General features: G+C 43.8%; 2 protein-coding genes and 1 pseudogene across 2 annotated transcripts; 2 read left to right on the top strand and 1 right to left on the bottom strand.

Moving 5' to 3' along the window:
• Positions 1-1,729: 1,729 nt before the first annotated feature.
• Rpl12-ps8 (ribosomal protein L12, pseudogene 8) lies at positions 1,730-2,330 on the bottom strand (annotated as a pseudogene).
• A 10,177-nt stretch (positions 2,331-12,507) lies between these two features.
• LOC120095270 (60S ribosomal protein L12-like) lies at positions 12,508-13,082 on the top strand. Its single transcript, XM_039087642.2, has one exon. The coding sequence runs from the start codon at positions 12,585-12,587 to the stop codon at positions 13,080-13,082; it is 498 nt and encodes a 165-aa protein (XP_038943570.1). The 5' UTR covers positions 12,508-12,584.
• Positions 13,083-28,986: 15,904 nt separating this feature from the next.
• On the top strand, positions 28,987-59,662 carry Utp6 (UTP6 small subunit processome component). The gene is made up of 19 exons (NM_001398803.1): positions 28,987-29,167; positions 30,418-30,502; positions 35,685-35,726; positions 35,895-35,987; positions 37,581-37,628; positions 38,265-38,328; positions 39,355-39,473; positions 41,731-41,808; positions 43,744-43,825; positions 45,317-45,398; positions 47,013-47,197; positions 49,318-49,397; positions 49,730-49,807; positions 52,555-52,734; positions 53,859-53,939; positions 54,076-54,185; positions 55,026-55,092; positions 56,212-56,284; positions 57,527-59,662. The coding sequence occupies exons 1-19, from the start codon at positions 29,076-29,078 to the stop codon at positions 57,679-57,681; spliced, it is 1,794 nt and encodes a 597-aa protein (NP_001385732.1). The 5' UTR covers positions 28,987-29,075; the 3' UTR covers positions 57,682-59,662.
• Positions 59,663-71,280: the final 11,618 nt, after the last annotated feature.

Here is a 71,280-nt window from a genome sequence, read left to right as displayed (position 1 = left end):
TAGCCACTGAAGCATTTTTGAAACCCCAAGGTTGTTTGGTTGGTTTTTTGTTGTTGTTGTTGTTGTTGTTGTTTTTCTTTTCTTTTTTTTTTCGGATCTGGGGACAGAACCCAGGGCCTTGCGCTTGCTAGGCAAGCGCTCTACCACTGAGCTAAATCCCCAACCCCGGTTGTTTGTTTTTGATGCAGGTTCTCACATAGCTAGACTGGTCTTGAACTTGCTGTGTAGCTAAAGACGACCAGATACTTCTGATCTTCCTGCCTCCACCTCCCGAGGGCATGCACCAACACACCTGAGTGTTCTGAGATATTACATATTTCTGTATTTGTGTGCACTGTGTAGTATATTATTACTATTTATGGGCATCTGTAACTTTAATTTTTTAAAAAACTTTTTTAAAGATTTATTATTTTATTTACATAATAACACTGTAGCTGTTTTTAGACATACCAGATGAGGGCATCGGATCCCATTACAGATGGCTGTGAGCCACCATGTGGTTGCTGGGAATTGAACTCTGGACCTCTGGAAGAGCAGTCAGTGCTCTTAACTGCTGAGCTATCTCTCCTGCCCTAAAACCTTTTTTTTTTTTTTTCATTCATTGAGCTAGATAGTCAGGCTCGGTTTAAGAACCTTCAAGTTTAGTTCTAGAAACTTTTTTGTGTTACTTTGTCTCCTTTAAGTTGTTTATTATGTTTCTGTTCTAGCTTCATTTCTCCTGCTGTGATAAAAACACTCTGACAAAAGCAACTTAGTGAAGACAGGATCTGCTTTAGATAACAATTCCAGGTTGCCTACAGTCCATTATTGTGGGGAAGTCAAGGCGCTGGCAACTTGAAAAGGGCTAGACCCACAGATTACATACATAGTCAGAAGTCAGGGTTCTGGGACAGAGAGGGAGAGGGAGAGGAATGTATGTAAGCTAACTTGCATTCCATGCCCTCTCTAAACCCCCTGCCTCAGGAATGGTACTGCCCCAGGGTGACCTGGACTCCCCCCCCCCCCCCCCCCCCCGGAGCTGGGGACCAAACCCAGGGCCTTGCGCGCAAGCGCTCTACCACTGAGCTAAATCCCCAACAAAAATCACAGTGGGACATTTTTTTTTTTTTTTTGACCTGGATCTTCACATACAATCAATATAATCTCCCTCAGGCCAACCTGATCTAACAGTCCCTTACTGCAACTCTCTTCCCACGTGATTCTAGATTGAGTCAAAATGACAATTAAAAGTAATCACCACAGGGGTTGGGGATTTAGCCCAGTGGAAGAGCGCTTGCCTAGCAAGCGCAAGGCCCTGGGTTCGGTCCCCAGCTCCGGGGGAAAAAAAAAAAGTAATCACCACAGTCTCTTTACACACACACACACACACACACACACACACACACACACACACACACACACACACACCTCACCACCTCAGCAGCTCTGCCCTTTCCTTTTAAATTCCTATTATTGGTATCCAGGAATGTCCATATCATTCTATTCCTTTACTCTTTCCGCTCACGCCATCAGTCTTTTTCTACTGTCTGCAAGTGTCCTCCACCCCACATCCCTCCCTTGCCTCCTCCTCAGTTTTGACTTTCAGCAATGGTATGCATGCTTGTCAATGCTCAGCCACCACCTCTTATGGAGTAGGATGAAGGAAAGAAAGGCCTTGATTTGTAGCACTTGCCCACTGGCATAGTGTAAATCTGTCCCTTGTGGCTTTTTTTAAATCAGATAATCTTTTATTTAAATATTTTCTTGTTGCTTCTTAATTAGCTGTGCACTCCACTGCACCACTGTTGATGTCATCTATGATGTCATGAGGGTGGTGGCCATCCACATTGCAGCCCACAGACTGCGCGGTACCCAGGATCTCCTTGATAGTTCCAGAAAGTTCTCTGGCCAAAGACCGGTGTCTCACTGCCGGGCAATGTTGACGATCTCGTCAAAAATGCTATTTCCACTGTGTTTAATGTTTTTCTGCTTCTTCCTGTCTCTTGGTGGCTCCTTGAGGGCTTTAATGATCAGGGCAGACGCAGAGGACACCACCTCAATCTGAGCCTGTCTGTTCTGGATTGTCAGTTTCACTGTAATCCTGAGGCCCTTCCAGTCACTGGTAGCCTTGGCGATGTCATCACCAACTTTTTTGGGAGACAGACCCAGAGGACCGATCTTAGGGGCCAAGGCAGATGTGGTGCGGACCTCGCCTCCGGTGCACCTCAAGTACACGACTTTGATCTTGTTGGGGTCGAACTCGGGCGGCATGGTGGAGGTGGCTGGTGTTGGATGAACCCGGATTCGGGACGACGGAAGAAAGTTGCACCGTTGCCTCCTCCGAGCTGAAAGCCAAAAAGCCCTCGTGTTGGTTTTAAACTTCTAAGATTATATCACAGAACATGAATTGGGAAGAGGTACAAAATGGTAAATCATATCAATGCATCTGACATACAGGTTGATGGACATAATCTCAAGAGCATATAAAATAATAAAATAATTTGAAGTGATGTGTGTGGGGATTTGTGTATGCCAAGGCACACCTGTGGAGTCAGAAGACAACTTTGTGGAGTTGCTTCTCTTTCTTTCTTTCTTTTTTTTTTTTTTTTTTTTTTTTTTCCTTTTTTTCGGAGCTGGGGACTGAACCCAGGGCCTTGTGCTTGCTAGGCAAGCGCTCTACCGCTCAGCTAAATCCCCAACCCCGTTGTTTCTCTTTCTACCTACACAGGTTTGGGGGATCAAACTCAGATCAGCAGGCTTGTATGACACGTGCTTTACCTAATGAGCCATCTTGATGGCCTCAAATATAATTTATTTAATCAGAATATTATAAAACCTGATTTCTTGGGTTGGAGAGATGGCTCAGCAGTTAAGAGCACTGACTGCTCTTCCAGAGGTCCTGAGTTCAATTCCCAGCAACCACATGGTGGCTCACAACCATCTGTAACGGGATCCCATGACCTCTTCTGGTGTCTGAAGACAGCTACAGTGTACTCATATACATAAAATAAATAAATAAGTAAACCTTTTTTTTTTAAAAAAAAAAACTTGATTTTTTAATCATGAATTCTTTAACAACTAACTTGCAAAATTCCTGAAAATTCAACAACTGCCTCTTGCAATCTGGTGTGAGCCAGCTCCTGCAATTATTGCTTCAAAATAATTGTGGTCCCTTGTATAATAAATGTAAGCCAGGGTAATCTTTCAAAAACTATTCTGATTATGTCTCATACATTATTTGAGTGAACTTTTTAAAATTACTGATCTACCTATAGAAACCACTAACAGTTAAGGTTTAATTCACAATCCATCTTTCTTGTTAGTTCATCAAACAAAGGTCGTTTAGGTACCTGCTATGGGCAAAGCATACAGCTTGCTGGTACTTCCTTCCTTCCTTTCATCCCAACACTTTAAGGGGACAGATGTAAGCAGATCTCTGAGTTCAAGGTCAGCCTGGTCTATAGAGCAAGTTTCAAGACAGCCAGGGCTATAGAGTAAAACCATGTCTCAAAAAAACTTTTTAAAAAATAAAATGCTCACAATATAAACATAACTGACATTTTTTCTTTCTTTCTTTCCATATATTTATTTATTGCTTTTTCCCCCCCAAGACAGGTTTCACTATGTCATTCTGGCTATCCCAGAACTCACTGTGTAGACTAGGTTAGCTTTGAACTCACAGAGCTCCATCTGCCTCTGCCTCCCTAGTGTAGTGGAAGAAATAAAAGATAAGAACAAATAACACAATTAAATATGATAAGTGAGTAGAAAGGATACACAAAAGTCTACATAGAAACACTGCACAAGCAACTCATTTAGTCTGGAGGACTCTGCCAAGGAAAGATTTAGCATGTATTTTACATATATTGTTGGTTTGTTTTTGTTTTTGTTTTCTTTCTTTTTTTTTTTTTCCTGGAGTTGGGGACCGAACCCAGGGCCTTGCGCTTGCTAGGCAAGCACTCTACCACTGAGCTAAATCCCCAACCCCTGTTTTTGTTTTTATTACACATACACACACACACACACACACACACACACACACACACCAGGCTGGCCTTGAACTCACAGAGACCTGCCTGCCTCTGCTTCCCGAGTGCTCAGATCAAAGGCATGCGCCACCACTGCCCAGGCTGTTATTTTTAAAGGCAGGTTCTCACTATATAGCCCAGGCTGGCTTTGACATAGCAGTGAGCTTCCTGGGGTTATAGATGTGTACCACCATACCAAATCTTCTTGTCAGTAGAAACAGTTAGCTCTCTTTGTTACCCAGATTGACCTCTAACTCCTGGGCTCAAACCATCCTGTTAGGCAGCCACCCTAGGAGGTCAGACTAAGGGTGAACGCCCCCAATCTCCCAGTCCTGGTCCTTCAGGCCTAATTCTGGCTGCATTATTGTCCTTAGAGATCACAAAGGAACTATTGGCCAGCTGACTTATTTTGTCTGGGGGGGCTGGAAAGTGTAGATTGAGCAGGACCTCACTCTGGCCTCCGTGATCTCCTCATGTAGACCAGGCTAGACCTCATCATGTAGACCAGGCTTGTCTCAAACCAATGCTCATCATCCTGCTTTAGTCTCTATTTGTTAAGTTAAGAAATTGTTTTCTCTGTTTGACTGATTTGCCCTCAAGCACACACATGTGTGCTGTGTGCATTTCTGGTCAGAAGAGAGCATTGGAGGCTCTGGAACTGGAGTTACAGGTGGCTGTGAGCCATCTTGTGGGACTTTGGAATCTAACCTGGGCCTCTGAAAGAGCAGCAAGTGCTTTTACCTACTTAGTCCTTTTCCCAGCCTCTTGTTTTAGGCTCCCGTATGCTGGGATTCTGCCATGAATGAATGCACCTGGTAACTTCTGTTTTTCTTTCTGGTACTGAGAATTGAACCCAGAGACTTAAAGAAAACAGGCAACTACTCTATCACTGAGACACACCTCTTACCCAGTCAACTTAAAAAACAAAATCTTCATGAGAGGGGCTGAGGGGGTTGACAAGAATGTTGAGTAGAATTGGTGAAAATGTTTAGTTTATAGGCCTGATAACCTATGCTCAATCTCTTGAACCCACATTAAGGTGGAAGGGGAGAACCAATTCCACAATGTTGCCCTCTTACCTACACAATGTACTGGCTCTGTGTGTGTGTGTGTGTGTGTGTGTGTGTGCGTGCGTGTGTGTGTGTGTGTGTGTGTGTGTGCGCGTGCATGTGTGTGTGTGTGTGTGTGACACAAGGTACAACTGTGATTTTTTTTTCTTTTTTTCGGAGCTGGGGACCGAACCCAGGGCCTTGCGCTTGCTAGGGTGATTTTTTTTTTTTTAATAACAAAATCTCAAGCATTTGATTTTTACCAATGACGATTCTGATGCTAGCTCAGGGAGGCTGAAAGCACCCAGTTGACCTTCCTCCTCAGCTGACGTCCCACCAGGAATGGCCCTCACTCATGCCCTATCAATAAACCTCCTTCCAACTCAATGTCCCTTTGCTCTACTTCCTGTGCATCTCTCTATTCATCCTCCTGACTTCCTCTTACTCTCTATGTTGTCTTCTTCTTTTTTTTTTTTTTTTTTTTTGGTTCTTTTTTTCGGAGCTGGGGACCGAACCCAGGGCCTTGCGCTTCCTAGGTAAGCGCTCTACCACTGAGCTAAATCCCCAGCCCCCTATGTTGTCTTCTTAATAATCCTATATTCACTTCCTGTCAAGGGCTTGCTTGCTCTGCCTCTTGACCTACAGTTGACTTTATGTAATCCTATTTACCATATTTAAGCAGAAAGCTCTTGGATTAAAGGTGCGTGCTAAGGCTGAGCCACACCACAACTAAAAATAGTTTTTTTCCAGAAAATAGCACAATCTTGGGATTCATGGTGTGATCAAATATCCTGCAAAGAGGTCCAGGGATTGAACTCAGGTCATGAGGCTTAGCAGCAAGTGCCCATATCTGCCAAGATATCTCATCTGTTCTACAGTGAAATCTTCTCTAAAATTAAAACTGTATCAGTAAACAAAATATATGCTTAACATTTATAACTGAGACATAAATATACCATGTAAAACATGTTTGTGTCTGTTGCTAATATATATTTTCCCCACGGATTTAGTATACATTTTATCAAAGTCATACAAAGTTTCTTCTGACCTAAACTACTTAAGGTTATGACTCCATTACAGACTGAACTCAATAGATACTGTATAACTCTCTAAATGTATATAGAAACAATGGGTCCAGAACATCGAAGTCAGTTCTCTAATATCTATACACAGCTATAATATCTTATAGCAAAGATTAGATACGTAGATGTTTAGCTCACACATCAATGCCTTCTGAACACTACCCATGTTTACCTGGAGGCGAGGCCAGAATTCCCTGAGCAGCACTGGAAGCAATGTTATGCTGCTCCATTCTTTCCTTTCACCAGCAAGTTCAATAGACAATTATCGAATAGCTGTCCTACAATTGGCTTTAAAAACACACAGATGACAACCGGACACGTTCCCAAGTTCCCTCAGCTAACAGAGAGACAAATACAAGCATTATGGGAAATTCATTCAATCCGGGAAAATTGAGAGAGATTTTTCACTTCGTAGATTCAGATTACAGTGATCGAGTCATAGGACTTTAAATTTGGGGGCATAAAAGACTTCAAGTACATGGGGGGAAGTATAGAAAATGTTTATGGAATAATGCTGAAAGGAGTATGGAGAATGGGATGTGGCCAAAAATAGATAAGAGAAAGGTTAATATGCACTCTGAGTTTTCAAGGCCTTTGTCTGAAAAATTAGGGCAATTCCTTTACAGCGAGGTCTCACAATGGAACCCTGGCTGGCCTGGAGCTTGCCCGAGTAGCCAGGCTAATGTCAGACTTGGGTCGGTTCTGCCTCCGCCTCCCGAGTGCTTGGCTTGCATCGTATCTGTCTCCATCTTAACTTTTCTTTCCTTTGGAAATGGGGTCTTATGGACCCCATACGGTCTCCAACGCCCCGTAGAGTTGAGGATGGTCTTGAACTGGTGCTGTGCTCACTTCTCAAGTACTGGGATTACTCAGCACAGCTGTTTATGCACTGCTGCGAAATGAAGCCAAGACCCTACGAATGACAGGCAAGCAACATGGCCCCCAGCTCTCTAAATATTTCTTGATGCAGGAGTCAGGAGCTGGGCTCTTAGAAAGTCTTCACGACCCAGAGCCTTCCCAGCTATTGGTTACATACCATACTCTCCCTCTAGAAAATGCTTCTTCAAGCATCAGGAAACACTGAGCTCATGATATAACAAATTCTCCAATTCCATTTGGGAGTTTTATAGTGAACTCATTCTCTTGGTTTGTGACTCTGTTCTGTTTTTTGGGTTTTTTTAAATTATTTATTTACTTTATTTATATGAGTACACTGTCGTTGTCTTCAGACACACCAGAAGAGGGCATCAGACCTATTAGTGATGGTTGTGAGCCACCATGTGGTTGCTGGGAATTGAACTCAGGACCTCTGGAAGAGCAGTCAGTGCTCTTAACCACTGAGCCATCTCTCCAGCCCCTGACTCTGTCCTTTCTTCTACTTTTCAAATATTTAACCAAAAAGAAAAGACTTTTTAAGATATTCTCCTCCTTACCAGTTAAGGAGGAGAAAAGGAACTCGGCTTTACTTAATGGCATGACCAATACAATTAAAATCCTGAAACTAGCTGGGCATAGTGGAACATGCCTTTAGTCCCAGCACTCTGGAGTCAGAGGCAAGTGTATCTTTGTGAGTTCAAAGCTAGCCTGGTCTACAGAGTGAGTTCCAGGACATCCAGGGCTATCTATACAGAGAAACCCTGTGTTGAAAAACAACAAACAAAAAGAATCCTAAAAGTAGAATTTTCATGTTACAATTTACAGCACTCACAGTGAACCGAACATGTCTTTTAGCATGTGGACATATCTATAGGGAGGAAATCTCCTGCTTAGAGTGACGCCCATTAAACCTGAGGCACAACTAATTGGCCTTCAAGCCATTTGCTAGCTAGTCAGTCCCTTAGTCTCTCTCACCAGCACTCGCAACAAAGGGCGCTGTGAAAAATTCTCCAGGATTCGGTGGTCATTTCTCTCCACTCTAACACTTAAAGGTCCTAAAGAAAAGAAAGTCTTCTTCACTAAAATATGATGGCGTTTGGTAAGTACATGAGTAACTATGTTGATAGCGCCGGGGCCCGGGGCCCATTAAGGTAAGTACTGAGGAGAGAGAGATTGAAGAGGAAAGTAATTCCTTAAAAAACAGGTTCAGCAGGTAAAGGTGCTTGACACACATTCCTAATGACCTCATCTTGATCCCTGGAGTCCATGTAAGGTAAAAAGAAAGTACTGACTCCACAAAGTTGTCCTCTGACCTCCACATGCGTGTCCCAGCTTGTGGATGTCCCTGCCTCCATCACAAGCACACATACACACACAGCAATAATAAAATAAAAATCCAAAAGTGCGTGCTGGTATATACCTTTAATCCCAGCGCTCGGAGGCAAGAGGCAAGCAGATCTCTGTAAATTCAAAGTCAGAATGCTCTACGCAGCTAGTTTCAGGCCAGCACACAGAGATCCTGTCTAAATCAAGCCACTGGAAGCCCAGAGCAGCAGCAGGATGAGCCAGTATCATGCATGGCCTTCAAACTTCCAAAAATCTCTGAACTCAACAACGGGATGAGAAGCAGTGTATAAACAAAAATACAAGAAAGCTAATGAGGGCACAGTCCTTAAGGTGAATTGGCTCCTCACACAGAGGGAACTAGCTAGAAAGAGTAGGGATTGAAGCCAAACAGCTAAAACTCTGTTATCAGGAAGCATGCCAGAATCTGGCTGATTTAAACAAACAAACAAACAAACAAACAAAACAAAAAGCCAGGCAGTGGGGTTGGGGATTTAGCTCAGTGGTAGAGCGCTTGCCTCGAAAGCACAAGGCCCTGGGTTCGGTCCCCAGCTCCGAAAAAAAGAAAAAAGAAAAAAAAAAAAAAAAGTCAGGTAGTGTTGGCACCTTTAACCCCAGCACTCAGGAGGCAGAGGCACTCAGGACTATGAGTTTGAGGCCAGCCTCAACAGACTCTGTCCACAGAGTGAGTTCCAGGATAGCCAGGGCTACACAGAGAAACCCTGTCTCAAAAAACAAGACAAAACAAAACAAACAAACAAAAAAGAAAAAGAAAAAAAGAACAAACTTCAGGGTAGTTTTTGATTTTTAGATTTACTTATTTTTATGTTAAGTGTGTGTGTGTGTGTGTGTGTGTGTGTGTGTGTGTGTGTGTGTGTGTGTGTGTTTGCCTATGGAATGTATGTGTGCAGTGCTGTCAGAGGCCAGAAAAAGGCATTGGATCCGGTGGAACTGAAGATAAAAATGTTTTTGAACCTCTATCTGAGTTCTAGGAACCAAAACCTAGTCCTGTGGAAAGGGCTTTGTAGGCACACTGTTTTCGACGTTTTTGTGCACTAAGTAAAGTTTACCCTTGGGTGATTCAAATGCTGATTTCTCTGCCCTCACCACTAGTTTCAATGCAGGCGCAGCATTGTAATGCTTATACCAAGAAGTTCCTCAAGCTTGTGTAAACAGTTCTTACCATTTATTCTCTGCCTTGTCAATAAATGCTGATCACCCAATGGCTGGGCGGAAGAGAAAGTAGGGTGGGCATCAGAGTTAGAGAGAGAAAGAGAGAGACAGAGATAGCGGCAGAGAGACAGAGTTTGCGAGATTGGAGGAGGAGGAGAGGATCTAAGATACTTTGAGAAAAAAACATCTGAAGCCCAAAGAGTCAGATCAATAATATGCAAGTGTTTGGGATGAAGGGAGGTAGCCAGAATATTTCAGGGAGTTATTACAAATCACTTATGTACCCAGTATTGAGGTGTGGCTTGAAATAAATCTTGTTTTCTTTGTGTGGTTATCAGGGACTAGCAAGGGTAAAGAAATAAAGTCACTGGATTAATATATTTATATTAAAATAAGCCATTTTTACCTTCTGAGCCATCTCTCCAGCCTTGAAAATGACAACTTTTGTGCCCAGTGCTGGCTGCTCGAAAGTCATTGAGGAAAGCAATGTTCTAGTTGCTGGATTTGGCAAAAAGGTAGTGTAATAGATAATATTTCTAGAATCTGCTTTGATGGTTTCTAAAGTAATCAATATGTTTCTTAAGCCCCTGTACGAGCAGGGAACCTGAGTGTGGTCCTCAGCATTCACTTAAAACCCAGGCACAGAGCCAGGCGGCTGCACTGCCTTTAATCCCAGCTAGGGAGGCAGAGGCAGGCAGATCGCTGTGAGTTTGAGGCCATTCTGGTCTACAGAGCTAATTTCAGGACATCCTGGGCTACACAGAGAAATCCTGTCTTGAACTGCATCACTAAGCCCCCCTTCTCCCCCTCCCAGAAAAAAAGCAAACACAGCGACACACATATGTGCCAGCTCCACAGACAGGAGGATACTTGGGACTTGTTAGCCAATCAGTCTAGCCGAATCCTCTGGGAACTCTGTGTTTTGTTTCGTTTTCTTTTGTTTTTTCAAGGAGTTAGAAGACCTTTTACCAATTGCAAAGGGCCAGCAAGATGGCTGTAGCTGTCAGGCCTGACAACCTGAGTTCCATCTTCAGGACCCACAGAGTAGAGGGAGAGAACTGATTCCTAAAAATTTTCCTCTAACCTCCGTATATGAAAAATGTGTATGCACACCTATCCCTACCCCCATGCTAAACAAGCGCTCTAAGCGCTCTACCACTGAGCTAAATCCCCAACCCCCTAAAACCTATTTTTAATGATGGTTTTTAAATGCTTTAACCTCTGTTTTAGCCTATCACCCACCCACCCACCAGAGGTAGTGGAAAAGAAAGAATACAGGGGGGAAGTGGACCTGTTTAGAAATGTCTTGGGGCTGGGGATTTAGCTCAGTGGTAGAGCGCTTACCTAGGAAGCTCAAGGCTCTGGGTTCGGTCCCCAGCTCCGGAGGGAAAAAAAAAAAAAAAAGAAATGTCTTTGGAGCAACTCTTGTCTGGAAACCAGCAGTTCAGCTCACAGGTTAGCAGCAGCAGCTCGATATGCTCACAAACGCCTCACAAATAGACCAGCAATCCAGTTTGGTAGAGTTGGGATAGCAAACACATCAGCGGTGGTGGCACTGCCTAGCAGAGACAGCCAGGCTTCACCCTAGGCATGAGTCAGCAGGAGGAACCAGCAGGAATACCACAAGTTCTTGGCTGTGCTTTTCTCAGGGAAGCTGAGGTCAGTGCACAGGTAGCTCTATAAGCAAGCCAAGCTCTGTTTCTGCAATTCTGTGGAGTCCTACCTATACCCTCCAAGCATCACGTGCCAGCCGCGTGTCTTGCTTCAGCACGTGCGTCCAATCAGCCGGGGTCTGCAGAGTCCCAGCAAAGGCAGCTCGGCTGCACGATGTAAGGCAGACCAATACATGTGTGCTGTTAACAAAGAATCTTTCATCGTGTGTCCTTTCGCGAACTTGCTTTAGCAGGATATCTTTTCTCTTATGTCTGTTTCACCTAAATGGTCCTTCAGGAGTCTGCCTTAGTCTTTCACCTGTGTCCACTTAAGTTAAATGTTCCTCCACACGTTTGCCCCAACAAAACACCGTCCACCACAACTTTCCAAAGAACCCTTGAAGTTTCCACTTCAGGCATCTGTTTTTGTTGTTGTTTTAATCTCAAAATTGCATTGCCTTAAAAAATTTTAATTTACGGGGCTGGGGATTTAGCTCAGTGGTAGAGCGCTTACTTAGGAAGCGCAAGGCCCTAGGTTCGGTCCCCAGCTCCGAAAAAAAGAACCAAAAAAAATTTTTAATTTAATAATTTATGTATAAAGATATTTTGCCTATATATATATATCTGTGTACTTCATGCATGCCTAGTACTCACGCAGTCCAGAAATGGGGATTGGTGCACCTGAAACTGGAGTTACAGACAGTTGCGAGCTGCTGTATGGGTGCTAGAAAGCAAACCTAGGTCCTTTGAAAGAGCAACTGGAGCTCCAAACTGCTGAGCTGTCTCTCCAGCTCCTTATCCGTGTGTGTGTGTGTGTGTGTGTGTGTGTGTGTGTGTGTGTGTGTGTGTGTGTCTGTGTGTCTGTGTCTGTGTCTGTGTGTCTGTGTGTGTGTCTGTGTGTGTGTGTCTGTGTGTGTCTGTGTACCTAACACTGTGTTCATGTGGAGGACAAAGGCTAATGTTCAGAAGTTGTTTTTCCTGCCATGTGGGTCCCAGGGAACTTGGATCATCAGGCCTGACACCAAGTGTCCTTACCCACTGAGCTGTTTCACTAGGCCATACTTTTTTGTTGCTGTACATTTGTTTAGCATGGGGGTAGGGATAGGTGTGCATACACATTTTTCATATACGGAGGTTAGAGGAAAATTTTTAGGAATCAGTTCTCTCCCTCTACTCTGTGGGTCCTGAAGATGGAACTCAGGTTGTCAGGCCTGACAGCTACAGCCATGCATTGATATGATTTACCATTTTGTACCTCTTCCCAATTCATGTTCTGTGATATAATCTTAGAAGTTTAAAACCAACACGAGGGCTTTTTGGCTTTCAGCTCGGAGGAGGCAACGGTGCAACTTTCTTCCGTCGTCCCGAATCCGGGTTCATCCAACACCAGCCACCTCCACCATGCCGCCCGAGTTCGACCCCAACAAGATCAAAGTCGTGTACTTGAGGTGCACCGGAGGCGAGGTCCGCACCACATCTGCCTTGGCCCCTAAGATCGGTCCTCTGGGTCTGTCTCCCAAAAAAGTTGGTGATGACATCGCCAAGGCTACCAGTGACTGGAAGGGCCTCAGGATTACAGTGAAACTGACAATCCAGAACAGACAGGCTCAGATTGAGGTGGTGTCCTCTGCGTCTGCCCTGATCATTAAAGCCCTCAAGGAGCCACCAAGAGACAGGAAGAAGCAGAAAAACATTAAACACAGTGGAAATAGCATTTTTGACGAGATCGTCAACATTGCCCGGCAGATGAGACACTGGTCTTTGGCCAGAGAACTTTCTGGAACTATCAAGGAGATCCTGGGTACCGCGCAGTCTGTGGGCTGCAATGTGGATGGCCACCACCCTCATGACATCATAGATGACATCAACAGTGGTGCAGTGGAGTGCACAGCTAATTAAGAAGCAACAAGAAAATATTTAAATAAAAGATTATCTGATTTTAAAAAAGCCACAAGGGACAGATTTACACTATGCCAGTGAGCAAGTGCTACAAATCAAGGCCTTTCTTTCCTTCATCCTACTCCATAAGAGGTGGTGGCTGAGCATTGACAAGCATGCATACCATTGCTGAAAGTCAAAACTGAGGAGGAGGTAAGGGAGGGATGTGGGGTGGAGGACACTTGCAGACAGTAGAAAAAGACTGATGGCGTGAGCGGAAAGAGTAAAGGAATAGAATGATATGGACATTCCTGGATACCAATAATAGGAATTTAAAAGGAAAGGGCAGAGCTGCTGAGGTGGTTAGGTGTGTGTGTGTGTGTGTGTGTGTGTGTGTGTGTGTATAAAGAGACTGTGGTGAGGGGCTGGGGATTTAGCTCAGTGGTAGAGCGCTTACCTAGGAAGCGCGCAAGGCCCTGGTTTCGGTCCCCAGCTCCGAAAAAAAAGAACAAAAAAAAAAAAAGAGAGACTGTGGTGATTACTCCCCCCACCCCAAGCTGGGGACCAAACCCAGGGCCCCACTGAGCTAAATCCCCAACCCCTGTGGTGATTACTTTTAATTGTCATTTTGACTCAGTCTAGAATCACGTGGGAAGAGAGTTGCAGTAAGGGTCTGTTAGATCAGGTTGGCCTGAGGGAGATTATATTGATTGTATGTGAAGATCCAGGTCACCCTGGGGCAGTACCATTCCTTAGGCAGGGGGTTTGAGGACTGTGTAAGTTTAGAGAGGGCATGGAATGCAAGTTAGCTTACATACATTCCTCTCCCTCTCCCTCTCTGTCCCACCACCCTGACTTCTTTTTTTTTTTTTTTTTTTTCTCGGAGCTGGGGCACCGAACCCAGGGCCTTGCGCTTGCTAGGCAAGTGCTCTACCACTGAGCCAAATCCCCAACCCCCACCCTGACTTCTGACTATGGATGTAATCTGTGGGACTAGCCGTTTTCAAGTTGCCACCGCCTTGACTTCCCCACAATAATGGACTGTATGCAACCTGGAATTGTTATCTAAAGCAGATCCTGTCTTCACTAAGTTGCTTTTGTCAGAGTGTTTTTATCACAGCAGGAGAAATGAAGCTAGAACAGAAACATAATAAACAACTTAAAGGTGACAAAGTAACACAAAAAAGTTTCTAGAACTAAACTTGAAGGTTCTTAAACCGAGCCTGATAATCCAGCTCAATGAATGAAAAACTGCAGGTCAAGGCATGTCTTGCTGCCTTTTCAGAACACCAAAGATAGAGAAACCCTGTCCAGAAAAAACCAAAACCTAACAAACAAAAAGAATTATAGACTCAGACAGATTACCACATTAATCAAGTGAGGTGAGCAACCAAAGATATTTTGAAACAATTAAGATCTTTAATTTTTTTTTATCATCTTACCCTTTTTCAGAAAGTTACTGGAGAATGTGCTCTACTAAACTAAAAGAAAAATAAATACAGAATTCAGAACACAAGGGACTCACACAAGAGCTGAAATCCCAGGATGACAGTAAAGAGAAATCCCAGAATAACAGTTGTGCAATTGGCTTCCTATTCAACAGTTACGATCTTATTAGGAAGACATTGTGAATATTTGCAATTTGGACAGAGCATTAGAGACATTAATGCATCATGGGTACATAGAAAGCTTAATAAACCACATTTTGCAGTGACTGATCCCGGGGAAAACAAAAGGCTGGTAGAGGAAATACAGCTGCATTATACTACACAGGACTCCGTGAATAGTAGTTTTGATTCCGCAATAATGTAAATTAAAGTTTTATTTAGCCCACCATTGAGTTGCCGTTTGGAGTGGATTGGGGAAGATGAATGAAGGGCAGAATTGGCGAGGGACCAATGACAATACCACAGTTAGTGGAAACCAGACTCCCGCTGGTCTCTCTAAAAACAAAGTTTTCCTGCAATCTTGAGCCCCCTTCGGATTGATGAAGACTTCATAATCACCTGCTTTGGGGGAAGCGGCAGAGAGTGCTTTCCTCAACTGGGAGTTCCAGGAAGGGCCGCTTCTGGAAAGGCTGAAGCCCGGGCACCGCCCAGGGCCCCGACCTGAGCCTGCTTTCACAAGGATCTTGTGGCGGTGTGGCCCGGAGAGGCCGATCCGCCGCTCGCTCGCTCGGAGAAGGAGCAGGGCTGGGCCCGGGCGCCTGGACCGTGAATTGACCCTGTTGTCGCGAGCGCATTCGCGGGACCCAGGCCGGCGGGAGACTTCCGTAGGGCAGCGCCTGCCCCAGGAGGAAAGCATCAGTTCCACCCCTGCACCCCGAGCCGCGACACCCAGCTAAACCAAGACCCATCTGCTGTTCGCCAGTGCGGACTCCACGGGTCCTCTGCTCCCATTCCTACCACACCTTGACCTAGATCCCTCTCTCATCCCAGCCTCTCTCCCCAGCACACCTCAGGCCTGGACTCCTCTCCCATCTCAGCCTCATCCCCAGCCCACTTCAGACCGGACCTGTATCTTTCTCCCACCCCAATTTCATCCACACTCCACCTTAGACCTATATCCCTCTTCCGCCCCAGCCTTAGCTCCACCCCACCTCAGACTTGGATCCCCTTCCCAATTCTAAGCTTATCTAAATTATCACTTAAGACCCACATATCCTCCCAGTACCTCCCCTCAACCTCTCTTCAGGCATGAATCCTCTTCACCTCAGATCTTGATCTCTGTCCCCCATCATGGGCTTCTTCCACCCTCATTCCAGACCTGAAACCCTCTTCCATACCTAGGAGCTACCTCCATCCTCACCTTTGACCCTTTCTTCCCACCCTGGCCTGATTCTCTCCTCAGCGCTAGATCAGCCCTCAGCCCAAAGCGTGGCCCTCACTGACTTACCCTAACTAACTCCGCTGGCCTCATAGCCCGCAAAGGGTCTGCTCAAAGGAAATGCACAGGCAGGAGGGCTCTGCCGCACGCACGTTCCCCCACCCCCTCAACTCTCCTGTACTGTGTCTCTCAGCCCTGGCAGACTAGCAGGGTGTGTTCAGATCAAAGTGAGCCAGCCACACACACCCGGTTGGTTCTATGCCTAAAAGCGGGAGGGAGAGCAAGAGCTGTCAACCTGTGGAAAGGAGAAGGCTCCTGATGGGGGTGGAAAAGAACCCAGGGAACTAATAGGAGGGAGGGTAGTATCTGGGTAACACCAAGATGCTACACGTTGTTCTAAGGAACATCTAGAAATTTGGTGGCGAATCACTAGAAATACCTAGAGATGTTTCCTATAATGGCACAGAGAAGTTAAAAGATGAGAGAGGGAATGTAAGCCGGCAGGGAATGCTATTATTTTTTACAACCTCAGAACATTCATTGGCTTTTAAAACGAAAACGAATGTAACCAAAAACTGTTTAAAAGAACCGTCAGTCACCTTTGTTTACTCCAAGTCCTAGGTTTCCCAGCAAGCCCCCCACTTACGAGCTGTGTGATCTGGCCAAGTAACTTCATTTAGAGCCTGGTTTGCTTATCTGTTAAATGAGGGCAGTAACGCTCAGCTGCTTAAGAATTAATGACAAGGTAGGCAAAGTGCTTTGTGATGCCTGTGATGGGCACAAACTGGCTGTCCAATGAACCTTGTGAATGAAGTTATTCTAAATGAATAAGGCAGTTTGTAGTCAAAAAGCGGCCTCTTGTCCACAATACCTGTGTGTTGAAGAGCTGGGGTGGAGGCCATCCAATTTGAATGTGGGTTTTTTGAGCAAACCAAGTTGTAAAAGAGCGACCAATAATTGAGCTGCTTGGGTGAACAATTTGAGGTCTTTTAAAATGTTAATTTGTACCTGGACAGTTCCCAGGTTGTAGAGGCTTAGGGTGAAATGGGGGACAAAAAGGCACAGAATCTTCCAGAGGAACAAATCTCCTCATTATGAGAATCTCATTTCATCTTATAAAACGTGGTTTTCCTACCAAAAATGAATCTCAAGTTTCTTTAGGCAGAAAACAATTCTGACAATTAAAACTAACAATATCTAGAAGAAAAACAGAAGTATTTGCTGTGAGTTATTGGTGAGAAACTCAGGTAAAGTATAATTTCACCTTGATGTCCTAGCTGAACATAAAATGATACAGAACATGTGATTTGAACCACAGCTTAATTTCTAAGCTTTTCTTTCTTTAGACTATTAAATGTTTTCTTTGAATAGAAATTACAAAAAAAAAACAAACAAACCCCAATGTCTTCATTATATTATTTATATCAGCAACATTGTTCCCCTGATAAGGAATATGAAGGAATAGTCTGGGGAGCAATCCTCCAAGATTTATTTATCAATTAAACTTTATTTGTTATTGAATGTGTGGGTGCATAGTGTGTGTGTGTGTGTGTGTGTGTGTGTGTGTGTGTGTGTGTGTGTATGATATGTGGCCCTTCTGTCCTTCTGTGGAGGTTAGAGAACAACTCTGTGGGGCTGGTTCTTTTCTTCCACTTTACTTTTTCGGAGCTGGGGACCGAACCCAGGGCCTTGCTCTTGCTAGGCAAGCGCTCTACCACTGAGCTAAATCCCCAACCCTTTTCTTCCACTTTTACACAGGTTTCAGGGATCACATTCAGGAGGCCAGCAGAGCAGCCTGTGCCTTTATCTTGTTTATTTATCTTGTTTAAATACCCCCACAAGCTCCTAAAGCAGATACATAGTATCTGCTTTAATTTGCTTTTTAAAATTTTAACAGTGTGCGTTAGTGTTTCCATTTCATTGTGAATGTACCCACTTCATTGTGTGTGTATGCATCTACACACTGTTCTCTTCATTGCTGTCCTTCTTCCCTGTAGTTTTGGTTTTTGATAGCGAGTCTTTCTATGTAGTCCAGGCTGGCCTTAAAGTCATGCTGCTGCTGCTCCAGTCTCCTAAATGCTGGGATTATAGATGTGTACCACTGTATTGAACCTCATTCTCTTAACAGTTCTACAGTAGGGACGGTGGGGGGTGGGCTTTGTGGGTCAAGTGCTTATTACACAAGCATAAGGATCTGAGTTTTAATCTCAGCACTCACATAAAAAGCTAGGAGTTAGGCTGGAGAGATGGCTCAGAGGTCTTGAGTTCAATGCCCAGCAACCACATGGTGGCTCACACCATCTGTAATGGAATCTGATGCCCTCTTCTGGTGTGTCTGAAGACAGCTACAGTGTACTCATATACATAAAATAAATAAATCTTCATGTTAAAAAAAGGGGGGGGGGATGGCTGGAGAGATGGCTCAGCAGTTAAGAGCACCGACTGCTCTTCCAGAGGTCCTGAGTTCAATTCCCAGCACCCACATGGTGGCTCACAACCATCAGTAATGGGATTCAGTGCCCTCTTCTGGTGTGTCTGAAGACAGCTACATTGTACTTATATATAATAAATAAACCTTTAAAAAAAAAAAAAAGGTAGGTCGTGTGCACCTATACTGTACAAGTGCCACACACAATACACTCACTCACACAACTAGTTCCAACTAGTTCCACAGTACATACACCATCGTATACTTGTACTATGCAGTTACTATCGTGCTAGATAATTTTCCTCTTTTTTATTTTATTTTATTTTTTAAAGGACATTTTATTTATTATATATGAGTACACAGTAGCTGTTTTCAGACACACCAGAAGAGGGCATCAGATCCTATTCCAAATGGTTGTAAGCCACCACCATGTGGTTGCTGGGATTTGAACTCAGGACCCCTGGAAGAGCAGTTAGTGCTCTCAACTACTGAGCCGTCTCTCCAGCCCCTCTTTTTTTTTTTTTTTTTTTTTTGTTTAAACCATTACAAATAAATAGTGCTTCACTGACCCTTCTTGTACAGAACAGGTTTGGCAATGTTGGCATAGCTGGGCTTAAACCATGTGCATTTTAAAGTGTGGCTATGTATTGCCAAACTGTACTCAGAATAAATCACAGTGATCTTTTTATTTTTTTCAGAGCTGGGGACCGAACCCAGGGCCCTGTGCTTGCTAGGCAAGCGCTCTACCACTGAGCTAAATCCCCAATCCCAATCACAATGATCTTAACGTATCAATTATAATCACTAAAAGTTATGGGAATTTTTTTTTTTTTTTGAGACAGGGCTTCTCTGGGTAGCCCTGGCTGTGCTGAATTTGTGGGGTGAGGTTGGCCTCAAACTGCCTCCCGAGTGCTGGGATTAAAGGAATGCAATTAATACTACCATGCCCCACACATATGAGGACAGTTAAAAGGTAACCCTAGTGCTTAGTTATACCTTTAAGATCTATAATTAATAAAAATATCTTTAAGGGCTGGAGAGATGGCTCACTGATTAAGAGCATTTCTTGCTCCTAGAGTTTGAAATCCACATACCTATTTACAAAGACTTGCGATTTACAGAGAATTCTGGTTACAAGGGATCTGTTCTCTTCTGGTCTCCAAGGGAACTGCACACTCATGGTGCCCATACATATATGCAGGCAAAACACCCATAGGCATAAAATTTTAAAAATATCTTTAATGAATTTCAACTATGCTTAAGATACACTTTTTGCGAACTGTGTATCTTTTTTTTTTTTTTTAAGATTTTATAAGTGAGTATCCTGTCACTCTCCTCGGACACACCAGGAGAGGGAATCAGATTGTGTTGCAGATGGTTGTGAGCCACCATGTGGTTGCTGGGATTTGAACTCAGGACCTCGGGAAGTGCAGTCAGTGCTCTTAACCACTGAGCTATCTCTCCAGCCCAAGATACACTTTTTTTTTTTTTTTTAAAGATTCTTTTTTTTTTTTTTTTTTTTCCGGAGCTGGGGACCGAACCCAGGACCTTGCGCTTCCTAGGCAAGCGCTCTACCACTGAGCTAAATCCCCAACCCCCAAGATACACTTTTTAAGTTTCTAACAGTCTCTTGCTTTTGTCAAAATGTCAGATGCATATGGCAGCACATGCTTTGATGTTAACACGTGAGATTCAAAGGCAGACGGACCTCTATTCATTTAAGGCCAACTTGGTCTATGTATTTTTTTGTTCTAAAAATAAAAACAAACAGACACCATTCCCACAAAAAATACAGGCTATTGTTCAAAGTGACTGCATAGCAATCTGTTTCTGTAAATCTCAGCTTCAAATTTGTCTAAAGCAAAGTGTATTCACGTTGAAAGTGGCCTGACTTGCCATATACCTTGCTATTTCCCCTTTCTCTTTTTTTAGAAAGTAAATGGTCAAAGTAATACTAATAAAAATTAAATGTTTAGCTGGTGGCAGTGGTTTATGCCTTTAATCCCAACATTCTGGAGGCAGAGGCAGTTGGATTTCTGAGTTTGGGGCCAGCCTGGTCTACAGAGTGAGTTCTAGGACTACATAGTGAGTTCTAGTAGTTCTAGAGCTACACAGAGAAACCCTGTTGCAAAAAAATTATATATATATATTTACATATATAAATTATATATAAATAATGAAAAAAACAAAAATTGAGAAAATGATATTTTATCATTATACACGACTATGTAATATAGTACAAAGTGACATAAAGACCCTGGAGTTGGAAAGCTGGTTTGTTTTTCCAGTTTCAGCTCTGTGATACTTTTTCTTTTTGCAGGATGGATAAGTAAATTCAATTTCCTGGGTATTAAAGTATCAGGAATCATAAAAATACATTTAGCTCAGTGGTAGAGCGCTTGCCTAGCAAGCACAAGGCCGTGGGTTCGGTCCTCAGCTCTGAAAAAAAAAAAAAAGAAAAGAAAAAAAAGAAAGGAAATGTAAACAAAAATAATTAAAAAAATAAAAATAGGGCTGGAGAGATGGCTCGGTGGTTAAGAGCACCGACTGCTCTTCCAGAGGTCCTGAGTTCAATTTCCAGCAACCACATGGTGGCTCACAACCATCTGTAAAGAGATCCGATGCCCTCTTCTGGTGTATCTGGTGTATCTATATATAAGTACAGTGTACTTATATATAATAAGTGAATAAATATTTAAAAAAATAAAAATACATTCATTGATTTTTTAAAAACTGCACTTGACAGTAAAGTGTACAAGCCCAACAAGGTTCCATTGCCTCCAAAGGGAATTGGGACCGTTTGGAAGCGCACTGTGATGTGGAGTTTGGGACTGGGCATGTGTTTGTGTGGTTTACTTAAACCAGCTGTGTGGTGCTAATGTTAATTAGATGTATTAGCTAATTAGAATAAAGTGATTTTATTTTTAAAAAAAGAGTAGGTTTCACTATGACATTTTCAGACATAAATATAACTGTACTTTTGCTTGTGACCACCCCACCCCTTGTACTTTCTCTTGACAAACCTAAGGGTTCGAAAGAGCATTTTATCCTGTGCTTTGTAATAAATGTTCAAAGCTTCATGGGCTCCACTTGTCTTGGGCTTTGAAGATCATCTCGGATGTGTCATTTGGCAGAAAGTATGAAAACAAATGCCCTTGCTCTTTGTATGTGTATGCACCCCAGTGTTTGTGGGAGAGGCTTGAGAGTTGCAGAGAACATGGGTGTTGCCTTGTTTGGCAGTCTGGCATGATTGTAAATTAATACAGAGAATGTCAAAGGCACAGAGCTTCAAGAGACTTGGATTCCAAAGAGGTCAAAATAGGACCTCAACCTGTAGGCGTTTTGTGGACCTCAGTCCAGGGTCCGCTTACTAATAGGGCTCACTGAATCTTTTTTTTTTTTTTTTTTTTGGTTCATTTTTTCGGAGCTGGGGACCGAACCCAGGGCCTTGCGCTTCATAGGTAAGTGCTCTACCACTGAGCTAAATCCCCAGCCCCAGGCTCACTGAATCTTAAGCCTTCTTTCAGTTTCTGTGTTCTTCCCTTCCTCCATGGTCTACGTCTATCCTAAACTGCATAGTTCCTACTGTGTGTTTTGCTTCCTCAGAATGTTCTCTTGTCAGCTGGGCAGGCATGGTGGCTCATGGTGTAATCCTAGCACTTGAGATGCTGGGGGAAGGAGATCATGGCTGAAATCAAAACCACAGCTGTCTCCAAAACTAAGAATAACCAACTTTCCTCTCTAAGACCCTGTCTCTCTTAGGATTTTTTTTTTTACTGTAAATAATACATCTCTATCAAATAATTTTCTTTTTACATTTTTTTCTTCTTCTAGACTTGAGAGACTAGACCCACCAGAGTTGTACACCTGCCTTTATCTTTTTCTTCTAGCTTTTATTTTCTGTTCTGTTTCGTTTTGTTTTTCTGAGACAACATTTCTTGTGTAGCCCCAAGATCTGCCTGCCTCTGCCTTCCAAGTGCAGGGATTAAAGGTGTGCAGCGCTACCACCTGGCCTATTTATTCTTCCTAAAAGAAGTTTACATTTATTTGTGTGTGTGTGTGGGGGGGGGAGGCATACATGCTAAGGCTCCATGTGCACAGAGGGGAAGGACATATTCAGAGCATAAGAATGGGATTTAAGGATAGAACTCAAGTTGTCAGGCTTGGCAACTGTTGAGCCATCTTGAAGACTTCCCCCAACTGGTCTTGAATGAACGTGCCCAAGTGATGCTCTTACCTCAGTCTCCAAAGTGCTGGCATCTCAGGTGCGGGCTGCCACCATGGCACCACAACGCAGTTTGGAATGAGCACATCAGGAGCTTGAGTCTGTGTGTCTGTGTGCATAGATATATGTTAAATCATATTGTATATGGCAGTGTTAGACAACGTGCTCTGTCACCGAATTATAGTCACAACTCTACACACATATTAAATTTGGAATGCTGCTAAGATTTCCAAGTGGAGATGTTGAATATACAGTTGAGTATACTAGTGTAAGTCTGGAACTTAGAATTGGTGTTCCATGTTTGAAAGTTAGATCCATATTGTCCAACCTGGGAATTACCAACTACATGTGGCAATAAAAATAGAACAAATCGGGGTTGGGGATTTAGCTCAGCGGTAGAGCGCTTGCCTAGCGAGCGCAAGGCCCTGGGTTCGGTCCCCAGCTCTGAAAAAAAGAAAAAAAAAATAGAACAAATCAAGTGAGATCTAAAATGCAGCTTCTCGTGCACCTGGTGAGGTGGGTAAAGGCACTAGCCATCGAGCCTCACAGACTGAGTTTGGTCCTGGAGATCCACACAGTGGAAGAAGAGAACCCACACCTGTATAGTCTCACTGACCTCCTCCATGTGCCGTGGGATGAGAGCAGGATGGTGGTGTGTGCAAACATACAAATTTACAAACTGGGGTTGAGATTGGTGGTACTCTCGTTTAACCCCAATCTTTGGAAAGTATAGGCAGTCAGATCTCTGAGTTTGAGGCCAGCCTGGTCTACAGAGGGAGTTCCAGGAGGACCAGGGCTATACAGAGAAACCAGTGTCTCGAAAACAAAAAACAAATTAAAAAAATATTAACCATTCCTTTAACTTTAGAAAAAAAATGTTTTGAGATAGGATCTCACTATGTAGCCCTCACTGGTCTGGAACTTACTATATAGACCAGGCTGACCTCGAACTCACAGATATCTGCCTGCCTCTGCCTCCTGAGTGCTGGGATTAAAGGTGCACACCACTGTACCCAGCATTAACTGATACTTAAAAAAAAGATTTATTTATTTATTCTATATAAGTACACTTAGCTATCTTCCAACACACCAGAAGAGGTTATCAGATCTCATTACAGATGGCTGTGGGCCACCATGTGGTTGCTGGGAATTGAACTCAGGACCTCTGGAAGAGCAGTCAATGCTCTTAACCACTGAGCCATCTCTCCAGCCCCCACCCCTTTTAAATTGATACTTTTAAAAAATTCAGTTTCGGGGCTGGGGATTTAGCTCAGTGGTAGAGCGCTTACCTAGGAAGCGCAAGGCCCTGGGTTCGGTCCCCAGCTCCGGAAAAAAAGAACCAAAAAAAAAAAAAATTCAGTTTCTCAGCTGTTCTAGTCAATTTCACATACTCAAAAGACACATGTGGCTAGTGGCTTCTATATTGGTAATGTAGCCAGAGAATATTTCCATTTTTACACATGGAAGATCAGGCATGCTAGCACTTGGGACGTGAAGGTGGGAAGATGGCCAGTTTGAGGACAGCCTGGGCTATACTGTCAGACTCTGTCTCAAGACAACATAAAATAAACATTAGTTGGGGACTATGGAGATGGCTCAGTAGGTAAAAGTCTTGAAAGCATGAGCACATAAGCCTTAGGAGCAGTGTTTGGATGCTCAGAAAAGCTTGGTAGATCTGGTGGCCCCAGCCCAGCTGTCATCCCATCCTTAGAAATCTTCAAAGCAAGCTCCAGGTTTAACAGGAGACCCTGCCTCAGTGTATAAGTTGAAGAGTGATGGAGGAAGGTTTCAATGTTAACCTTGGCTTACATACAAGCACACACACAGGCTTATGCACCACAGACTGTAACCTACTTCGTATCAATGTTTTTTGGACTGAACTTGTGGTATTGAGGCTACCAAGACTAGGTCTAATGGGAAGCAGAGTGGGATGGAGGCAAAAGAATTCCCCTTGTTCTTTTCTTGTACATTGTGAATGGGAGCAGAGGTAACAATTTAGGTTTAGAGAAATGGATACTATGTCTCCCACCTCTAGTTTCTTTGGATGATAAAAATCAAATCTGGTATTCACTTTCAGGTCTTTGGAAGTTTTGTCCAGGAAAGATTTAAAAGCATAGCACATAGTTTTGATTGTAACTGAGTAAGCTGGAAAAAAATAATACTTGAAGTGAATCAGGTGTCGTTTTTGGGAGAACACATCCACACACCGACAATTGCTAGGTTTAGAAGTCAGTTGTTTTGGAATATGGATTTAAAAGATGTCATTTAGCTTTAATAGTTCAGTTGTTTACCTAAACTGCTCTATTCTTGTTCTTCTTTTCTCACCTGTTCCTCCTTCTCTTATTTATTTATTTTTTATCTATTTATTATTTTTGTTTACAAAAGAATAATGTAAAAACTACAGGAAAATGACACAAAACTATTTTTTCCAACGAAAAGAAAACCTTTGCATTTATATGTGCTGAACTACAATAACTTAAAAATGTGAGGATTTAATTAGGAGGGGAAAAAAACTTTAAGAAGTAGATAGATAGAATCCATTAGGATCTCACGTTGTCTCCGCTCCTGCAGTTAAAGACTGCGTCATTATTTCCATATGCTTACCGCCTAATTTCCAGGGCTTATTAGCTGGTTGTAAAAACTTGCTCCAGTCGAAGTTTGGCAACCTGACAAGGCTGAGTGCCAGAAGTAATTTACTATCCACTGCAGTTTGTGGAGCAAAAGGGGGTGTAAATAAGAGAAAAAGAAATGAAAACTTACTGGCTCCAAATATTTTAATTTGGGTAACGGATGTCGCCCAAAACTTGGACGCTTTCGTTTTCCACGGTGTTAGATAACATTGAAAGGGGCAGATGTTCCACTGTGGAATCAACCCGAGGTCTCTGAAGTTCTTAGCCATCAAAGCCCCGTGTCTGTGTCTGTCCCTTATGCCAGACTTTGAAGTCCTTCGAGGTTCTCTGTGTGGGAGAAGCAGGCAGGGGGACTTTGAACAATGTGGGGGGATGGGATTCCAGGTGGTTTGCCTCTTATTGTGTCTGAAATTAGGTATTTTTCTTTTTCAAATAATGACAGGGGGGGCGCGGGGGGGGCGACTGGCATTTCTTTCTTTGCTATTTCAAGTCACTGAGCCCCTCTATGAACTTTATCTTCAGATGTACAATGTGACCATCCCAAAGAAAAGCTCAAGTTTATTTCCAAGTTTTCATTCAAGTTCGTTAAAGGCAGGAATAGCTGTTTTAGCTTCTGGTTAGTATCCCGATGATGGTGGGTTCCTTGTGAGATTGTATCAGGACCTTAGCAGAAGGCTGTTTTCCACACTGGCTCATCAACACCAAAACGGGTACTGCCCCTTGAAGGCCATGGGTGGTCAGAATCCATCTTTCTGGCATCTCTTTCTCTTGGTGATTGGGACAGGGATCATGAAAATCTATATTAAAATAACCACTTGACTTGGGAGCTGGTTCTGTGGGTAAAATGCTTACTATACAAGGATGAGCATCTGAGTTTGAATCCCCAGAAACTGGAATCCCTAGAATTCATGTAAAGTACCCACCTGTCACCCAGGTTCTACAGGAGTGGAGACAGGAGAATCCCTGGAAACTCAAGGGCCAGGTAGTTTGTTTCAGGCCTCAACTGAAAGAAAGTGGAAGGCAGGGCCCAACACCTGAAGTTATCTGTCATACATAGATGGCTCCACATACTCATACAGACAAACACACATCATTCACACAAACGTACGTCATATACACAAACACACATACATCATAAACAAATATACATCATACATACCAACACATATCATACATATATCATACACACATCGTGTGCACATTATATACACAAAAGATTAAAGTAAACAACTACTTAAAAAGCCAAGCACACGGGAGCTGGAGAGATGGCTTGGTATGGTTAAGAGCACTTGCAGCTCTTGCAGAGGACTTCCCACATGGCAACTCACAACTATCTGTATGTAACTCTAGTCCTAGGATATCTGCCACCTTCTTCTGGCTTCCTCAGGCATCAGACACATAAGTGGTGCACATACATAGATGTATGCAAAATATTCATGTATAAATAAATAAATAAATAAATAAATAAATAAATAAGTAAGCCAAGCACTGTGGCCAGTAGTCCCAGCACTTGGGAAAATACTGGCAGAAGGATTAGGAGTTCAAGGTCATTCTTGGCTATATTAGCAAGTTATATGAAATACAATGCAAAATTCATTTAAATGTTTTAAATGTTTTAGAGAAGAAGGATGATCATTTTTCCTTTCCATTTCTTCTTCCCTTCTTTTTTTTTTCCGGGGGTGGGGGGGGTGGTGGGCTGTTTCTGAGGATTGAGCGCAGGACTGTCTGCATTTTAACTCTAGTGCACTGAAGAGATGTCCCTCCCACAATTTAGTAGGTGTTTTCAGCCTCCTTAGTTTGATATAGCAACAACGACAACAACAGCAGCAATAATAAGAGAGAGCTGGGTGTGATATTGCAGGCCTTTAATCCCAGAGCTGGGGAGGCAGAGGTAGATGGATCTCCGAATTGGAGGCCAGCCTGTTCTACGAAGAGAGTTCTGAGACAGCTTGAGATGCATAGAGACTCCCTGTCTCAAAAACAAAAACAAAAGACAAAAAACAAAACAACCAAACAAGCAAATAAAAGGCCACCTGCCTCTGCCCCCCCAAGTGCTGGGATTAAAGATGCTCACCACCAGGGTCAGCTAAATGAATAAACACTGAGCTGGTGAGATGGTTCAGCCTTTAAAGACTAGGCTCACAAGCAAAAATAAAACATTCATGTGAAGTGATTAGGTGGATTGACCCATAAAGGTTTCAGCCATGCTCACAGTACAGCTCACAGTACCGGGCACACAGTGAGACAGCAGTTATTATGATAGGCTTAGGTGAAAAGGTGATTTTGCGGTTGTTTTTATGATAGTAATTCTTAGGGCAAGATAAATACAATAGCTAAATCTCAAAGCAACAGTGGAGAGCATAGTCGATTTAAAAATTGTAGTTAGCTCGTTACTCTCTGTCAAATTTGCCTGGATATGAAGGACTACAGTCTGTCAGGGTTTGTTGACTTCCTTGTACTTAAAGAAATTTTGTAAATGCCTTACACTCGCACATTTATTTGTTGATCTTTTATTACTATCTAGGTATTTCTCTGCCCTTCAGTGTTGGGGACTTCCTGTCGATACTGAAGTTTATTCACAGTCATCTCCATCCTGACCAATAACAAGTCCTGCGTTACTGTTACCAAAAAATCGCATCTTTAATTTACATACATGATTTCTTTCCACTTCTCGGATCTTAGACCTAGAGGGCTGAGAAATGATGAAGCCCACATCAACCTGTGTCAGTTCTGAGATCAGTGGGAGAAGATGTGAAAACAGAAAGAAGCAAGGAACTGGGTGGATCTGGGTAATTGAAGTCTAGTTCCCTCTCATAAATCACGTAGAAGATCGAGGTAATGATGTGAGTGTTCTAACAACAGGTCTAGCAAGAAGCCATTCGTTTGGCTCTTTATCATCTTCCAGGATTAACAGAGAACGGAACCACAGATTTTTTTTTTTTAGGTTGTAGCAATTATACAGCAATGTTGTTTCCAAGGTGGGTTACAGGATGGTTCTTCTTAGAAATGCTAATTTGCTTGGACAATATGGTAAGGAAGATTGGTGTAAATATTGATTCATTTCACCAACCTTCAAACTTTTCTCTATCAAAGTCCCCTTTTCTAAAACAAATGACAGTTTCTATTTACCCAGTGCCTAATATTTTGAAATATTTTTTCTACTTAAGTCAACATGTTTATTTTTTAATTTTAAAATCGTGTGTGTATTCACGTGGGCAGGCACACGCGCCGTTGAACGCTTGTTGAGGTCAGAGGATAGTTTGCCAGGAGTCAATTCTCTCCTACCGAACTTAGGTTGCCAGGCTTGGTGGCATGATGGCCCTAATTATTTAAATAATAAATTATTTCTCTCTCACCATTTTAAAACGAACCAGCCATTCAGAGGCTTTCATTGGCATGTGAAAATGCACTGTTACCACACTGGTTTCGTGAAGCTGGCAGACTGCTGAGGGCAGCTGGTCCGTAGTCTTAGAGCCTCATCGAATTTGCATAATTAACAATATCATCTTCAATTACACTTTTTAGTTTTCAGGGTTCTCGATGACGGGAACATGACAAAAACAGATGACTTTCAGTAGGAAGCGTACGGACTTCAGGCTCCTTTCAGGTATTCCCCCAAGGAGCTTTTTCCGGTCTCCCTGGCGCGAGGATTTGGCCCCGCCCCCAGCCCCGCCCCCGCAAAAGATGTGTCTCAGACCGGAAGGGGTTCAGGCTGCAATCTTCTAGTCATCCACAGGGAGGCGACAGCGGCTTCGATAGAAAAGAGGATGTTCCCAATGGCGGAAGCGGAAAAGGCGGGACTTACGAAGCACGTTCAGTCAATCACTAAGAGTTAGCCTGAAGGCTGGGAGGTGAGCGCTTTCAACGCGTGTTCTTCGCTGGTCTGCTTGTGAAGTTCCAGCCTCATGGCGGAGATAATTCAGGAACGCATAGAAGATCGAATTCCGGAGTTGGAACAGCTGGAGCGCATCGGACTCTTCAGTCGTGCGGAGATTAAGTGAGAGGATCAAGGAAGAGGAAGGACTGGGGCAGTCTTAGGGGAGCTTCGGGCGAGTGTGTGGCGGGGACAGGCGTGCGGACTTTTCAGAGCTTGTTTTTAACTACTGTGCTAGAAAAGGGAAAAGCTCGTTGCTGGAATTTGAGGACGGTCAGAGTTCAACTTTAACGTATTGTAAGATGATCCATCAGTCTGTTTACCCATCGGTCAGACTGACAGTGACCCAGTGTCAGGGTCTTGGGGCCGTAAGGTGATATAGGCAGGATTCTAGCCCATCAAGGACTACTGGGCAATGTGAATGGCAGGAAAATTCAGATTTAAAAAAATGGTTATAGTTTAAAAGTTCGGGATATACAACTTTAGATATTTGAGTATGGCGCCATAGAGGCCTAGGGGGAGTGGGTAGGTCTTCCTAACTAAACTTGTAGACTGGAGACCATTTAATTCATTACATATGCTTCTTTAGAGCTCTGCCACAGTTCCCGGAATATAGTTGGCACTCGGTAACTTGGTAAAAATCAATTACTTTTAGTGATTTTCTGTGACAGTTCACTTTACCATGACTCTAGCTGAAAGTACAGTAATGGGAGTGTAGGATCCCCAAAGTAAACATTAGGAAACCTAGTGAGGACTCTTAGGAAGTGCTAAATGTAGCCATGAATGGGGGCACCAGCCTTCAATCCCAGCACTTGAGAGATTGAGGTAAGCCGATCCCTGTGAGTGCTAGGCCAGCCTGGTCTACAGATCGGGTTCCAGAACAGCCAGGGGTCCACAGAGAAACCCTGTCTGGAAAAACAGAAGGAGGTGGGGTGCTAAATATGTGGCCATTCTTAAAATATCGTCTTGCATATCCTAGAACACATATATGCACACTCCTTTGTAGTAATGTTTAGGTAGAGACAATTTAGGTTTTAATTTAGGGTAGAGATTTGGTTAACATAAAGACCTAAGCTTTGAGGCTAAGAGCATTGCAGAGTGCCTGCTTAGTGTATAAATAACAAGCATTAGGCTTTCTTTCCTTGGCTGATGGGAATAGCAATGATCCTGGCCACTGAGGTGATTCTCCTGAACGTTTGAGGCTAAATGTGGATGTTCTTAACAGCACAGAGGTAATTGTGTAAGAGAATGTGTGCTTTGCCCATGGGAGATACCTGTGTTCAGGAACTACATGATTCTGTTAAATGTGTGTTTTCCATATATCCCAAAGTTTAACTTCTCAGATGTTCCCATGTAATTGGTTCTCTCTGCAGGGCTATCATCAAGAAGGCTTCTGACCTAGAATACAAAATACACCGGAGAAACCTTCACAAGGAAGACTTTATCAGCTATGTTCAAGTGAGTGAGACTATAGCTTTCCAGTCCCTTCAAGAATTTTAAATCAGTGATGGGCTTCACAGCGGTTTTCTACAGAATTCCAGAATTCTATGGTTGTGCATTTTTTTTTTTTATATATTAGGATCGGAGATGATTGTGTGGAGTGGCATTACCCAATAGGGCTTAGTCCTTGTCAGAGTAAACTTTTTTCTCCTGTTGGGTCAGTAGATCAGAGACCTCGTCGTGTGTCAGGATTTTAGCAGGGATCTTGCCTCTTTTTTTTTTTTTTGTTCTTTTTTTTTTTTTTTTTGTTCTTTTTTTCGGAGCTGGGGACCGAACCCAGGGCCTTGTGCTTCCTAGGTAAGCGCTCTACCACTGAGCTAAATCCCCAGCCCCGGATCTTGCCTCTTGAGTGGGCCTGCTAGAGGAGTAGGAGTTTGACAACGGCAGGCGGCTGGAAGGTGTGTAGAGCGCTTGCTTAGCACGGTCAGCCTGCAAAGGAGGTTTGCTTCAAGATTCTTCCATCTTCTCAGTGGGCAACAGAGTGAGAAGGAGATTAGACATACAGGATGAATTGTCAAAGGAGGGAGAACGGCTACTAGGTACAGGTTCAGAACCAGAAAGACAGGAAAAAAATTCTTGTGTGTGTGTATCATGTGGTGTGCAGTATCTGCAGAGGCCTTAAGAGAGTGTTGAATCTGGAACTGTAGTTACAGGTGGTTGAGAATGTGGGTTCTGGGAACTGAACTCCAGTCCTTTGGAATAACAGTCACTGAGCCATCGGCTTCAGCCCCCAGAAAGGTAAAATGTTAATAATAATAAAAAAGCCATGATGGTCCATGCCTGTAATCCTAACATTCAATGAGGCTAGGACAGAAGGATCTTGAGTTTGAGATTCAACACACAGTGAGACTTGTCTCATAAAAAAAAAACAAAACAAAAACAAAAGACTTTGCTTTGCTGGGTCTGATGGCTTGCACTTGGAGTCTGAGGCAGGAGAATTTTAAGTCTACCTGGTTTTCACAGTGATAATCCTGTCTCTGAGAAGAGGATAGGTCAGATGAGATGGCCTAGCCAGCATATTGATTGCTACGCATTCCTGACAACTTGAGTTTGATCCTTGAAACCCACACTAAAAGTAAAAAGCTGGGGCAGGTATGGCAGCACATGCCATTAGATAACTATTCAGGAGGCAGAGTTAGAAAGAGCTTTGTGGGGATTGGGGATTTAGCTCAGTGGTAGAGCGCTTGCTAGGCCCTGAGTTCCATCCCCAGCTCCGGAAAAAAAAAAGAAAGAAAGAGCTTTGTGAGTTGAAGCCAGCCTGGTTTACAAGAGTTCCAGGCAAGCCAGGACTTCACAATAGACCCCATCTGGGGGTGTGTTGGGGGGTAGATGCAGTGATGAACACCTATAATCTCAGTGTTCCTATGGGACCAGAAGAGATGGGAGCCAGAAAGCTTGCAAAGGGTCTGGAGAGATGGCTCAGAGGTTAAGAGCACTGCCTGCTCTTCCAGAGGTCCTGAGTCAAATCCCAGCAACCACATGATGGCTTCCAACCATCTGTAATGAGATCTGATGCCCTCTTCTGGTGTGTCTGAAGACAGCTACAGTGTACTTATATATAACAAATAAATAAATCTTAAGAAAAAAAAAAAAGAAAAGAAAAGCTTGCAAAAGATGGGTGGTGGGCGGCCTGGAGTAAGCAGCATGGCAAAAATGAGAGACCCTGCTTCAACATGGTGGATAGAGGGAACTGACTCCTGAAAGTTGCCCTCTGACTTCCATAGCTGTACTGGCACATGCATACCCCACCCACGATAATAATAAATAAAATTGAATGATATATGAAAATTGGCCAAAAATATGTATTTATATAATATATATCAATACTATACATAATATACATATACACACATATGTATACACATGTGTGTATATATATATGTATGTATGTGTGTGCGTATATGTATGTGTATGCGTATATGTATGTGTATGTATGTATTCATATGAACAAAGAGGGCCTACCTCAGAAATCAAATTTGAACTAAGAGTGATAAAGACAATTGTAGAGGACATTGCAGACTGGGCTTTGAGGCTACATGTTTTGAAAATACCTGATTTACACTTACCAATTCACTATATTACGCTTTTTTTTATTTTTATTTATTTATTTTTTTTGAGACAGTCTCCCTATGTAGGCTTTGCCTGTGGAGACCGGGCAGATTCTCCCGCTTCCCTGTGCCTGTGCTGTACCACTTCCAGCCTGTTTCCCTTCAGCTCACTTACACAGGACTCTCAGGGGTGTTGGGAAGGCGACAGTGTAGGAACCTTGATGTAAAGGAGTCAGAACCAGGGAGGGGGAGTCTTAGAGAAGTGGAAATGCTCTCCCTTCTCCCCATTGGAAGAGCCGCCATTCTAGGGACTCTAGTGGATTAGCTTTAGAGTATAATTAGATTAAAACACACAGACACATAGCATTTGGGTGGCAGAGATAAGTGGGTTTCTGTTGAGTTTGATGGCAGTCTGGTCTACGTTGTGACTTCCAGAACAGCCAAGGATACATCATGGGACCCTGTCTCAAAACATACCCACAAGCACCTCTTACATGCTCATCTACCTATCTGCATTCAGTTTTACTGACTTGCCATGACACAAGTGGCATTAATTACATTTTTTCTTTTCTGTGGTTATGAATCAAACCTAGGGCCTCATGGATGCCAGGCGAGTATTCTACCACTAAAGGTTACATCCTTAACTCTTGTTTCTAATTTTTATTTACTTGATTTAAGAATAATATTTATTTAATATATATAAGTACTCTGTAGCTACCTTCAGACACACCAGAAGAGGGCATCAGATCTCATTACAGATGGTTGTGAGCCACCATGTGGTTGCTGGAATTTGAACTCAGGACCTCTGGAAGAACAGTCAGCGCTCTTAACCTCTGAGCCATCTCTCCAGCCCCCTGTTTTTTGTTTTTTTGGTTTTTTTTTTTTTTTTTTCTTTTTTTTCGGAGCTGGGGACCGAACCCAGGGCCTTGCGCTTGCTAGGCAAGCGCTCTACCACTGAGCTAAATCCCCAACCCCTGTTTTTTGTTTTTTAAGACAGGTTTTTTTTTTTTTTTTTTTTTTTTTTTCTGTAGCCCTGGCTGTCCTGGAACTGTCTCTAGTCCAGGCCAGCCTTAAATTCTGTTATCTGCCATCTCCTGAGTGCTGACTGAGTTAAAGGTGTCTGTTCCCACCACTTGACTCTAATTTTTAAATATTTCTTTCCACAAGTATTTATTTAGATGGGGTATGGGCACATACCCTGTTATGCATGTGGAAGTCAGAAGACAGCTTGTGGGGTTCAGTTCTACCCCGTGCTTAAGCTTAGGTCTTAGGTATGCCAGTAAGAGCCTTTACCTGCTGACCCATCTTAAAGTCCCACCAACCCTTGGTTTTTGAAACAGGATCGCACTGTGTAGCACAGGCTGGCTTCACATCATTCACACATCTCATGTTCCTAAGTGTTAGGATAAAGCATGTGTCATGGGGCTAGAGAAATGGCTCAGTGGTTAAGAGAGAACACTGACTGCTCGTCCAAAGGACCCAGTTTGGTTCCCAGCCATATGGTGGCTTGCAACTGTTTGTAACCCTTGTTCCATGGGGGATCTAATGCCATTTTCTGGCCTCTGGATGCTGCATGTACATGGTGTACCGACATGTGTGGGCAAAACACTCATACACTTAAAAATGAAATGAGAACAAAAAGATGTGTCACCATGTCTGGTGGGGGCTGTACTTTTCTTTCTTTTTTGGCGTTTTGGGACAGGGTTTCCGTGTATAGCCATGGCTGTTCAGGAACTAGTTCTGTAGTCCAGGCTAACCTAGGACTCAGAAAGATTTGTTCACCTGCTTCTGCTTCCTGAGTGTTTGGATTAAAGGTGTGCACTACCACTCCTGCTGTACTTTTATTTCTAATACACATCTGCAAAGTAAAGCTTTGATATAGCTGCGTGGTCAGCTACATGGGATTGTAGGCTTGAAATGTCTCATGAGCCAATTTTTTGTTTTCTTTTTCTTCAGTAGTTATAATTGGATCCAGACCTTTGGTCATGTGCTCTACAAAATAGTTTTTACTATTTCACTTCTTCGAAGAGCTGGGGATTTAACTTGACATTGTGTTTTCTGAAGCTGGGGCTAGCTGAGATGGTGGAGTGCTTGCCTAGTATGTACGAAGGCTGCTTCTATCCCAAGCTCTGTTGTGGCGGCACACGTGTGTAATTCTAGCACTCCTGAAATCCTGGCACTTGAAGGAAGGAGAATCTGGTTCTTTTTTCCATTAATTTACTTATGTATTTAGAGGGGAATCTTATTCATGTCATTCTTGGTTACATAGCCAGCTTGGGCTCCATGAAGCTTAATCTTAAAAATCCAGGGAAGAAAAATATGAAAGAAAAAAGCAATCCCTGCTTCCATTTTCCCAAATCTGCCATTGTAGGTGTGTGTTCTTTGCCTGGAGGTGTAGGGGCCCTTGTGCATGCCAGGCAAGTCAGTCTCTCTCTCTCTCTCTCTCTCTCTCTCTCTCTCTCTCTCTCTCTCTCTCTCTGGGTAGAGAGAGTCTCACTATGTTGTCCTGGCTGTCTGTCCTGGAAGTCCCTCTGTAGACCATGGTTGAGCTCACTGAGATCTTCCTGTCTGCTTCTGAATGCTGAGATCCCTGGAGTGTGCTACCACGCTGGAAGTGTTGTACCTCTTGACATACTGCCCTTGAACTTTCAACCCTCCTCTATCTTAGCCTCTGGAGTGTAGACATGTGCCACAATTCCTGACTTAGATTTTTTTCTTTTTAATTTTAAAACTGAAAATTAGAACATGCTGCTTTAAGAAGGAGGCTGGATTAATATTATAAACCTTACGAGTCTCATGCTATGAAGTAATGTGTTGTCTTTGCCTCTTAGCTGCTTACAAAATTCTTTCTCTCTCTATGTGTGTGTGTGTGTGTATATATATATATATATATATGCATATATATACATATATATGTAAGTTTTATGGAATTAAGATTAATTTTCAGAGAATTCTAGAGATTGTGAATTCTGGCTATTGATAACAAATTGTCTTTTATTTCAAGTTTGTAATTTTTTATGCATTTCTTGTATTTAAAAGGTTATGCTTTTCATGTTTCTCTTTGTATTCTTCCCCCACCCCACTCCCCACAGTATGAAATTAATCTTTTGGAGCTGATCCAGAGAAGAAGAGCAGTAAGTTAATGCTTAATTTTTTTTGACATTTGTTTCATGTTGGGGAGACACTGATTATTGGTAGCCAATGCTGTGTCCAAAGTGGTTTTTTTTTTGGGGGGGGTGTGCTGAGAGTGAGCTACTTTGAATAAATGTGACTAACTGGGGTTTTGTTTTTGCCCCTTTTAGAGAATTAAATATTCATTTAAGAAGGATGAGATTGAATATTCTATGGTACATCGGGTACAAGGTATCTTTGGTCGTGCTTCAGCGAAGTGGAAAGTAAGTGATTAGTGAATACTCGAAGAGACATGCTTATGCACAGTGTATGTATTAGATGTGATGATGCAGTGTACATATTCAGAGTTGGATGCTTGGCTGTTTAAATGCCACGTCCTCTCTGTTCCTCCCAGGTCTTAGTACTTACCTCCATGATGACGCCGTTGCTTGAAACGGGTTCTGAGCCACGTAAGCCGTTAAGATGGTTCACCTGGTCACTTTGTTGTTACTCTGAGGATGGCACTAAGCACTGTGCTTAATACATTATTAGGGATTAGAAAAATAAAAGAACTGGGCATAGTGATACAAACTTTAAATTCTGGCACTCAGGAGGCAGAGGCAGGCAGATCTCTTGAGTTCAGGATCAACTTGTTCTAGATTCAGTTCTAGGATAGCAGAGCTACACAGGGATACCCTGTTTCAGAAGACCAACAGGTGGGGAGGGGCTTACCTAGTATGCATAAAGCCCTGGGTTCAGTCCCCAGCACTTCTGAGGTGGCACAAGCCTGTAGTACCCGAGTTAAGGTAGAGGCAGGAGGATCAGAAGTTCAAGGTTACCCTCTGCCTAAGACAGTTGATATCGATGGTTTTTGATGATTAGCTGACTCATTTATCCCTACTTATGTATTACCAGCTACTTCGCCAGGTATTGTATTTGTGAAAAAGAAGGTCTGTCTATTCTGGGGTACATGAGACACAGTCAGGGAAAAGGCAGTAAAGAAAATCACCAGGGAGATAGTTGGGTGACGGGTTAGAGATGGGCAGCACCCCAGTGAGTTGATGTTTAGTTTTGCTGGGGACTAATGTATACCTGAGAGTGCTTTAGAATTCTGAGAATGAAAGGTTTTGTGTGTGTGTTTTTTTTTAAAGATTTATTTATTTTATATAAGTACACTGTGGCTGTCTTCAGACACACAAGAAGGCATCAGATCTCACTATAGATGGTTGTGAGCCACCGTGTGGTTGCAGGGAATTGAACTCAGGACCTCTGGAAGAGCAAACAGTGCTCTTTTTTTTTTTTTTTTTCTCGGAGCTGGGGACTGAACCCAGGGCCTTTCGCTTGCTAGGCAAGCGCTCTACCACTGAGCTAAATCCCCAACCCCCAGACAGTGCTCTTAACCACTGAGCTATCTCTCTAGTCCGTTTTTTTTTTTTTTTTTAATTATTCATTTTATATATATGAGTACACTGTGTCTGCCTTCAGACACACCAGAGGAGGGCATTGGATCCCGTTACAGATGGTCATGAGCCACCATGTGGTTGCTGGGATTTGAACTCAGAATTTCTGGAATTGCTGTCATGCTCTTAACCCCTGAGCCATCTCTGTAGCCCGGTTTTGTGTTTCTTTACTTGGTTTGAAAACCTTTTAGAATTGCACTGGACACATTAGATAGATATAGATTTTGTCTTGGGACACAGTCGGTGGGACTTAGATTTGTTCTCATGGTTAGGAGAGCCCAGGCTTCAGTGAAGAAGACGCTTACAGGTGAAGAGTGTGGCACATTGGCTCTTTTGGAACCTGCCTGTCTTCACTGAGGTGACTTAATGCAGTGTAAAGGTGGAATTCAAGCAGCCTATGCTGTGTTTCCCTTGCAGGATGATGTCCAGCTTTGGCTGTCCTACATAGTCTTTTGTAAGAAATGGGTAAGTAAAGCCATGTGCACTTCTCTTTCCTCTTCAGTTCAGTCTGTTACTGAATTCCATGGTTCTCAAGAGGTACAAGGTTAACAGTTGGAGAAAGAACCCATGGAGACAAAAAAAAAAAAAAAAAAAAAAGAACCCATGGAGAGGAGACAGAAGCTGGACCCCAGTCACATTTGTATATCTGACCATGTAAATGAGTCTAAGTCACGTGAAAAGAAATATATATATGTGTTCAGTAAAAAATAAAGCCAGATTGTTTATGTTTAATAGTTTAGGTATAAAAAGCATGAGAGTGTCTTGTAAGTCTCTAGTAATAACAGATCTTATTGTGTGTGTGAGACAGAGAGAGAGAGAGAGAGAGAGAGAGAGATTGATTAATTTTTTGTGTGTGTGTGTGTGTGTGTGTGTGTGTGTCTGTCTGTCTGTCTGTCTGTCCCCCTGTCTCACTGTGTAGCCTCATCTGGCCTGGAACTTGCTATGTAGACCATGCTGGCCTTGAAGTCACAATGCTTCATTTGCCTATCCCTCCTGAGTACTGATTTTAAGTCAAGAGCCACCTTTCCCATTTGACTTTGTAGTTAGTAGGTTCGTAGTGGTTTCTGTGTTCAAGGAGTAAAGTGTTCTCCTCTTTTACAGGGTACCAAAGCTCATCTTAGCAAGATATTCTCTAACATGCTTGCCATTCATTCAAACAAGCCAGGTATGTCAAACCTACATTTTATTCAAAATCAGGCCATTTTGGAATTTATTGTGCTTGATGAACCTCGGAAATTATTTGGGGCCTTGAGCCAAGACAGTTAGCTGAGACTTAGTTTGTGTACCCCAGCTTGCTGTGTCCGTCCCATCACTGTGCCAGGTGCTGGTTTGTGGACAGGAAGGATGCTTTTCCTTTTAGCTGATGGAAGGTCAGCTTGCTGGCTCTGGGGTGCATTTTATGTGGAGGCAGCAGGTCTGAGGGATTCTAACGTCAGAAGAAGGAGATACGCAGGTTTGTAAGGTGGGTTAGCCGATACAAGGTGTGCACAAAGTAGAAGAGAAAGTCTCCTGTGAATGTGTGAATAAGGTCGCACTGCTCTCTAGTGGAGGCGTTCCAGGACTGTTCTCAGGGTGTTAGGTCAACCACAAATTTATGACACAGGGATCCAGTGATCTTAGCAATTCAAAGGCCTGTCTTGATCATCCCTAAAGCAGCTGTGATCCCTAAATTGAGGTTTCTGGAAGGACTACATTAGTGAGTAAGGGAACTATTTTGGTAACCCATGGGGGCAAGAGATTCTGGGAATATCCATGCTCAATTTCAGGGGTCACATGCTCAAGAAAGCTAAAAGCAATGGTTTGCTATTATTTATGACCCTCTAAGAAAGTTCAGGTGTGATTACCAAGCAGGGGTCATTTTGTGGTGTGTAAGCATGTGTATATGTGTGGGTGTTCCTGTTCCATGGCACAGATATAGAGTTCAGAGGGAACTTTGTAGAAGGCGGCTCTTTTCTACCATGTGGGTTCTAGGAACCAGATTCAAGTCATTAGATGGGCGGCAGGCGCCTTTGCCTGCTGAGCTAGCTTGCCGACCCTTTTCCTGACTTAAATGGAGTCGTCAAACTTACCATTAGAAACTCCCTCAGCCCCTCCCTTTTTCCTATGGTAAGATTAACAAATAACTCACGAAGTATAAAAACTGGAGCATTGATTGCTCATTGAAATTAAGTCTAGTTTTTTTCTCCTTTAGCTTTGTGGATCATGGCAGCCAAATGGGAAATGGAAGATCGCCTGTCTTCAGAAAGCGCCAGGCAGCTATTTCTTCGGGCTCTACGCTTTCATCCCGAGTGTCCAAAGCTGTATCAAGAAGTGAGTTTTTGGGCATGTAGGATGAGAGATGTCTCTGTGATCTCAGAGTGAGACAGCAATGTCTCTGATATGTAGAGAACAAATACTTGTTAAAATGAAGTTGTCCCCTCTGTGTACTCTATTTTCTCATGGGTAATTGTACTTCATGAAAGTTTGGTTGCTACTTTTTTCTTTTAAGGTTTATTTATTTCGTGTCTGTGGGTGCACTGTCGCTATCTTCAGAATTACCAGAAGAGGGCATCGGATCCCATTACAGATGGTTGTGAGCCACCATGTGGTTGCTGGGAATTGAACTCAGGACCTCAGGACGAGCAGTCAGTGTTCTTAACCACTGAGCTATCTCTCCGGCCCTGGTTGCTACTTTTAAAAACAGAGGTGTTGGAAAGATGGCTCAGCAGTTACCAGCACTGGCTGCTTTTGCAGAGGATCCAGATTCGGTTCCCATCACCATCATGTTGGCTCTATAACTCCAGGGGATCCGGCACTCTCTTCTTGGCTCTAAGAGCACCAGGTGCTGCAGACATGCATGCATGTAGGCAAAACACCCGTATACATAAAATATAATTAAACAAAAAATATGTAGAGTAACATTAAAATATGTTAATTTTTTCTTCCTTTTTTGAAGTAGAGACTTGGTATATAGCCTTGGTTATCCTGGAACTTTAAAGACCAGGCTGGCCTCAAAGTCAGAAAGATCAGCCTGCCCTCCCCTTCCAGGTGCTAGGATTAAAAGTGTGTCCACCATGCTCTGCTGTTATTTTATTTTAGTGTCTGAGTGTTTTGCGTGCCTGAGGAGAAGGCATCAGATCCCCTGTAGTTGGAGCTACGGACAGTTGTGAGCAGCCATGTGGGTGCTGAGAACCGAAGCTGGGTCCTCAGTACATCGGTCCTCAGCAACGAGTACTCTAAACTGTTGAGCTCTCTCTTCACCCAAATATGAATTATTTTTAAAGATTTATTTATTGATTTTATGTATATGAGTATACTGTTGCTGTCTTCAGATACCTTTATGGTTGTGAGCCACCATGTGGTTGCTGGGAATTGAACTCAGAACCTCTGGAAGAGCAGTCAGTGCTCTTAACCTCTGAGCCACCTCTTTAGTCCTGAGGTTTTTGGTTTTTTTGTGAGACAGTTTCTTTGATAGTTCTGCTGTCCTAAAACTCTCTGTAGAGCAGTCTGGCCTCAACTCAGACCCCAGCTGCCTCTGCCTCATCATTAGTGTGGGGATTAAAGGTGTGTACCACCACTGCCGGGCAAATATGAGTAATTTTCAAAAATGAAATTATCATTGTTTTGTGTGAATGTGCGTTTGCACAGCCATGCACATGAGTGCGCATGTGGGTGGCGTCAAAAGGTTGATGTTTCGAGGCCATGTGAGTATGTATTGGTACTTTCCTGGAGCTTGGTGTGCTTAGTGAGCCATCTCATGACTATTGTTTTGTAAGACTAAATGTCTAGGTTATCTTTCTTTTCTTTTTTTTTAATTCTTTACATTTATTTATTTATTTGAGATAGGGTCTCTCTACCATCTTAAAACTCAATATACAGACGAAGCTGACCCTGAATTCAGAGATCTACCTGCTTCCGCCTCCCATTAGTGCTGGGATCAAAAGCATGAGCCACCAGACCTTGCAGCAGGGCAGGCAGGCATGGTGCTGCACTGGACCAGTAGCTGAGAGCTTATATCTGGTCCACTAACATGAGGCCGAGAGGGAGCTACTTGGGAGTGGTGTGTGTTTTTGAAACCTGAAAGCCCATCCTAAGGACATACGTACTTGAGCAGGGACACACTTCCTAATCTTTTCTAAGTAGTTCCAGCAACCAGAGACCACACATTCGAATGCATGAGCCTGTGGGAGCCATTCTCATTCAAACCACTAGCCTAAGGAAAGAGTTTTGTTTAACAGACATATCCTATGTCTCCTTCTGTGTTGCTAAATGGGATAGAAATCTGGATTACCCACTCAGTACAAAGGCGTTTTACTGTATATGGGTGAGTTTAAATGAAACCACTTGCAGAAGCTTCCACTAAGTCTTTTGACTCATACACATGGATTACACATCAAACGACCCAAAGTAGTCTCCTCTTCATTCGACCTCATCAATATCAGCTAGCTTCATTCCGAGGAAAACATGCTCCCCTCATTTTCCTGGGTCAGCCATTAATGTTTTTTTTTTTCTTTAAAGAAGCCATCTTGAATGTTTTTAATTTAAAAAGTATCTCTAAGGACTTTTAGGTCATTATTACCTTTTTTAGTACTTTAGGATGGAGCTGATGCATGCTGAGAAACTGAGAAAGGAAAAGCAAGAATTTGAGAAAGCCGCCATGGACATGGTAAGAGCTGCTGTACTGCCAGTTGTTAGTCTCTCCGGCTGTCTTAGAGAAGAAAGAGGAATCTTTGAGTCCTACCCATTTAGTGTTCCATTTTTCACTTTCAAGTGAGTGTGTAAGGTATTTTAATTTTTAGAACAATATATTAGTGTGTGTTCATGTCGTGGTGTTTGTGGGGACGTCCGCGGACAGCTTGAGGGAGTTGTTCCTCTCATGCCACTACTTGGATCCCTTTCCCCAGTGAGCTAGTGTGTAGCTCTTGCTCCTCCTGCTTCAGCCTCTGAGGGGTGGGATTAAAGGTGTGCTCCACCATCCCTGGCTCTTTTCCTTTTCATATAATTTGTAATGAAACTGAATACTTGAAAGGAATAGCTTTGAATGTCAGAGCTTGCGTTCTGAGGCATGCCTGTAATTCCAGTGAATCTTATGAGTTCTGGGCTAGCCTGGGCTTATAGCAACACCCTGTCTTCAAGAAGATAAAACAACAAAACTAATATAGAAACAAAAGAATTTGCTGTACCATTATGGTGTTTTTAGCTCAGAAGTTTGTGTGTAGGTGGGGTGTGCATGTGCAGGGTATGTTTATGTGTTCACATGCGAGGGATTTTGAGAATGCATGTGTGTGTACGTGTAAGTGGTAGCCAGAGATTGGTGTGTGTCCTTTTCTTTTTTTATTTTTTTTCTTTTTTCTTTTTTTGCGGAGCTGGGGACCGAACCCAGGGCCTTGTGCTTGCTAGGCAAGCGCTCTACCACTGAGCTAAATCCCCAATCCCGGTGTGTGTCCTTTCAACTGCTTCCCCGCCTTATATTTTATCTTTTAATGACATTTGAGAATGATGCTTTGAGGGAGGCACTTGTCAGGTATGTGGGAGTCAGGGGATGACTTACAGGAGTCGGTTCTCTCCTTTTGTCACATGGGCCCTGCAGGTCCCTCTCAGGTGGTCAGTCGGCAGCAGGCACCTCTCCTCCAGAGCCATCTTATCAGCATTATTTATCTTTTAATTTGCACTTACTTACTTGTGTGCCTCAGTGTACACGTGGAGGTCAGAGGAAGGATAACTTAGCGGAGTTGGCTCTCTCCATCACTGATCTCAGGGGTCCAGCTCAGTCATCAGGCTTGGCAGCAGGCACCTTTCAATGAAACCTTTACCACTGGCCCTTCTTATTATTAAAATAAGAAATATTATTATTATTTATTCATAATGACAGGGTTCATTATGTGGCTCTGCTTTGCTTGGATCTCTATGTTGACCAGGCTGGCCTTGAACTCAGAGATTCACCTGCCTCTGTACTGGGATTAAACTGTGCCTACTTTTAATTCATCTGTGTGTGTGTGGTGGTGGCGGGGGAGTGAGGGTGGGTGTCTTACAGGCACCATAATATTCTACCATGTGAGTTCCAGTGCCTTTCCCTTTTAAACTATTTCGTTGGTCCTTTCCATCCTGGTATTTGAGATGGGGTCTCTCACTGAATGTGGAAGGCACCAGTTTGCTCAGACTAGCTGGCAGTAGGCCCCATTGAGCCCTGTATCAGGGTTCCAGGTGCCTGCCACCACACCTGGCTTTTTGCATAAGTACTGGAGGTACACACTTGTGTCCTTATACTTGTATGGCAAGCACTTCATCAACTGAGCTATTTCCCCAGTTGTTAGAACGTGTTTTTTTTTTTTTTTTTTATTTATTCAAATAAAATATTAAACAAAAGGATAATCAAGGTGTGTGCAACTGGATCTGTTCTGGTCTAAACAGAGAGTAAGGATCCTTAGGGAGGCATCTGGTGACACTGATGTTCAAGCTGCACACCTTAACCAGTGAAGGAGCTGGCCTTGGAATTGTGATTTGTCACTGCCCTGGTGGTTTGTTTTTTGTTTTTTTGTACTTCCTGGTCCTGCCTTTTCAGTCACGGTTAATGTAACACAGTTAATATAACACTTTGTAGGGGGATTTCGATCATCCTGAGGAAATCCTTAAAGGCGAGTTGGCACGGATCGTTTACAAAAGTGCTGTAAGCAAGATTAAAGGTAGGTATCCTCTAGAGACTTATTTTTGGTAGGCGTTCTGTTTGGGATGAGAAGGACTGTTAGCTTGTAGGCAAAGTATACTCTGTCTTCAGAAAAAGCTTCCTTCTGAGCTCTCATTGGGCATTTCAATAAGGTTTTATTGAGGGTGGTCCCGCCTCCGGGTGGCCTGAGAGGCGGTTCGCTAAGCCGCATGGACAGCACTGCAGAGGGCAGAGGAGCTGCCAGTGGCAGGGGATGTGAAACGGGTGTGCAGGAGGTCAGAAGCAGGTGGACGTGAGTGCAGTGGTCACATGCTATCCACCTATGCCTTGCTGTCCTGGAGCACAGAGGACCAGGAGCCAAGGCCACGAGGCCTGCCTGCACCACAACCAGAATGTAGCCAGGAGAGGCTGAGCTCAATGATTCTGCAGAACGGTGGAAGGAGTTCAGCCCAGCATTGCCTGAGATGTATTGCGGGGGAATCTGGCCGGTGTAACCATACCAGCAGTCATTAGAAGATGCAAACGGGACAAAGGAAGATTCCAGTTGAGTTTGAATCCTCACACAATGACCAGTGCACAACATCCCTTATAGCTTGCCTGGGTGCCCACCTATTCAAACGATAGCCAGGGCTCCCTGCAGAGGTTGTCTGCCTCTCAGGTAATCCCACTGTCCTCTTCAGAAGGCCAGGAACATCCTGAGTGGGATGGCTCATCTCAGCCTCTTTTCTATTGTATTCTGCTGGACAGGAAATTATCTAGAAGTCAGAAAATTCTGTATCAAACTGTCTGGGGCCTCATAGCTCATGTAATCATTAGACTCAGCCAGGATCTCCCTGCCTATGGACTTTGGGTTGTTTCTGGACATTACTGGGCTGCTTACATACTCTTTTTAATTAAAAGATTTATTTTTGTATTTTTTAAAAAAAGCTTTTATTGAGTATTTAACTAATTTGGTGGAGTTGAAAAGCAGTAGATGATATAATCTTTGCCTTATGCTCTGAAGGTTATGAAACTTAAGAATAGTTAGAAATATTTAAAAACATTAATGTTTTTGTACATGTGATGGGGATATAGGAATATCTCCTCTTTGTTCTATTTAAAAAAAACAAAACAAAACAAACAAAAGTCACCCCGAAGGCTACCCGTTCTAACTATGAGCATAACTTAGTGGTACATCATGCATGATGTCATAGACTTGATCCAGCACCAGGAAAACAAAGACAGAGATTGATATGGAGCCATCTAACACCGGCTGAGACAGGAGGATCATGCTAGCTTAGTATAAAGTGCTTGCCTCACATGCACAAGGCTGTAGGCTCGATCCCTACTCTAGGGTTCAGGGGAGGAACAGAAGCCAGCCGTGGCTAGAGAGAAGCCCTGTCTCAACGCAGAAGACTACCCCCAAAAGACTAACTCTAATACGTAAAGAAGATGGCACGTTTAGAATGAAGTGTGTCTTTACAATTTAACTGACAGCAGGTTGCCCCCTCCCTCTATTTTTAAATTTTAGGTGCGGAATTCCATGTGTCTCTTCTTGCTATTTCTCAGCTGTTTGATTTTGCCAAAGATCTACAGAAGGAGATTTATGACGAGTAAGTAAACAGTGGTGAGGCCAGCACATCTGTTTCTGATCTGTTAAGATCCGAGGCTGGGAGACATGAAGAAGAATATACACTGGGTGGTGCAGCCTTTAATCCCAGCACTTAGGAGGTAAATGCAGATGGATCTCTGACTTCGAAGCCAGCCTGGTCTACAGAGCGAGTTTTCAGACATCCAGAACTACACAGAGAAGCCCTGTTTCAAAAAACCTGAACAAAGGCTAGAGAGATGGCTCAGTGGTTAAGAGCACTGACTGCTCTTCCAGAGGTCCTGAGTTCAAATCTCAGCAACCACATGGTGGCTCACAACCATCTGTAATGAGATGTGATGCCCTCTTCTGGCTTGCAGGTGTACATGCAGTATATATATTATATATATATCTTAACAAGGAAAAGCCAAAACAAAACAAAATAAGAATAATAAGAAAAAGAATATCTTTCACAAGCTTTAGGAAAAATTATGCTGTATTATGAATAGAAATTATACATTCCCGCAGTGGTTCTTTGACATACTGGGCTTCGAGTCTGAAATAGAGTGCAATTTACAAACATATCCCAAAGGCTTACATCAATACATGTTTTTCTTTTCTGCAAAATCAGAGTTGTATTCATAACTCTTGATAGCTAAGTGCTGTTGATAATTTAATCTGCAGTGTCTGATTCTGGTATTTAAGAATATTTGTACATATTACTTAATTTTTGTGCTGTGATGAAATAAATACTATGATCAAAAACAATTTAGGGAAGAGTTCATTTTGGCTTATGGTTCCAGAAGCCTAGAGTCCATAGTGGTGGGAAAGACATGGCACACTAATGCAGACAGGAAGTTGGCTGGTGACATCTTTTCCTGCACACAGGAAGCAGAGTGAGTGAGCAGGAAATGAAGTATGACTCTAAGCCCACGAATCCTGCCCCCAATGATGCTCTTTCTTCAGATTCCACAGCCTCCCCAAATAATGCCACAAGCTAGAGACTGAGTGCTCAAATTCACGGGCCTTTGGGGTGCTTCTCCTAGCATCCGCTGCATGATGTTACATTAGGCACTTTGGTTCTTAGGTTCGCTTCTCGATGTCGTAGGAGACGGATAAGCTAGAACACGCATCGGTTTGTTCTTTGGATGGCTTCAGGGTTTTGGTAGAGACTTTGCTTAGGCTTTTTCTCTGCCTCTGGTAGAAGAATTCAGGCTCTGCAGAGCTCATGGAGGCGTCTGTGGCCACAGATAGCTACTGATGTGATTTGGAGAGCTATAATAATTTTAAAGATAATATTTGTTGGGGTTTTGCGTATTTATCACTAAATAGGGTCTGGACTCACTAGGCTGGCCTTGTTTTCTGGATGCTGGGAGTATGGGCTTGTGCCACCATGCCCAGCTAGTAGCTAACATTTGTAAACGATGCCTGAAATGCTCTGAAATCCAATTGATATATAACAACTTTGTTCCATTGATTAGTCTGTTCATTACACTGTTCTGGAACGCCTGTTAGGAGATTTCTCTTGTGTTATCGCAGCTATAAAAGGGCGTCCTGTGTCCTATGCAGACCATAGGAACTCTGTTAGTCTTAATCAGTCACTAGCATGGGGCAGGTACCAGTAAACTATAATTTTCAGCCTTCAAGCTCTGCACACTGATGACCCACTCACCTGGGACTATGTGGCACGGCGAGAGTTAGAGATTGAGTCCCAACCAGGTGAAGAGCAGCCTGTATCAAAACAAGCCAAAGCAGTGGAAATGGGCCGAAGGGAAGAAAGGTGCTGTGCCGTGTATGAAGAGGCAGTGAGGACCCTGCCTACAGGTGAGTCTGTCTTGTGTAAGAGTAAGGGTACATGACGGTGAGACGGACAGTCATTCTCAGCACTTAGCTGGCACGGGAAGTCTCTGTAGAGCTCAGTGGTAGGGCTCTTAGCCAGTGAGCATGCGCTCTTAGTTCAGTCTCTAGTAGAGAAGAAAAAAAGGAAGAGAAATCTCTGTGTGGGACAGTTTACAGTGTACCTGGCTTGCTTTTTCTTTCCTTAAATTAGAAAAACGGATTACATGTATTTATTTATTATGTGTGTGTCTCTGTGTGTGAGTGCATGCCACAGCACATGTGTGCTGGCCAGAGAACAGACAGTAGACAGTTCACTGCGGTGATTGGGACCCTTCTCTCTTTTTAAAGATTTGTTTATTTACTTTATGTATATGACTGTCTTCAGACACCAGAAGAGGATAGCGGATCCCATTACAGATGTTTATGAGCCACCATGTGGTTGCTGGGAATTGAACTCAGGACTTCTAGGGGAGCAGTCAGTGTTCTAACTGCTGAGCCATCTCTCCAGTCCTGTTAATTAATTAATTAATTAATTAATTAAAGATTTATTCATTTATTTTATGTATATGAGTGCTTGATCTGCATGTACACTTGCAGGCCAGAAGACAGCATCTGATCATATTATAGACAGTTGTGAGCCACCATGTAGTTGCTGGCGGTCAAACTCAGGACCTTTTGAAGAGCAAACCGTGCCTTAACCACTCACCCATCTCTCCAGCCCCTGGTTCTCTGCTTCTGATATGTGGGTCCTACCTAGGAAGTGGGCTGAGGCCCTTGTGTTGAGCTGTCTTGCCAGCCTTTTCATACCTCCTTTTCTTGAGACAGCAACTCAATCTACTAGATAGGCCACGGTGACCTTGAACTTCTGAGTCAGTGTGTGTGGTGTCCTGCATGCTGGACAATCACTACCAACAGAGCTACATACTTATCCCTGTGATGGGGAAAAGCTAGACTTTTTCATGGTGAGATTTCATGTAACCTAGGCTGGCCTTGAGTTCCTGACCCCTGTGTGGCTGGGACCACAGGTGTGTGTGAGCCTTCGAGGACTTCTTCAGTAATAGAGACATTCATGCTCATTTGCTTGGCAGAAATAATACTCACGTATAATTTAAGGGTGGGGATGTGGTGCAGTTGGTAAAGTGCTTTGTAGAACATATGAAGCCCTGGGCTTGATCCCCAGCCCTGGCCTAAACTGCAAGTGGTAGTACGGACTTCATAATGTAAATACCTTAGAGATAAAGGCAGGACGATCCAGGGTTCAAGGTTCTCCTTAGCTAGAGAGTGAGTTTGAGGCCTCTCTGAGCTGCATGAAACCTGTCTCGGATAAAAACAAAACAAAGTAAGCCAACCCCCAAACCCTAAGAAATTATAATTCAGATGATTATTATTCTATATCTTTTTTCCTTTTCTTTTTTTTATTTGGAGACAGGGTCTCACTCTGTAGCCTTGGCTGGCCCAGAACTTTCTGTGTAGACTAAGGCTGTCCTTGAATTCTGCCTGCCTCTGTCTCAGTGCTGGGGTTAAAGGGATGAGGCACTACATGGGAGTACCCTGTATCTTTAGAGGTTGCACTTTTGTTTGGTAGTATTGGATAATGAAGGCAGTGGAGGTAGAAAGCCTAGACCAGAATTTGAGTTCCTGTGATTGCTCAGTCCCTTTCTCCCAATATCTGATATGTTTGATTGGAAACAATGGGAACAATTGTTTTTAAAGCCAGGTTAATTTAAACTTTGTTTTTAAAAACAATTCACTTTATTATTTTTATTTAATGTGTATTTGTGTGTGTGTGTGTGTGTGTGTGTGTGTGTGTGTGTGTGTGTGTGTGTGTTTTCCCCTGTGAGTTAATAATGTCACATGTGCTGGTACCCACAGACGCTCAAAGAGGTTGTCCGATCTCTGGGAGCTGTAGTTACACAGATTGTGAGCCACCCAGTTTGGATGCTAGAATCCTAACTCAGATCCTCTGGAAGGGCAGCAAGTGCTCATAACCATTGGGCCACCTCCAGCTCCTGACTTAAACTTCCTTTAGAGGAGTTTCCTCTTGAAAGAAAGGTGCTTGAACTAAGAGGACTGGTGACCTAACTGGAGTCATCTGACTTTTCCAGAGGCCATGTGGAAGTGTTACATCACCTTTTGCTTGGAGAGGTTTTCTAAGAAGACCAGTAGTGTGTCTCTCAGGGGGCAGGTAAGGATTTGCGTTGCATAGCTACAGTGATGGTCAGAAGGTGTTTGTTCTCTAGAGAGGACACAGGGCAGCTCCCAGCATTCCAGGCTCAATCACTTGCTTTTTGTGGTGGGTGACCTGTCGTCATGACGATCTAGTCTGGTTTGCCTTAATCTGGACATTGCACAGGAGAGCTTTCTGCTGATTGCACTGTGCTTAGCGCATCTCTTCCTGAGTCACCCGTTCAGATCAGAGCCATCTGAATTCTCAGAAATGTGCAAAATCACTTTTGCCCAGCTCTGGCCAGAGGCGGCCAGAATCTGCTTGATGACCTGACATGTTTGTGATTCCAGAGGCTGGAAAGAACCATGCGTGCATTCAGGAAGGCCCATGAACTGAAGCTCCTCTCTGAAGTCCAGTACAAGCAGTGGGTAAGGCCATAGAGAGCACATTCACTGCACGTTACGTGTGCTTTATTCTGATTCAGGTACATGTCCGCAGGACAAACTGTGAGCCGGCTGGAAGTAGTGCTCCCTTTCCCACAGTTCTCCTCTTCCCTCAAGTCTCTTCTCTTCCACACCCCCTCTCCTCTGTTTCTTAAGGATTTCTTTTTGTTTATATCATGAGTGCTTTGCCTGTGTATATGTGTGTATACCATGTATGTACAGGCTAGAAGAGAGCTTTGGATTTCCTGGAACAGGTTGGAATTAAAGATGCTTGTTAGCTGCTGTGTGGGTGCTGAGAATTTCACCTGAGTCCTCTGGAAGAATAGCCAGTTTTCTTAACTGTAGTACCACCTCTTCAGCCCTCCCTCCTTCCCCTCCCCTCTCTAGCCCTCCCCTCCCCCTTTTCCCCTTACTTTTTCCCTTTCCTTCCCCTTCCCCTTTCCCTCCCTCTCTCCTTTTTCCTCCCTTCCCTTTTCCTTCCTTTCCCACTCTTCCCCTTTCCCTCTCTTCCCCTTACTCTTTTCCTCCCCTCCCCCTTTCCTTCCCCTCCTCTTCTCCTTTCCCTTCCTTCACCCCTTCCCATTTCCCTTCTTGTACTTCCTCTTCCTCTCCCCTACCCTCCCCTTTTCCTCCTCCTTACTCTCCCCTTCTTCCCCTCCATTCCTCTCCACTTCTCTTCCTGGGTTCCCTTCCTTTCACTTCCTCCTTTTTCCTTCCCAACCACCTTCTTTCCCCTTGTCTATTTCTCCTTCCTCTCTTTGCTTTCCCTAACTCTTCTCATTTTTGCGCTGTTGGCACAAAAGGCAGATAGATACCCTGGAGTTCATCTGTTCAGTTCAGGGTTTGGATCCCCAGCACCCATGTAAATGCCTAGAATTCTAGTGTGCCAGAGGTGAACACAATTCCCAGAGTGAACCAGCCAATTAGATTAGCCGTGTGTGTTTGAGCTCTGGGTTTAGTTGAGAGTCCTTGCCTCAGTGAATAAGGTGAGAGCTATGGAGGAAGCTAACATCAGCATTACACATCAATATGGTTGAACACACATGTATGTGCACCAGCATATACATTTGTACAGTGCACACACATGCACACATCACATGCATACACAGATGCAAAAAAAAAAAATAGAAGGAAATTCTGGAAATCACCCAACATCGACCTCTGGCATATATGTCTGTCTGTCTGTATGTCTCTCTCATATATGTATGTCTCACTCACATATGCACACACACACTCACACACCTATATCAGCATGCATATGTCTACTCTCACACAAACAACAGATGTGTCTTAAACACACAAATAAAAATAAAAATTACAAGATTATTCTGCTTTTCCCCATAATCTTTCAGGAAAAGTTACTTAAACCTTTTTTTTTTTTTAAATTTACTCTAACTTCTTAACTTGGTCTCTGCCCATAATTCTGGAAACATCACCCTCTAATCATGCTAACCGTGAATTTCCTCCAGTATTAAGTTGTCTCATCTTCAGCGCCTGTGCAAGCTGGCTGGAGAGCTTCTCTCTTCTGGGGTTCTGGGTTTTCTGTCTGGTACCTGTTTGTCCGTAAGTGTTAGCGTGCATGGTTCCCTCTCTGAAGTTCTGTCTCACCAATGCCATGGGCAGTGCTGGTCGTTCTTGCTCTGCACTGCCCTCCTGTAGCTGTCGAGGCTAAGATCTTACCGTCTCATTAGATTGGAAGCTCTGTGATGGGGAAGAGTCTGATTTTCTTGTGTTAAATTCGGCCTATAACAGTGCATAGTAAATGCAGTTGCTATAGGAACTAGCTATAAACTGCTGGGTTTTTTTCTACAATTTTGTAAAATTCTGTCGTAAACTGATTTTAGTTTTTTTCTCATTTCTAATAAACTAGTGTGGATACAAATACTTTGAACAGATAAAATTTCCTTTACTTTTTGGGCCATATGTGTTAAAGTAAAATAAAAAACTCAACACTTTGATGATTCTTCATTTTGTTTGTTTTAAAGGCTATATTTTTATATTTTATTTTATTTATTTTTAAAGATTTATTTATTTAATGTACGTGTGAGTACACTGTTTCAGACACACCAGAAGGGGGCATCAGATCCCATTACAGATGGTTGTGAGCCACCATGCGGTTGCTGGGTATTGAACTCAGGACCTCTGGAAGAGAAGCCAGTGCTCTTAACCACTGAGCCATCTCTCCAGCCCCGACTCTCTGCTTTTCATCCATTTCTGATTAAAGGAAATTATTATCACTCTGTAGGTATGTGCCATGGCATGTGTATGAGGAGAGCACCTTTGCAGGAGATTCTTCCCTTCAGTGTGGGATCCAGACAGAGCTCAGGCTGACAAGGTTGCCCAGCAGGCAGGCAGGCAGGCAGGCAGGCAGGCAGCAGGCGGCAGGCAGGCAGGCAGGCAGGCAGGCAGGCAGCAGGCAGGCAGGCAGGCAGGCAGGCAGCAGGCAGGCAGGCAGGCAGGCAGGCAGGCAGGCAGGCAGGCAGGCAGGCAGGCAGGCACTGTTACCTGCTGAGCCATCTGTCTCTTCAGCCCGCTTTATGACTTTCTGACAGTCCTTTGGGTAGGCTCAGGGAAAGGAGGAGGACTCTCAGATGCCCTTTCTGCCTGCTTAGCAGCTGTGGTAAAAGGTATACTGGGAAGGCCCTTGACTTGCCATAAATAGTCTGTATGTGCACCTCTTATATCTGTAATTGCTTTCGGTGGCACTTTACAGTGTGCTTTGTCTTTCTCAGATTGACTTGCTGCTGCGCCAGGACCTCTTCAAAGAAGCTCTACAGGTAGCAGAAGCTGGCACTGAGTTGTTCAAGGACTCTGTCACAATGTGGCAGACGAAACTGCTAGTGCTCATCGACTCAAAGAGCCCAGATGTAGGGGTGCACTTTGAAGAAGCCTTTGCACACCTCAAACCGCAGGTCTGTGAACTGTTTTGGTTTTTTTTTTTAAGATTTTATTTTATGTATGTGAGTACGCTATAGCTCTCTGCAGACACACCAGAAGAGGGCATCAGATCCCATTCCAGATGGTCATGAGCCACCATGTGGTTGCTGGGAATTGAACTCAGGATCTCTGGAAGAGCAGTCAGTGCTCTTAACCACTGAGCCATCTCTCCAACCCGAACTGTTTGTTTTATATTTCATTCTTTTATTTAGGGTTTATTTTTATTATTTTATGTGTATGAGTAAGATTGAGCCCAGAGCTTCGTGTAGGCTAAACAAGCCCTTTATCTACTGAACTCTGTCTCTAGCCCTCTTTTGGAAACTTTTGGAAAATATTTAAGACTCTTGTGAAAGCTCATTTGTAACATACTTGTCTGTTGAGAACAAACCCTAGAGTGATAATTGCTGTTATGTGGTAATAGCTCAAGGATTGAATAGAAAAGTTACTTCTTCTTTTTTTTTTTTTTTTTTTTTGGTTCTTTTTTTCGGAGCTGGGGACCGAACCCAGGGCCTTGCGCTTCCTAGTCAAGCACTCTACCACTGAGCTAAATCCCCAACCCCGAAAAGTTACTTCTAATCCTTTATTGTAACATTACTAAGTCATGTAAGATTTCTTATTCTGTTTAGATATCTTACAAATAAAAAATACTGATGGAATGTTCTCACGTGCATCCACATCTGATGATTAACTCACCCTGCAATCACGGGAATTCAAACCTTAATGCTCTATGTTTACTTGGCAGTAAATCTTTTGTATTAGTGAAGTGGGAAAATGGACTGCAGCGGGTCAGGTGGGGAACAGACTCCGTGTCTGCTGTCTGTTCTCCGTGCTGAAGATCGGGCAGGCCAGCCTACATCAGTTCTTGTATAGTAGCTCCCAGACCATAGACACAGGGCCTGGGTAGCCGTGGGGCTGATTGGCTGTGGGCTTTTGTTCGCTTCATGATTGCTAATGATGGCTACAGTTGGATTCCCCACTGGAATTGGACTAAATTATCAAAGTGTTGCTTTTTATGACTTGCTGGGGGCCGTAACGACAGTCAAGTCTCCAGAGCACGGTGCTGCATAGTTGCATCTAACGGCTTCCTTTCTGTGAGCAGGTTTGCCTGTCCTTGTGGATTTCTTGGGCAGAGTGGAGTGAAAGTGTTGAAAGTCAGGAGGACACGGAAGCCATCTTTAAGGTACAGGCTCCCGTTTCTGTCCTTTGTGCAAGGATTGGATATTTCATATCCTAAGTCATGACCTAGTGGCTTGGGTGGGTCTTCATAATATGTTTTGATATCTCTAAGTTCTTTTGTTTTTTCCTTTTAAATGTAGAGAGCTCTCTTAGCTGTCACAGGTGCCAATTCAATAACTCTGAAGGAGAAATACCTGGACTGGGCTTATCGGAGTGGAGGCTACAAAAAGGCCAGAGCAGTGTTTAAAAGGTACTCGCAGGCGCTCGTAGCTGCCCCATCCTGCCCACACTTAGCCCCTCATACCTACTATCCGTGCACCACACATAGTGTCTGCAGTGGTGGCCCGAGAAACTTTCTAAACTTATTTCCTTTTTCTGACTTTGCAGTTCATACACTTGGGGTAAATAGCAAATAGATCACTGTCACTGATGATTGCAATTATGTCGTTCGTACAAGCAGCTCTGTCGGCACACCATTTCTTCTTTTCTTCTCTTTGCACATGACTACTTTACAAACAGCAACAAATTAGAGCCAACTAGCAGTCCTGTCAGGGCTCTCCTCTGAAGCGTCCCCAATACCAAACCTCACACCCTGACCAAAACCATGGGCAGCTGTCAGAACCACGCCCTGCTAGAGGGCGAGGCAAATCATAGTCAGCTGCTGTGGACAAATCTGAAGCAGCCAAGTCTCGTATCCCACATCGGGTATTAAAACAAAAACAGATTCTTATATTTCTGTGTTTTCAAAAAAACCAAAATTCTCACCACCTTCCTCTTCAGTAAAACGTACTAGCAGTACTTATTTAAAATGGATGACTACGTTAGGACATCATCTGAGCCTAGAGACCAAACAAGGCAACACAGAGAACAATGTACTAAAAACAGACAGTAACAGCGTGTGTGGGAAATGGTTTTAGGGTGATGAAGGGTGAGCCACTCCAAGCTGAGGCCTGGGCCTGGCTCCAGCAGGTCCAGTTTGACTGTGTTAAACGACCTGTTGCTGGGAGCAAAGCCTGATTATTCACCCCTGCTTATGAGTTGCAAAAGGTTTCCCGTCGCCGTGGGAACTAACATTTTCACTCCTTTTTAGTTTACAGGAAAGCCGTCCATTTTCAGTTGAGTTTTTCAGGAAAATGATGCAGTTTGAGAAGGAGCAGGTGAGTATTCTGAGCACTTCCTGCCTGGAAAACAGATCTCTGTGGTTACACTCTGACCGAGGCCAACAGAGCTCTGATGAATTCAAACTGTCCACAATCAAAGGACAGGGCAAAAATATGCTTTTCCGCAGAGGCATGTAAAGGAAAATTGAATGGCAACAGCAAGCAATAATGAGTGATCTGAAGTAAACTCACTCCCTGCTACCCAGGAGGAGCAGGAACACACTGTGAGAACATGGCTATGGCTTTGAAGAAACCGAGGAGGTCACAAGACTCTGTCTTGTTTTCTCAGAGTGTTCTCTCAAGCACCCTCATATGATCCCATTCCTAGATGACATCCCACGGCATCCCACACTGTTACCTGTAATGCTAACTTTGAATGTCATGGGCTTGAGTTTATGTGCTAGCATTTATTATGTGATAGAGTTTTAGAGCCAGGTGCGGTGGCTCATGCCTTTAATCCCAGACCTCAGGAGGATTTCTGTGAACTCTGTGCCAACCTGGGCTGTGTAGTGAAATCTCAAAAAAAAAAAAAGTTTTAAAATGTCTATAACTGGGTCAGAGCACAGGTACTCAAAATGAAGCCGTTCTCAGCATAGGCTCTAGAACCATCTCTGTTTATTTCTTCATGTAAATCCTACTCAGCCCCTCAAGGCTTTCAAGTGTTATTCCTGCTGCACATCCCAAGCTGCACCCTGAAAATGTAGTTAGACACCTTTCTCCTCGCCAGCGAGGTTAAGTGCTTGTCTGGTTGACATTTGTTTTATTCTGGTAAACATGGTTTTTCTTTCTTCTTTTTAAAAAGTAAAAAAAAAAAAAATTTTTTTTTTTTTTGGTCTTGTTTATTTTGTGAGTGCCACAGTGCACCTGTGAAAGCCAGAGAACAGCTTTTGGGAGATGACTCTTGGCTTCTGCCGTGTTGGGGATTGAACTCAGGCTGTCAGGCTTGGTAGCAGGTGTCTTTACCTGCTGAGCCAGTCCCAGCCTGGGTTTCCCTTCCTTCTTTTTGGATAAGATGAGAAACTACGCTAGCTTGGTAACAGGTAGTAGTTGCTTCGAATACAGATAGTGAGTTTCTTACTGGGTAAGTGAAGCCAGACCTTCTGACTGTCTTTGTAGGACTCCTCTAAGATGGTGAACCTGAGGGAGTATTACGAGAGGGCGTTGAGAGAGTTCGGGTCTACAGACTCTGGTAAGTAGCTTCAGTTATGAGCCTAGCCTGACCGTTGTTATGTGGCTAGAATAGTGTTTCTGGTTTGTCCTGGGCCCTCCTTAGATCAGTTCTTCAGTGTTTTCCCTGCCTTTTGTGTTTTTTTGAGACAGGTTCTCACTCTGTAGCCCAAGCTAGCCTAGAACTCACTAGACTCAAAGCCCTGGCAATGCTCCGGCCTCCACCTGTGCAGCAGTAGGGTTTACTTGTCACTCGAGTTTGCAAGCCCTTCCTTGTACCCACTGCTTCTCTTAAGAACTCTGAATCAGAGAACGCTTGGTTTGAGTCTCTTAAAAAGGAAAATTTGTGTGGCTCAGTAAGATGGCTCCATGGCCAAAGGCACTTGTTTTCAAGCCTAAAGGCATGAATTTGATCTCATGGGCCCACATGGTAGAAAAGGACGGCCTTCCATAAGTTGTCCTCTGACCTCCACACGTGTGCCATGCCCTACCGGTGTGTATGTGCATACACAATATAAAATCAATAACTTTAAAAAGCTGTGCGTGCTGGGATGTAGTGACTCTGACTAATCTTACAGATGTGGAAGGAGGAATGTTGCCAGGAGTTCGGAGGCCAGTCCAGGCTATGTGGTGGGTTCCGGGCTAGCCTGGACTACAGAATGAGACCCTATCTCAAAAAAATTCAAAACCAAACCAATTAAACCAAAGCAAGTATTTCTAAAGAAAAGGTTAGTACAGGTTGGTAGTCACAGCTGGTCATCATAGTAGGAAAGGAGAAACAGTCAGTTATAATGGGGCTAGCTTGCTGAGGCACAGTGTGGGGCTGACTATGTTACAGCTGTGTAGCATGTCTTTTAAAAAGTAGGGAGGAAGTTGAGTGGAGGAGAGGCAGAGGCAGATGGATCACTAAGTGTGAGGCCAGCCTGGTTTATGGAGTGAGTTCCAGGGCAGCCAGGGTAGTACACAAGAGACCCTGTCTGGAGAGGATAGAAAGGAGTCTGAGTTTCTGCTATAAAGACATGATACATGTTTGAGGCAATAGGTGGACTTAAATACTCCACAGTGGTTACATATGTCAGAGAGCCTCATTTTATTTGTATATTTAAATTCCTCTTACACTGATTTTATGTTTGGAAGTTTCTTAGACTTTTATAACTGGCTTAGTATTTAATAACTGAATTTGCCTAATTAAAGCCTTCTCAGTTTTCTAGCTCTGTTTACAGTAGTTTTTTTTTTTTTTTTTTTTTTTTTTGTTCCTTTAAAGATCTTTGGCTGGATTACATGAACGAAGAATTGAACCATCCCTTCGGTAAACCTGAGAACTGCGGACAGATCTATTGGCGAGCCATGAGAATGCTACAGGGACAGTCAGCATCGATGTTTGTAGCTAAACACGCCATGCATCAGGCTGGCCACTAGGGAGGAGTGCCACCAATTTGCTGAACCTGTATTGCAAGTCTTGGGCAGGCTGGTGACAGTCGTGTGTGAGCTGTGGAGAGCTGGCGGGATTGATCTTTGTTACCTGGTACTCTGACTTGTCATTATTCTTTGGTTCCAGAAAGGAGAACTGCTGGTGCCTATCAAATCTAAACACAGAACTCATTCGGTTCAGTTCCATTTCTCGTTCCAGGCAAAGCATATACTGCTCTAGTCTAGAGTTGGTATGAGGGAGCCGGTTCAAACCCAAGAGGAAGTATTTTTTTGTGTGTCTTCTTATTGTGAAAGCCTGCATGATGGCTGTGGGGATAGGAGGGACTAGGGTGTGGACGGACTGCCTCGACCCTCCAGCTCCTGAATAATGATCCAGAGACTTTATTTATGAAAGCTGAGGCCTTATGGCTTAGGCTTGTTCCCAACTGTTTCCTATAAATTAATCCTATCTATATTCATCCACATTTACCACATGGTTGGTCACCTCTCCTCAGTCCCATATGACGAGTTCCAGGTCTGGCTGGCAGGTCTCCCACCTCTCAATTCTTCCCAGAGTTCCTCTCTGCCTGGATGTCCCACCTTTCCTCTCCTGCCCTGCTCTAGACCATCAGCTATTAAACCAATCAGAAAGTGATGGAGACGAATATTTATGAAATAGGAAGCAGGTGATGCTTCATAAAGATAACAGTTCCAAAGTCCGGACAGTACTCAGCACTCCATTGGTAAAGAAATCAACATTTGAATAATTCAAAGACAACCTTTACACAGTGCCCAAGGTTATCCCAGCACAGGGCAGTGCAGAGCGGAGAGCCGTGTGATCTAAGAGGCTGAACAAAGTAACTGTGTTATCTGTATCTGAATTGCATTTGTACTTTTAAATCAACCATTCAAGAAATACGAGCCTTCCTTCACCTACAAGAAAGAAAGGAGGCTGAGAATATGAGGAACAGGGAGGAGCTGGGTACTGGGAGAAGTTTGTCCTTTAGGAGGGTTACGGTGGTACAGAAAGTGATTTAGCCCAAGGATGGACAGGCCAAGGACTGTATCAAGGAGGCCCGAGCAGGGGAGGAAGCTGAAATAAATCCTTTCACTTTTTTTGATACTGGGTTTTGTTTTGTTTGTTTGTTTTTGATAAACCTAAATATGCCTTTGGTAGGAGCTTTACCACTGAGTCAGATCCAGCTGTCTTTTTATTTTCTGTTTTTGAGCAGGTCTTGAAAGTTTTGGCTGGCCTTGACAGTTCTCAAGTCTAGGTGGGCCTTGAACTTTGAATCCTCTTGCCTCAGCCTCTCAAGGGGCTGAGATGAGCCCTGAACAACTAGACCTGGGTTTAACTTAATATTGTGATATCATTGGAAGAGTATTCAGAACAAGTCACTGAATAGTAAGCCTTAATTCATGTTAATTCATTTAATAACGTGGGAAGCACCTAATGAATTCATAGCATTCCATTGCCTTATTCATTAATCTCCTGTGGGTAGAGCTTGCCATCTATTATTTCTTTAAATTATAAATGGTATTGGTGAAGATTCTGTCAGTCTTTGGTCACATTCACTGGTACTTCCTTGGGGGACTTATTTGACAGTGAAAGTGCTGAATTTAGGTAAAGGAATGAAATTCGCCAATCTGCTCTTTCCAGCATCAAATGCAAGAGGCACCAACACCCTTGTCAGCACTGGGGATTACGTACTTCATTTCCATTGTTTTATAATTCACCATTCAGTAAATGAAAGCGATACGTCATTGCTTAAACTACTTTTTCTTATGGACTCATGTTTTAAAAATACATCAAGAGGGCCTGGAGTTAAGAGCACTGACTGCTCTTCCTGAGGTTCTGAGTTCAATTCCCAGCAACCACATGGTGGCTCACAACCATCTGTAACGAGATCTGATGCCCTCTTCTGGTGTGTCTGAAGACAGTGACAATGTACTCATATACATAAAATGAATAAATAAGTCTTTAAAAGAACACATTTCGAATGTTACCTTTTGTTTGTCTCTCACTTCTTACAGATAAGTTGTTGATGTTCCTTCTTTCCTGTTTGCTGCTTTTGATGCTGGGAGAAATTTTTTTGTGACTCTGTCCCTTCTCCCCAGTGCTGAGGTCAGACCTGGGGCCTCACACATGCTATGTAAACATGCTTTCATGCTATACCTACAGGTTTGGTTTGGTTTTTTAAGATTTATTTATATATATGAGTGCTCAAGCTGCACGTACCTGTGTGTACCAGAAGAAGGCACATCACGTAGATGGTTGTGAGCCACCAAGTGGTTGCTAGGAATTGAACTCAGGACCTCTGGAAGAGCAACCAGTGCTCTTAACTGCTGAGCCATCTCTCCAGCCCCACCCTCAGTTTTAAAGGCTTTTTTTTTTTTCAGTTTCTTCTCTTGCCTTGGACAACTGGATCTCTTCCTCAAGCAGTTGACTCACTTCTGTAGCACTGGGTAGCCAATCTGCTTCTTCTTTTCTCGGTTCATTATACGACCCATAGACCCTTATTATATATTGAATCCTTATGCGGATTAGAACATATAGTGCACTTTTGAGCCTTTACTGTGGTTTGCTTGTCATTTGCCTCTTTGTGGGGTGGGGTGGGGGTTGGACACAGGTTCTCTTTATAACCTTGACTGTCCTGGAACTTGATCTGTAGATCAGGCTGGCCTCACAACTCATGAGATCCACCTCCCGAGTGCTGGCACTAATGGTTATGCACCACCATGGCCCAGTCTTGTCATTTGCTTTTTAAAATTTTAATTTTATAGCTGAGCATGGTGGTGCATGCCTTTAATCCCAGCATTTGGGCAGCCAGGGCTACACAGAGAAACCCTGTGAGGAAACACCAAAAGGAAAAAAAAAAACTTTTTTTTTTTTTTTTGAGTGTTTTGCCTGCGTTTATATCTGTGTACCTGATTTTTTTTTTTTTTTTTTTTTTTTTTTTTTTTTTGGAGACAGGGTCTCACTGTTAATCCTGGCAGGCCTCCTGGAACTCAGCGGGACCAAGCTAATCTCAAACTCACAGAAATCCACCTGCTTCTGTCCCAGAATGCTTAAAGGTCTCTGCCGCTAAGAGGGGCCACACTTGTCACATTGTAACCATGCTTAAATGGCCACACAGTTACCATGTTGCACACTACAGTAATAGAGCTTGTATTTCCATGGTTCCAGAAGATTCTGTCTGATAGGGCTTGCAGAGACAGGCAGCCAGACAGTTGTGGATCAGCACAACAGAGCATACATTGGCCACATTCCCTTTATAGAAAAGTCTACATAGAGGGAAAACTAACATTGAAGAGTGTGTGTCAAATGTCTGTTCACCACAGACCAGCACTGCCAATAGATCATACTGAGTCTAGCCTAGTCTAGTGAGTTTATTGTGGTTACTTATAGGAGCATGGTTGATTGAAAGGCATCACTGAGAGGCCCCCAGAAGCTATATCTCACCCCAACTGGCAGGCAGCCTCAGAAGTCTCTCCCAGCATTATCGGATTGCTTCTTTAATCTTGGGGTGGGACCCGTGAATCATTCTGCACTTAACCGAGTCTTCAGGAGGGAGTACATCGAGACCGACTGTTGGTGAAGACTACAGTTGGGTTATTTCCCCTGCACCTCTCCCAGGTGTCACCTTACTTTCTTTGAGGCAACAACAAGGAGAGTGACCAGGCTCTGGTCAGAATCTGACAGCATGGAATGTTTATTGGTTATACTGGGTCCACCCAATGATCAACCATTGCATAGAGCAGGTTAACCCTAAAGACCATCCCTAACTCAAGATAGGGACCTGGTTGCTAAGTTCTAGTCCACTTGTGAATGAGTTATAGTTGGATCACGTCCTAGAATTACAGAAAAACCTGTGGAATGATAGGGCGGAGAGTGGTCAACACGTCAGAGGGATTCCTATATCGTCAGGCACTCGGACCGTTTTAGTACTGTGATGGGAACTGAAGTGTAGAAGCTGAAGCACCCAGCAGGCATTGGGTAGGATTGACACTTGCCGTTTCACACCCAGCTTCGTGTCCCGCCTTAAGAGCTACACAGGTGGGGTTGGGGATTTAGCTCAGTGGTAGAGCGCTTGCCTAGGAAGCGCAAGGGTTCAGTCCCCAGCTCCAGGGGAAAAAAAAAAAAGAAAGCTACACAGGTAGTTGCTTTCAGGATCAGTACCCCAAAAGTCATTTCTGAACCAGCCACGGACACTGGGGGAGTACGTGTCCTGTTAGCACAGGGTGCCCTCTGCACTGCCCTGCCTGTGTTTCTTTCTTTTTTTTCTTCTTTTTTTTTTTCTTTTCTTTTTTTAGGAGCTGGGGACTGAACCCAGGGCCTTGCACTTGCTAGGCAAGCACTCTACCACTGAGCTGAAGCCCCAACCACACCCCCCCCCCCCCCGCCTGTGTTTCTTGACAGGAATTTCCCCCCTTTGACCTGGAGTAGCCATTGCCGAGACCAGTCCTGTGCAATAGATTTTCCAACCGGCAGCCAGATCCTGGGTACCTCATGGCTCAGCAACTTCCCAGGTGTGGAGCCTTGGCAATGTGGTTGGGAATCTCAGTCAGCTGTGGTCAGGCGCTGGCGGCCACGCAGCTACTTCAGGCCAACAGCTGTGAAGCTTGCAGGCAGGAGCTCTGCCAGCATCTGGAGCCCAGGGCTTGGTGAGTGGGGTGGGAAGGTGTGGGCAGGTGTTACAGATCAAGGGAAACCTGTGGCTGGCAAGTTGAGGCAGGTAATAGCCCGTTAAGAGGCTGCAGGGCAGGAAGCCTGTGGGTGTCGGTGGGTACTTTGAAGGCAAGCAGGACTAGGTTTCTCAGTGTCTTGGTGAGTGAGCATTGAGGCTGGAGGCAGAGCTGGGCACAGCTGCTGGGGAGCCTGGGTGAGGGCATCAGGAGAGGGCTTACCTAGTCATGCTTCCAGGGCAGAATGCTTGGCTCGCCCTGAACACTAGGTCATACACGTGTGTTCTTTTTTTTTTTTTCCACCCTTCCCCTCCCTCCTTCACGTGTGTTCTTTTATGTCTAAAGAAACAAAACCCAAAGGCCCCTTTGAGTTGCTTTTTTTTTTTTTTTTGATTTATTTATTTATATGTGAGTATACTGTCGCTGTCTTCAGACACACCAGAAGAGGGCATCAGATCTCATTACAGATGGTTGTGAGCCACCATGTGGTTGCTGGGATTTGAACTCAGGACCTCTAGAAGAGCAGCCAGTGCTCTTAACCACTGAGCCATCTCTCCAGCCCCCAAAGGCCCCTTTGAATTCAGGGTTTCCAGAAACGTATTTTCATGTTGTGCCAGCCGATTTCTGTTTCATTTTTCTAAGACCATTACTAGTCTTCATCTACCTCTGTTCAGTGTCAGCCCTGCTTTCTCAGCGAGCTCCTTGGCAGTAGCCTATGCTGAAGGCCGTATCTGGCACCCCACGTTTTGCCTGGCACAGCACATATACATATTAATCGGGCTGGTGATCCAAGATGGCACTTACTAGAAGATAGGAAGATAGATTTGCAGAGAGAGTCACTTTGGATTATAGAGACTTAATTTTGCCAGGGCAGAGCAGGACAGGATGCGCTCTTCTCTGTGGAGGGTGGTGGCTTCCTGAAAGTGGAAACGAGAAAATGCAGGGCAGATGGCCTTGGAATTTGGGACCTAGAGCCAACAGAGGCAGACAGATACGTTTAGCAAGTGGATGTGTGTGTGTGTGTGTGTGTGTGTGTGTGTGTGTGTGTGTGTGTGTGTGACAGGGCTGGTCTTGTAGTGGAGGACTTTGAAAGTCAATTTTATTTTATATGTACTGTGAGTGCCTGCCTATGTATCTGTGCCATGTGCTTTGCCTGGTGCCTACAGAAGCTACCAGAGGGCATGAGACCCCCTAGGAACTAGGGAGGTTACAGGCAGTTGTGATTGCCCTGTGGGTGCTGTTCCCACTCACCCACCTCCACTTCCCAGGCCTCCCAACCAAGGGCTGCACAAATGCCCATATGGTGCCCCCCGCCTGGGGACCAAGTGCTCACACATGAGCCTGTGAGGGACGTTTCCCATTTATTGTTAATATGGGACTGATAACAACCGCCTCTTAGAGTTGTTCTGAGGATAGAGTGGGAGGATTAAGAACTGTACTGTCCGGGGCTGGGGATTTAGCTCAGTGGTAGAGCGCTTGCCTAGGAAGCGCAAGGCCCTGGGTTGGGTCCCCAGCTCTGAAAAAAAAAAAAAAGAAAAAAAAAAAAAAGAACTATACTGTCTAACTCTGTAGCCATGGATCCTGCGTGAGTTTGCTAACTATAATTAAAGTGAGAAATCCTGGTCACATTTCTTGAGTTCCATTGGCACACATGGCACACAGCTCACCAGACAGATTTAAAATCATTCCCAACCTCAAAGAAAACTTGTGCATAGTGTTTTACCCTTGCTTGGTACTCACTGCCAGGGGACTTCTTTTTTCCGTTTTCCTTTAACAAACCGAGACTCTTCCAACAACCCTATGTCCATTTTACAGATGAGGAAACTGAGGCACAGAGTAAACTAAAGATAATTTCAGTTATTGCAAAAGACAAGTAACCATAAATCTATCATTTGGGACGTACATTCCCGAGGCATCCGTCACAGTGGAATTGTTCTGTGACCATCGTGATCATCTGGTTCCAGAACATTTTACTGCTCCAAAAGCAAATCCTGTGCATTAGTAGTTACTCCCCTCCCCTCTCCTGAGCCCACTGTCACTCATTGGCATGCTGGCTCCATCCATTTACCTATTCTGGGTAGGAAAACGTGAGTTGACTATAAATGGAATCCTGAAGTAGATGCTGGCTTGAGCCTGGCTCCTTTCACCTCAGCATATTTTTGAGGCTCATTCACTTGCAGGCTGTGTCAGTGTTTCGTTCCTTTCTGCAGATGAATGCTTCTTCCATCGTTAGATGGACCACATTTTGTAGGTTGTTCTCCATCCATCAATGGACAGACATCTGGAATGTGTCTTCTGTTGGTGTGGCTGGGCCACTACAAGCATCCTTGTTTTGTCTAACTCTGTCTTCATTTCCTTGGGTGCATTTGGAGGTAGAGTTAGTGGCTGGGTCCTGGAGGGCTAAGTTGCTGGGGAATCGGGTAAGGAAGTCACAGCTTGGTTCCATACTTAGTAATTGGCAGGACCGATTTGAACCCAGCCAGTCTGCCTTCAGACCCTGTGCTTTGAACGTCTCCTTACTGCTTAGAGCCTTTGTGACTGCTACAGTCTTAATGCCATGCTTTTTTAGGCTGGTTCCTTTCCCACCCTAGTCCCTGACTTCACGAAAGCACTCTACTTAGAAATCCATTGTCTCGCTCCCGGCAGCAGTCCAGTACTTGTGAGGCCTTTTAATAATGCACATTCCAGCTTCCCTAAAGGCAGGAGAAGGCTGCCTGTTAGGACTGGATAGACTCTACTCTTCTCCCCGCACCTCTGGCCTCCTAACTCCCCCTTCATCCACACCCACCTTTAATGGTCTCTTAGAGGTCAAAAGGCAGAACCAAAGAACAAAGTTAAATTCAAGCAGTTGTCTTCTGGTGGAGGCCCTTTGGTTTGATGGCGTATAAATGGCCCCGAATTGAAACCTGTATGAGGTCCCCCTTGTGGACTTCAGGACTTGGCAATTATGGCCTTGTTTAAGACAATGCATCTTGTTGAAGAGAGATGTCCAATCATATTTTTGAAAGCATCAACCAAACAACATTTCTGTAAGCGCTGGGATAACCCAAGAGCACTGTAGGCTGTTTGGCTGCTCTCTTGGGAAGTCAGCCCAGGATTTAATAAGAACCTGTGCGGACCTGCGTTTTATCAGTTTTAAGACCTTCCCTCATTAGTTTCCACAGTGGAGGCCAGAGTGTCCCTGGTTTCTCTCGCTCATGGGCAGGGAAAGGAAGGCTTTGCTGTGAGGACTGACAGAGCATTGGGTACCTGGGACCTGTCAGAGGAGTGTTCTGTCCCCTCACTGAGGAGGCTGGCTGTGGTTTTGCCTTTGTGCTTTAGGACTTTTTTATGTGCATATGTGCCGATCTTATTTACTTACATACAGGGCCTTGCTAAATACCCCAGGCTAGCTCCTAGGTCTAAGTCCTCCTGCCTCAGGCTGGGATTGTTTATACTGATATGTCTTACACATAATTTCGGCTTTTAAAAGTTGGTTTCTGTTTTCTTCATTTAGAAAGTTAGTAAGGGGAGATTGGGGATTTAGCTCAGTGGTAGAGCGTTTGCCTAGCAAGTGCAAGGCCCTGGGTTCAGTCCCCAGCTCCAAAAAAAAAAAAAAAAAAGAAAAACTACATAGAAAGTTAGTAAGGATTTTCGTTAAGAGATAACAGGGCAAAGCAATTATTTATTTTTTCCTGAAAATTTTAGACTTCTGTTATATTATTTTTCTTTTCGTTTTGACAAGATATAACTTAAAGGTAGAAGAATATTTTGACACAGGATTTTCTTGTACAGGCCCCCTAGGTGGGAAAGGCATGGAGGAAAAATCTGAGGCAGCTAGTCACATTGTTCCTGTAGTTGAGAGAGAGGGTAGTGAGGGTTGTGTATCTGCTTGCCTTCTCCTTAGTGCAATGATTGTGAGTGTGTACATGCACACTACAGTGCACCAGTGCAAATGATTATGAGTGTGCACATGCATGCTATAGTGCACCAGTGCAAATGATTCTGTGTACATGCACACTACAGTGCACCAGTGCAAATGATTGTGAGTGTGTACATGGACACTATAGTGCACCAGTGCAAATGATTGTGAGTGTGCACATGCATGCTATAATGCACTGGTGCAAATGATTGTAAGTGTGCTCACGCACACTATAGTGTACCAGTGGGGGTCAAACACAACTCATTGGAAGAACTTCTCTGACCCGGTGGGGTTCGGGGTCGACTCAGGTAGTCATGCTTGGCAGCAGTCACCGTGGCCCACTGAGCCACCTCACCAGTCCAGTTTTTCACTCAGTCTAGACGCCTAGCCTGGGGGTGGCACCCCCTTTCTCTTCCATTGAACATCAGAACGAGTTATGTCTAGTCTAGTTAGACAAGATTTCTCTGAGAAAGCAGCTCTTTATGCAAACGGAACACAATCTAAAGCACAAGCCAGCAAACGTTCCAGAGAGCGAGCGTTCAAGAAAACAAACCTATAAATACACCTCCTGAGGAGAAGTCCGTTCCTTCCTCCTTTTTTTTTTTTTCTTGAGACAGAGTTTCTCTGTGTAGCCCTGGCTGTCCTGGAACTCTCACTCTGTAGACCAGGCTGGCCTTGAACTCAGATCTCCCTGCCTCTGCCTCCTGAGTGCTGGGATTAAAGGCGTGCACCACCACTGCCTAGCTCTTTTTCTTTTTGTTAGGCATAGTCTCACATTTCCCAGATTGGTCTCAAATCCTCCGTGAGGCTGAGAATGACCTTAGATTTACGATTCTCCCACCTCCTCCTCCCTGAGATTACTGCCATGCTCAGTTTAAAAGTCAATTCTTGCTGCCTTTCCTTGGTAAAATATGTGAAGCACGAAGATATGAGGCTCGTCCTGATGGAAAATGCTTTCACTATAGAAAACATCGAACCCTCCCCTCCTCCCACGCACCACAAAAGTTTTAGGCCTTAACCCGGCCAAGGGAAAGAAAGCAAAGTAACGCTGACTTCACATTATAATCTAATCCTAATTACCACTTTTGTTACTTTACAAAGAAGAAAACATTCAGGGGTTCAGTGGGAGAGTGCTTTCTTAGCTTGCATGAGTGCCGGGTGTCAATCTCCAGTATCGTGCAAAACAACTCAGCAACAACAACAAAAAAATGAGCATCCATTTTCAAATAAGATTGGAGTTAAATTTACTTTCACTTTAAATTGAAGAAAAGAGGCCTGGAGAGATGGCTCAGTGGTTAAGAGCACTGACTGCTCTTCCAGAGGTCCTGAGTTCAAATCCCAGCACACACATGGTGGCTCACAACCATCTGTAATGGGATCCGATGCCCTCTTCTGGTGTGTCTGAAGACAGCTACAGTGTACTCATACAAATAAAATGAATCTTTTTTAAAAAATTGAAGAAAAGAGATGTACAAACTGAGTTTGCCTAGTGTCTAACAGACAAGTGTTACTCTAGTAGCATTGGGCCAAGAGGTACCAAGAGACAAGAAGTGAGTGGGCCAGTGAGATGGCTCAGTGGGGAAAGGGGCTTGCTGCCAAGCCTGATGGCTCGAGATTGTTCCCTAGAACCTAGGTTCTCTGCAAGAGCAGTGTGTGCTCTTACCTGCAGCGCTTTTGTTCTTCAACACCGACTGACTGGTGACCTTTTACATTTTATGTATTTACACGTGTATGTGTGTGGGAATGTGCGTGCCCACGAGTGCAGAGGTCTAAGGACAAAGTGGGAGTCTTTTCTCTCCTTCCACTAGGCGGATAACAGGGAAAGCACTTGTCTGCAGGCTTGGCGGCAGGAGCCTTTGCTGAACCACCTTACCAATCCCACTGCTGACTGTGGTTTACCCTTGAAGCAGCATAAAGAGTTCCTTCTGCACACAGACAAGCTTTACAGTAACTGCAGAAGGCAGAAAGTCCTCATGCACGCACACGGGAGAAGCCAGGAAGGTTAAACACATAGGCATCCTTCAAAGGAAGATGTTTAGCCCCTTCCTCCTGACATGCTGGGAATGGACGTAGTTAATAACCTGGTGAGCCTTTCCTCTCTGCTGAGCCAGGCTCCGCTCATAGCTCTCGGAATTTATGCTTTCTTTATCCCAGACCCTTCCCCCCTAAAATCTTGAGCATTATTTCTAGGCTATAAAACTCATCCTCATGAGAGATGTCATTCGTACTCTACAGCCCCCAAAGTGACTTCTGTGCGTAGGGCCAGGCGATGCGTTTACCACAGTCATCCTCCCTAGACCCATATCTGGAACACTGTTTCTAAGTCACCAAGAACCCATCTGACAGCGACGCCATGTGCACTTTGTAAGGAGCTTCAGTATAAATGTCTTAAACTTTCTTGTACTCACAGGACCCAGTTCATTGTTATCTAAATTTTTTTCCCAAAATTGTGCTATTCTTTTTTTTTTTTTTTTTTGGGTCTTTTTTTCGGAGCTGGGGACCGAACCCAGGGCCTTGCGCTTCCTAGGTAAGCGCTCTACCACTGAGCTAAATCCCCAGCCCCGAAATTGTGCTATTCTTTTTTTTTTTTTTTTTTTTTTTTTTAAACAAGTGCTTTTTTTTTTTTAAAGATTTATTCATTTATTATATATAAGTACACTGTAGTTGTCTTCAGAAACACCAGAAGAGGGCATCGGATCTCTTTACAGATGGTTGTGAGCCACCATGTGGTTGCTGGGACTTGAACTCCTGACCTCTGGAAGAGCAGTCGGGTGCTCTTAACCGCTGAGCCATCTCTCCAGCCCAATTGTGCTATTCTTAAATATGAGCTAAGAATGTCAGACTCCAAGAAGTCTTGGCCCAGCACCGGTTACCAAAATAGGGATGATTCAAGTCTCCTTGCCTCACCCTGATCCTGTTCCCTGCCTGCTGGAAAGCCTGAGGCACCCATGCTCAAAACTCTTATGGCTCTAGTTCTAGCCAACCTTCTGTTGTTGCTGCTGTTGTTGTTATCGTCATTGTTGTTGTTTTAGACCATTCTATGCTCTGCAGAGACGACTCAGAAGTTAAGAGCACCTGTTCCTCCCCCAGTTTGGTTTCTAGCATCCACACCAGGCAGTTTACAACCTCCTGTAACCCCAGTTCTGGGGCAACTGGATGACATCCTTTTGGCCTCCATGGGCTCCCATATCCACATGATAGATACATAAAAACAAATGTGTACACAAATACACAAGAACACATAAAATGCATTCATAAACAGCCAAGGTAAAAAAGTAAGGTGCGAGAAGCCCTGTACTTGGAGTTCCTGCGACAGGCGGCCTGCTAGAAGTGACTAGTTTCCAGAGTGCTTCAGCTACTCTGAGGGACCTGGCCTCCTGGGTAGTAAGCGCTTGCCTATTGCTCAAAAGGCTGGATGTTTTCTTGGGTCTATTTTTGATCAGAGAATTCATAGACCTGAGTAGGCTTAGGTTTTATCACTGGAACTTTATTATTATTATTATTATTGTTGTTGTTGTTGTTATTATTTACCATTATTATTACCATTATTATTATTTTAAATGGAGTCTTACCATGTAGTTCTGTTTGTCCTTGAGCTCACCATGTAGACAAGGCTGATCTTGAAGTCACAGAGATCTGCCTGTCTCTGTCTCCCTGGGATTAAAGGCGTTCGACATGAATTGCACTTCGAGGACTGCGGTACTCGAGACCTGAGTGTACCCTGGAGAAGAAAGGTGACCTCTTTGCTTCTGTATATTGGGCACTGATGAGCAGGGATTGGACTCCAGCAGACACTGGCCAGTCTGTGGGTGATTGCTAGCTATTTCTACTGATGGGAAAATGGAACATTTACTTAGTTTTCAAGGACTGTTGGCTGAGAAAGTAAGTGGCAAGTTAATTAAAGTAGCAATTATATAATCCTTACTTGGCATGAAATTCTACTTTCTACTTAATCTTTTAACACTTTTCATTTTATGAAGCCACTACTTTGTTGTTGTTGTTGCTGTTGTTGTTGTTTTTGAGACAAATTCTCTTTATATAGCCTGGGCTGTCCTGGAGCTCATAGAGAGACCCATCTACCTCAGCCTCCCAAGTTGCTGGAATCAAGGGTGTGCACCACCATAACCAGCTTGTTTTTAGTAAGGGGGGAAGGCTTATTTAGTACACGTAGTGGGCAGTGGATAATTTACCTCACTTTAAAGCTGAGGGTATGAGACTTCTCTAAGATCACATGGTAAGCTGTGAACAGACACACACACACACACATGCACATGCACACACACACACAGACAGACACACACAGACACAAAGACACATACACAGAGACACAGACACAGACACAGACACAGACACAGACACAGACACAGACACGCACACACACACACACACACACACACATGCACACACACACACAGACAGACACACACAGACACAAAGACACATACACAGAGACACAGACACAGACACAGACACAGACACAGACACACACACACACACACACACACACACACACACACACACACACACACACACCGAGGAGGTCTGGTAGCCTTATCAGCCAGACACACCCTGGCAAGTCTGTGGTGAACCAGAATAAGCCACCTGTGCCTCCTTGACAAGCCAAGGGCTTCTTACCTGCCGCAGAAAAGATTCAGAGAATCATAGCAGCTAATTGAGTAAATTGTTTTCCAAATGCCCGTGAAGGAAGAATATACACAAAATCTCTCTCTCTCTCTCTCTCTCTCTCTCTCTCTCTCTGTGTGTGTGTGTGTGTGTGTGTGTAGGTTAAACATGTATGCTATTCAGTTTGGCCTATGCTGTCTGCACATCTTCTCTGCCTGCTTCAGGCACAGGGCTTTTCCTACCATAGAGGGAGTCATCATGGCTGCCTGGTGCTAGCTACTAGGAAAGTCTTCTTTCTATTGAGCTGCATCGGCCCAGTTCAGCCTGTGGTCCTATTATTCTTTCAGCTACTGGAAGTTAGCAGCCTTCCCTCTCCCTGGCTGCTGTCGTCTGAAACC

This window comes from Rattus norvegicus, chromosome 10 (genome assembly GCF_036323735.1).
Source record: "Rattus norvegicus strain BN/NHsdMcwi chromosome 10, GRCr8, whole genome shotgun sequence".
Lineage (NCBI taxonomy): Eukaryota > Metazoa > Chordata > Mammalia > Rodentia > Muridae > Rattus > Rattus norvegicus.
This window is presented reverse-complemented; position numbering and strand designations above follow the sequence as displayed.

Bases quoted from the DNA above. Each gene is read 5' to 3' on its own strand.
- Utp6 (NM_001398803.1), top strand. From the start codon at position 29,076: ATGGCGGAGATAATTCAGGAACGCATAGAAGATCGAATTCCGGAGTTG. The intron at 35,988-37,580 runs GTAAGTGATTAG...TTTCCCTTGCAG, and splicing joins GTGCTTCAGCGAAGTGGAAA to GATGATGTCCAGCTTTGGCT. The intron at 37,629-38,264 runs GTAAGTAAAGCC...CCTCTTTTACAG, and splicing joins TAGTCTTTTGTAAGAAATGG to GGTACCAAAGCTCATCTTAG.
- LOC120095270 (XM_039087642.2), top strand. From the start codon at position 12,585: ATGCCGCCCGAGTTCGACCCCAACAAGATCAAAGTCGTGTACTTGAGG.